General features: G+C 31.8%; 11 protein-coding genes across 17 annotated transcripts in view; 7 read left to right on the top strand and 4 right to left on the bottom strand.

The window, feature by feature from the left end:
• The first annotated feature begins 3,344 nt into the window (after positions 1 to 3,344).
• Positions 3,345 to 8,089, top strand: LOC123204883 (NAC domain-containing protein 86). 2 transcript variants are annotated; one of them, XM_044621687.1, is made up of 3 exons: positions 3,345 to 3,522; positions 4,462 to 4,745; positions 7,456 to 8,089. In XM_044621687.1, the coding sequence occupies exons 1-3, from the start codon at positions 3,366 to 3,368 to the stop codon at positions 7,756 to 7,758; spliced, it is 744 nt and encodes a 247-aa protein (XP_044477622.1). In that variant the 5' UTR covers positions 3,345 to 3,365; the 3' UTR covers positions 7,759 to 8,089. The 2 variants fall into 2 exon arrangements, with proteins under 2 accessions (XP_044477622.1, XP_044477623.1); XM_044621688.1 differs by having other exon boundaries at positions 4,462 to 4,742.
• An 816-nt stretch (positions 8,090 to 8,905) lies between these two features.
• LOC123204906 (putative 3,4-dihydroxy-2-butanone kinase) lies at positions 8,906 to 15,610 on the top strand. 2 transcript variants are annotated; one of them, XM_044621709.1, is made up of 20 exons: positions 8,906 to 9,077; positions 10,014 to 10,087; positions 10,227 to 10,290; positions 10,530 to 10,642; positions 10,745 to 10,792; positions 11,017 to 11,088; positions 11,161 to 11,250; positions 11,807 to 11,980; positions 12,279 to 12,362; positions 12,682 to 12,737; positions 13,050 to 13,180; positions 13,253 to 13,345; positions 13,605 to 13,669; positions 14,023 to 14,166; positions 14,250 to 14,293; positions 14,452 to 14,535; positions 14,642 to 14,721; positions 14,802 to 14,914; positions 15,009 to 15,104; positions 15,189 to 15,610. In XM_044621709.1, exons 1-20 carry the CDS (start codon positions 9,038 to 9,040, stop codon positions 15,312 to 15,314), a joined length of 1,791 nt encoding a protein of 596 aa, XP_044477644.1. In that variant the 5' UTR covers positions 8,906 to 9,037; the 3' UTR covers positions 15,315 to 15,610. The 2 variants fall into 2 exon arrangements, with proteins under 2 accessions (XP_044477644.1, XP_044477645.1); XM_044621710.1 differs by lacking the exon at positions 10,227 to 10,290 and having other exon boundaries at positions 9,037 to 9,077.
• Positions 15,611 to 18,579: 2,969 nt separating this feature from the next.
• Positions 18,580 to 21,530, top strand: LOC123204461 (calmodulin-like). Its single transcript, XM_044621128.1, has 4 exons — positions 18,580 to 18,790; positions 19,673 to 19,830; positions 20,833 to 20,913; positions 21,145 to 21,530. The coding sequence occupies exons 1-4, from the start codon at positions 18,712 to 18,714 to the stop codon at positions 21,277 to 21,279; spliced, it is 453 nt and encodes a 150-aa protein (XP_044477063.1). The 5' UTR covers positions 18,580 to 18,711; the 3' UTR covers positions 21,280 to 21,530.
• Positions 21,531 to 22,945: 1,415 nt separating this feature from the next.
• LOC123204460 (zinc-finger homeodomain protein 10-like) lies at positions 22,946 to 23,773 on the bottom strand. The gene has a single exon (XM_044621125.1). The coding sequence runs from the start codon at positions 23,621 to 23,623 to the stop codon at positions 23,105 to 23,107; it is 519 nt and encodes a 172-aa protein (XP_044477060.1). The 5' UTR covers positions 23,624 to 23,773; the 3' UTR covers positions 22,946 to 23,104.
• A 4,916-nt stretch (positions 23,774 to 28,689) lies between these two features.
• Positions 28,690 to 30,319, top strand: LOC123204458 (protein BASIC PENTACYSTEINE3-like). Of its 3 annotated transcripts, none has more exons than XM_044621123.1 (2): positions 28,690 to 28,965; positions 29,215 to 30,319. In XM_044621123.1, exon 2 carries the CDS (start codon positions 29,308 to 29,310, stop codon positions 30,133 to 30,135), a length of 828 nt encoding a protein of 275 aa, XP_044477058.1. In that variant the 5' UTR covers positions 28,690 to 28,965; positions 29,215 to 29,307; the 3' UTR covers positions 30,136 to 30,319. The 3 variants fall into 3 exon arrangements, with proteins under 3 accessions (XP_044477058.1, XP_044477057.1, XP_044477059.1); XM_044621122.1 differs by having other exon boundaries at positions 28,694 to 28,965; positions 29,277 to 30,319; XM_044621124.1 differs by having other exon boundaries at positions 28,696 to 28,965; positions 29,450 to 30,319.
• Positions 30,320 to 34,457: 4,138 nt separating this feature from the next.
• Positions 34,458 to 36,497, bottom strand: LOC123204157 (zinc finger protein SHOOT GRAVITROPISM 5-like). Its single transcript, XM_044620739.1, has 3 exons — positions 36,161 to 36,497; positions 35,670 to 36,069; positions 34,458 to 35,422 (listed from the first exon to the last, which is right to left on the bottom strand). Exons 1-3 carry the CDS (start codon positions 36,273 to 36,275, stop codon positions 34,615 to 34,617), a joined length of 1,323 nt encoding a protein of 440 aa, XP_044476674.1. The 5' UTR covers positions 36,276 to 36,497; the 3' UTR covers positions 34,458 to 34,614.
• Positions 36,498 to 42,852: 6,355 nt separating this feature from the next.
• LOC123204614 (transmembrane 9 superfamily member 2-like) lies at positions 42,853 to 46,803 on the bottom strand. Its single transcript, XM_044621374.1, has 7 exons — positions 46,583 to 46,803; positions 45,810 to 45,850; positions 45,140 to 45,722; positions 44,881 to 45,018; positions 44,602 to 44,758; positions 44,019 to 44,503; positions 42,853 to 43,514 (listed from the first exon to the last, which is right to left on the bottom strand). Exons 1-7 carry the CDS (start codon positions 46,732 to 46,734, stop codon positions 43,295 to 43,297), a joined length of 1,776 nt encoding a protein of 591 aa, XP_044477309.1. The 5' UTR covers positions 46,735 to 46,803; the 3' UTR covers positions 42,853 to 43,294.
• Positions 46,804 to 47,831: 1,028 nt separating this feature from the next.
• Positions 47,832 to 48,474, top strand: LOC123203932. Its single transcript, XM_044620420.1, has one exon. It carries the CDS (start codon positions 48,011 to 48,013, stop codon positions 48,341 to 48,343), a length of 333 nt encoding a protein of 110 aa, XP_044476355.1. The 5' UTR covers positions 47,832 to 48,010; the 3' UTR covers positions 48,344 to 48,474.
• A 3,004-nt stretch (positions 48,475 to 51,478) lies between these two features.
• On the top strand, positions 51,479 to 57,248 carry LOC123204565 (potassium transporter 25-like). 2 transcript variants are annotated; one of them, XM_044621294.1, is made up of 11 exons: positions 51,479 to 51,572; positions 51,714 to 51,763; positions 53,520 to 53,763; positions 53,844 to 54,086; positions 54,195 to 54,248; positions 54,382 to 54,432; positions 54,712 to 54,972; positions 55,093 to 55,145; positions 55,242 to 55,362; positions 55,454 to 55,708; positions 55,957 to 57,248. In XM_044621294.1, exons 2-11 carry the CDS (start codon positions 51,719 to 51,721, stop codon positions 57,018 to 57,020), a joined length of 2,391 nt encoding a protein of 796 aa, XP_044477229.1. In that variant the 5' UTR covers positions 51,479 to 51,572; positions 51,714 to 51,718; the 3' UTR covers positions 57,021 to 57,248. The 2 variants fall into 2 exon arrangements, with proteins under 2 accessions (XP_044477229.1, XP_044477228.1); XM_044621293.1 differs by lacking the exon at positions 51,479 to 51,572 and having other exon boundaries at positions 51,579 to 51,763.
• A 2,001-nt stretch (positions 57,249 to 59,249) lies between these two features.
• LOC123204472 (dihydropyrimidine dehydrogenase (NADP(+)), chloroplastic-like) lies at positions 59,250 to 62,729 on the bottom strand. The gene is made up of 7 exons (XM_044621141.1): positions 62,111 to 62,729; positions 61,513 to 61,776; positions 61,238 to 61,408; positions 60,884 to 60,996; positions 60,603 to 60,789; positions 59,626 to 59,735; positions 59,250 to 59,525 (listed from the first exon to the last, which is right to left on the bottom strand). Exons 1-7 carry the CDS (start codon positions 62,390 to 62,392, stop codon positions 59,369 to 59,371), a joined length of 1,284 nt encoding a protein of 427 aa, XP_044477076.1. The 5' UTR covers positions 62,393 to 62,729; the 3' UTR covers positions 59,250 to 59,368.
• A 4,522-nt stretch (positions 62,730 to 67,251) lies between these two features.
• LOC123204471 (potassium channel SKOR-like) overlaps positions 67,252 to 68,674 on the top strand; it is an 8,278-nt gene continuing 6,855 nt past the window's right edge. The window contains exons 1-2 of one of the 2 annotated variants that reach the window (XR_006499564.1): positions 67,252 to 67,557; positions 68,229 to 68,453. Coding sequence is in view for 1 of the 2 variants with exons in the window: in XM_044621140.1 (XP_044477075.1) it covers positions 67,406 to 67,557; positions 68,229 to 68,453 (377 nt within the window). In the remaining variant the exon portion in view is untranslated. The remainder of the gene's footprint in view (positions 67,558 to 68,228; positions 68,454 to 68,674) is intronic. The other variant, XM_044621140.1, reaches the window with a different exon arrangement.

Raw genomic sequence — 68,674 nt, forward strand, 5'->3', positions numbered from 1 at the left:
TATTTTGTTAATTGAAAAAGGGTATTTTTATCTTAAAAAATTTATAAGGGTATAATTGTAATAAAATCAAGATTACTTTGATAATATTTTAATACATAAGCAGAGGTGGTAATCACATAATATTTTATATTATCTGTCACATTATTATTAGTAATAAAATATTATCATAATTTTTTATTACTGACAAATCAAATAAGATAATATTAGTAATGAAAAATAGATTATTAAAGTAATATTTTACTCCAACAAACCAAACGACCCTCAAGAGTTTTTCTTTTTAATCCCTTAATCTCATGTGGGCAACTTGCCGTGGATTGGACTAGAGAGTGAACATAGTCTCCAAATACAAAAACTAGCCCAAAATATACCCTTGACCGTAATAGAAGATTATCATAATTTTTTATTACTGATAAACCAAATAAAATAATATTAATAATAAAAAATAAATTACTAAAATAATCTTTTACTCCAAACGACCCTCAAGAGTTTTTCTTATGAATCCCTTAATCTCATGTGGGTAACTTGCAGTGGATTGGACTAGAGAGTGAACATAGTCTCAAAATATAAAAACTAGCCCAAATATACCCTTGACCGTAATATGAAAAATTAAAAAAGAAAATAAAAATTATCACTTTTCTGTTGACTCTGCCATTTAAGACTAATTAAAGTAGTTAAGTGTAATTAGCAAAGGAAACTAGGAAATTGGATAATAATATTTTTCTCTTTGGCTTCCAAATCAAAACACTATTGGAAAAGTTAGGTTGAGATGTCCAAATGAGAGCCTCTCTTTTTCCACTTGATTGATATCAAAATCTTGAAAGACTGTCAAATGAAGTGGAAAGATTAAAAGTATAAGCATACAAGATTGTTTTTGATGTGTTATTGTTGTGTAAAAGTCGAGAATTTAAAGCAAAATAAAGTACATAAATCCAAAAAAAAAAAAGAAAGATCATGACTTCTATTCTTGACTTCTTCATCACAATTTGTCCTTCCACAGATTGGATTTGATCAAAGTGTTTAAGCTTAGATGATTGCATGAGTATAGTTTAAATATGAATTAAAATTATTTTTATAAAATAAGTTAAGTTTAAATTGATTTATCATTCAAGTTTAAATTAATTTTTAAACTTGTTTAACGATAAATCGTTTATCTTAAACTGATTTTTTTAGATTTAATCAAATATCAAACTGGGTTTTATTTGAGTTTAGTTGGGCTAAAATCCAACCTTAACCCTTGTTAAATGGTTAAAATTGGTTTCAAAGTACTTCTGATTCAACCATTAAAATCAGTGTAAAATAATAATTTTTTTTTCATATTTTATTAAACACCCTTGTTAATTTGGAAAAAAAAAAGATATAACTAAGGTTTCTATAAAATTAATTCAGATGACAAATAAGATTGAACAACTAGAGTTTGAGTCAATAATTAAGTTTGTTTTTATAAAACAAGTGAAATTTAAATTGATTCAAATATTCAAGTTCAAATTATCGCGAATTAAATTAAAAGTAAATTTATTTTCAAATTGAATTTGAATCTCAATTTGTTTATATTGAATTGACATTTTTTTTATTTGACAAAATCTCAAATTATATCTTGTGCGAGTTTAACTTATATTAAATTCAATCCTAAACTTTATTAGATGATTAAAATTGGGTTCAAAGTAGTTTGGGTACAATCACTAAAATTAGTGTACTTAGAAAAAAAATATTTTTTTTTGTAACTATGGATCTCGCTTATAGTCGTTAGATGGATAAATCTGAAATATAATGATCAGACCTATAATAATTATATCAGGTAAGTTAAGATTTCACATGCATGATAGAGATTTGAATCTAAGTTTTTAGCTTAAAAGTTATAATATTTTGTCAGTTTTACTAACCCTCGGGATCTTAAAACAAAAAAGTAAATTTTCAATATTGTATTAAACATGCTTTTTAATTTGAAAAAAAATTATATTAAGATATAATGAGGGTTTATAATAAATATTTTTTACTATGTTAAAAATGAGTAATGTTATATGCAACCAATTTTGAGTATTTAATTAGATTTTTAATAATGTGTTATTATATAATTAGATGTTATTTTATATTTAATTCATAATTACTCAATTATATGATAACATATTATCTATGTATTCATAGATTGATTGATAAAAAATACTCAAACTTGCTTGTATTGTTGGACTTGAACCAACTTGGCCCAGACTTGAAAGTAAACTTAACTCAATTCAGCTTAATTCGAATATATTTAGTTCATATTTGAACTAAATTTGAGTTTAAAGGTTTGACTCATTTCAAAACTGAGTTAAACTCGAGTTAAAAAAAGTTCAACTTGTAAGCCAAGTAAATGGTTTGATTCAATTCAAACTTGGCTCATAGCTCAATTTAATTTATATTAAATAATTGTTAAACAATGTTGTTTTGTCAATGAATCATGAATTCAAATTATGAATTTAAGCTACATATTCGAGTCATAAATTTAAACTATAAATTTGAGTCAAACTCGAATCACCTTTAACAAACTCAAATCGAATTATTTTTTATTCGAGTTAAACTTGAGTTAAAGAATTATTAGACTCGATTTAGTTCATATCCACCCCTACTAAAGTTTGCATACATGTGTTTCTATACGGTCTTCACCTTTTTTTCTTGTTCTACATATAATGCCTTAGCTACATGATGGTTTAGAATTCACTTTCTCTTCGTCAGCAGATAAATTCAGGAGATTATGCTTTACTGATTAATTTCCTACTGGACACTCTAATTTGATTTGTAACTTTTAATCTCATTTCTGTATAGTGACGAATATAAACCAAATTGAATCGAACTGAAATACTTTTTGACTCGAATGAAAGATAATTTAACTCAAATTTGATTTAAGTTCGTTAAGTAAAAATTAAGGGTAACTTGAATAAAAAATAGTTTGGCTTGGTTCGCTCAAATTTATAGTTCGAATTTGTGATTTAGATTCGTAGCTCGTATTAATGGTTCATTTAGGCCCTCTTATTCACTAAAAATTACATTTTAGCCCCTGAAAATAAAATTTTTGGCCTCGCCCTGCTTCTCGTACAAGTATTTCTTCCAGGGACAATATATGCTACTTTGCTCATATATTAATGAAAGAGTAAGCCGACGAATCGAGAAAGAAAAGACGTGGAATTTAAGAGTAAATGCATAAAGAACTTGGAACAATAATTTTCCAGGAAAAAAAACAAAGGGCTTGCAGAAAACGATTGTCCAAGAATCTGGAAAAGAGAAAGTGAAAAATGAGCCAAAGAGACGGGGCTTTGAATCCTTTTATATATACTCATAATGCTAAGAAGAAAGAAAAGCTTCATTTACAGAGAGACATCGATCCATCAGCAATGGCGCCCGTCGGATTGCCTCCTGGTTTCAGGTTTCATCCCACTGATGAAGAGCTCGTCAACTACTATCTCAAGAGAAAAATCAATGGCCAAGAGATTGAACTCGACATTATTCCTGAAGTTGATCTTTACAAATGTGAGCCTTGGGAGTTAGCAGGTTTTGTCTTTCCCATCTTCTTCTCTTCTGTATCTCATTTTTCTCCATCCCCATTTTATATTTCGATCAGTTTCGACTGTATGAGAAAATTTGGAAACGTATTTTCACGTTTTCAAATGATTTGAACAATTTTTTTTTTATTCTGTACAAGTTTTATATTCCATGAAATCTTGATGATACAGAAAATTTAGAAGTATTTCCACATTTTGATATGGTTTGAAACAATATTTCATATTATTATTATTATTATCATCATAAGAGGAGGATTTGAACTGAGTCGGTTTGTTAATGGACGCAAACAAGCTAAACTCAAATTAGGATACTTCTAGTTTGAGTTCAAGTCTAATCAGCTCGAATCCAGTGTGTCACTGGAAAATTGGAGACAAATTCATTTCTCCGACGACTTCTACATCTTTCCCAAATCTCAGTTTTTCCCCCATGAAAACTCCATGATACAGAAATTTTGAAGTATTTTCACGTTATGATATGGTCTGAAACAATATTTCTATATTATTAACAAGAGTGGATCCGAGACTTATCTTCCTGACTTTTCCTAATCTTTGATGACTTTTCCTTTTTCTCTCCTGATATCTTTTTTTTTCATCTCCACCGATTCTTCTTCTCCTTTGACAATCTTCTTCCTTTTCTTTTTTGGTGATTTTTGGTAGTTCTGCAATGACCTCATCACCAATTCGAAATAAACTTTTTAGATTCGAATAGACTTTATTCAAATTTGATTTAGTTCAAATCTACCCAAAATTGATATTATTTTTACACATTTTGATAGTACTTCTCTTCTCTGTGTGTGTGAGTACATATATACACATATATGTAACTTGTATTTTCTTTTTGATAGGTTTCAATGGCAAGAGAAAATTTTGAGAATGTTAATCACATTATGCACAATATGTTTAGTTAAATTTTTTTTGTTGTTTGTAGAGAAATCATTTCTACCAAGTAGGGATCCGGAGTGGTACTTTTTTGGACCTCGGGACCGGAAGTATCCGAATGGGTTCAGAACAAATAGAGCAACGCGAGCTGGTTACTGGAAGTCGACAGGAAAAGACCGGAGAGTTTCGTATCAGAATCGAGCCATCGGAATGAAGAAGACATTGGTTTATTACAGAGGCCGAGCTCCTCAGGGAATAAGAACCGACTGGGTGATGCATGAGTATCGACTTGATGACAAAGAGTGCGAAGACTCCTCTGCGGCAATTCAGGTAGTCCGTGCAATATACAGTTCACTTTATATTACGTTGTCCCGTATTGGTGTGGATTTAAAATAAAAATAATTATATAATAAGATATTATTTAAATATTTAATTTAGTTTTTAAACATAGATGTATATTGCATTACTCCAGAAAATTAGGCTAGATTAAGTCTCTTAGCCATAGCTTCTTTGGCTATTTCTTTCACATAAAAGTACATAAAGTTAGCTAAATCTTTATCTATATTACATGTATGCTAACCTAAAATACTTACATTCATAGAGAAAATAGGGATGGATATAATTTGAGTCAGATTAGGTTTAGATTATTATTCGGTTCGATATAAGTTAAGTTCAAAATAAAGAATTTTAGTTTAAGTTTGGCTTGAGATTAATGCCTCATTGACGATTCTTTTTTTTCTTTTTCAAAAATTCTTTTTCTTCGACAATTTAAATTTGAGTGAATTTTTTCTTTTTCAACTTTTTGTTCTTTTATAATGACTATTTTGTTTCTCTGATGTTACTATTTCTCATTCAAACAATGAGAGCTAAGTTTCAAATTAACCATTCTAGACTCGATTTGATCTCAAATTGATTATTAGTTTAGATTGTGTCAATTCTAATAAAACTATATATATAAATAATATATATAATTTTATATATAAATAATAATATATCAATATATGATTAAATATTATTTTATTTTTAATTTATTATTTGTGTATATAATAAAACTCACTCACATCCACCCATAGGGAGAATACAGGGGTAAGAAACGTGAAGAAAAGTGCATGGCTTGCATGGAAAGTAAGGAGTAGTGTTATATATATTTCACACTTGTTTATTATTTCTTAAATTAAATAATAATAAAAATAAAAAATGGGTGACATATTCGTTGCTTGCTGAAGCTCACTCTGGGAAATCTTAAATAGTGACAAAAGTTGAAATTCACTTTGCTTTATCTAATGAGACAAAAGTAGGATCCCCCATATGACTCAATCTCTCCTTGCTATTATTTTATATATTAATGTTGCTTCTTCATCTCCTTTTAACATTTTTTGTTCTGTGATTGTGGATTCTATTTGAGAATATCACATTTCACTTGTATGAATTTGTCGGCTGCTTTTCACTTTATTCCAAACCCTACAAATAACCCTCCATTTGTTTTCGATCCTCCAACCAACCAAGCCTTTTTATATTTTCGATAAAATTATATATATAATTTTATATATAAACAATAATAATAATTTATCATATGATTAATAATAGTTTTATTTTTAATTTTTAATTATCAAATTATATAATAACAAATTATTATTTATACATATAGAATTACTTTTATATTATATATAAGAGTAATATTATTCGTACTTATTTTGAATATATAAATAGATATACACTCTACATATTATCATGTAATTAGATATTATTATAACTTTAATTTAAAATTATTCAATCACATGATAATATATATAAATATGTATCTATGTAATTGTGTATTTAAAGTAGATACACATAGTTTTATTACATATATAAATACATAAAAACACTAATCAATTTGAGATCGATGAGTTGATATTTGAATTAGGTTAAATAAAAATTTAAATTTAGATTCAATCTGAGTTAGCTAGAATTTGAATGTTCAAATTAGCTTGAATTTCGATTATTTTATGAAAACAGATTTAATCATTGACTCGAACTTAATTTGTTCGATATGAGCTTAAATTGAAACTATGATTAGTTTAGATTTGTATTGATAAGAGAATTTTTTGCTTAATTTCATAGATCATGTTTGTGTTCATAAAACTTGAATAGACATTATTAGAGAAAGTCCTTTTGTCAAGCAATGAGGTTTGAACACAATTCTTCAACTTTGGATTCGATTCGAGTTAATTTAAATTCAAATGATTAGTTTGGTTTAAAGTCGACTTGTTCGATCTGGACTCCAATTGAATCCAATCATAATTTAAATTTATATTGATAAGAAAGAATTTTCTTTTAATTTCATTTCTCATATTTGTATTCATAAAGTTTATATAGACAATTTTAGAGAAAAACCCTTTGTTCAAGCAATATATCTTGAAGGGGAAACCACCGAGCTAAGGTTTGAACTTAACTCTTTAACTTTAGATTCGATCAGAATTAATTCAAACTTAAATTGAACTCGACTCATCTTATGAGAATGAACTAAGTTTTTGATTCAAACTTGACTCATTTGATCCGAGTTTGAATTGAATCTAATCCTAGTTTAGCTTTGTTCTGATAAGAAAAATTATAGCTGAATTTCATAGATCATAGTTATGTTCACAAAACTTATATAGACATTATTAGAAAAAAAAGTCTTGAAGGTGAAACAAATAGGCTGTGACCTAAACTCAACAAAAAAATTAATTTAATTCTGGATTCAATTAGAGTTAGTTCAAACTTGAATATTTATATAATTTTGACTTGTTTTATGAAAACAAGTTTAGTCCTTATTTCTGGATCAACTCGTTCGATCCAACATCAAACTGAATTCCATCTTAGTTCAGATTTATTTCATAAACCATGCTTATGTTCATAAAGCTTATATAGACATTGTTTGATAAAGCCCTTTATGAAGCAAAAGTATTTTCTTTGTCAAGATCAGCCACAAAATTTGACTCAATTTCCCTGTCTTGTTCCCAACTTTTCTTTCTATAATGGCTTTGCATTCACTTAATTAACTATGAATTTTGAATGGCAGGACTCTTATGCACTGTGTCGAGTGTTCAAGAAAAATGGAATATGTTCCGAAGCAGAAGATCCGCAAGGGCAATGTAGTATATCCCTAATGGAGAGCTCGTCGCAAGGTGTAATGAATGATTACGAGACATTGTCACCCGATATCCAACTAGGGATTACATCCTCGTCCTGCATTGACGAGGAAGACAAAGATGATTCGTGGATGCAATTCATCACTGATGATCCTTGGTGTTCGTCAAATGTTGGTGGTGGCAGTAGCAACAACAATGAAGAAGTCACTCATCATGTGACATTTACGAACTAAAAAGATGACAAAAAAAATAATTGGTGTCAATGGTGGCAGTGATGGTGAATAACATAAATTCAGGTATATTATTTCTTAAAAAAATAAGTCTTTAAAAAAATGCTTGTAAAATTTGTCATTAATTTTCTCATGATATAATTGATAGATTATGATCTCTAATTTATTGGATGGATGTAATATATAGTTTATATTGTGGTTTGGGTGGTGGATTTCATGGGGGTCACTTTACAAAAATATGGCTCCAGGGATCCATTTTTGTAATTTTAAAATCTTCTTGAAGGTGTTTTGTGAATTAATAAAAGATTAAGGGTGTTATGTTATTCTGCCCAAATATTGTGTTTTAACATTTAAAAATTTAGAATATTGGGAAATATGCAGGGAAATTAAAAAAATAAAAATAAACAATTCAATGTTGAAGAAGTGAAAATTACAACAGCACAGCCACTTTTTTTTTTTTAAATTTAAAAATAATAATTAAAAATGGCTTATTAAATATTTCAAAATATAGAATCACAGAATTTAAATTTCTTCTTTAATAATAAAAACATAAAAAATATAATATAAAATCCAAAGAAATGCCACTAAATAATCAATGAAAAATATCTTAAGTCTTATCAGTGTTTTAAAACTCGAATTAGACTAATCATTCTAATTGAAAATTAACCATAAATCTGATTAAAGTCATAATTAAAATTTATTTTAATTATTATATCGACCTAATATAATTTATTTAATAAAAATCCTTATTTTAAATTGATATTGAAGTTAAAGAGACTCCAATCAAAGTGTAGAAAATATCAATTTAAAAATAATATCTAAGTATTCTGAGATTATGATTGGATTAAAAAAATTTATTTTTAATATTATTTAATAAATATATTTTAAATTTTAAATTAATTATATTATATTAATTTTACTGATTTATTCAATTGATGAGATCCGTTGAATTGATTGGCCCATATATCAAGGCTTTGACCCTTGTGAGAGTCGGTGATTAGAAAATGAATAGATTGGCCCATGGGCCAAACGGGCTGAATTTTTTACATGGCAAGGACGCAATATTTATAAACAAGCAAGGGTATTCAAGTAACTTCAGAAAGGAATATATTTGTCCGGACAAGCCATCAATTTCTACAAATCACAAGTCGCTACGAAAACGATCCAACGAAAGCAACCATCCTCCCTCACTTTTGAAAATCTATGCAAAACCACAGCGCATAGGGTTTAAAACGACACCGTTTTCCGCGTCCTCTTTCTTCCTTCTTCTTCTTCAACTTTCATGGCTTTCCAAGGGAAGAAACTCATCAATGATCCCAACGGTTCGCATTATCCTCCTACATATAAATTAATTTATTTTTAATGTCTCAACATATTTTTTTTTTCTCTTTTTTGCTTTCTGTTTGGCCGGAGAAAGTAGAAAATGAAAATTGAAGTCTTAGTATTATTTTTTTATGGAGATGAAATTGACTCTGATTTTGAATATTTTTACTTGTGCAGATTTTTTTAATATCTAATTTTCTTGTTGCATGGTGTTTAAATGTGCTATGGTTTCTGTTTGAATGCTGAGAAATTAGAAACTAACAATTTCAGCTTTTTTCTGCTGTTTTTGTTGATTTTTGTTTTGCTTTTCTGTTTCGTATCGGATAAAATAGAAAATGAGAATTGGAGTGTTGTTTTTTTCCCTGAAGATAAAATTGATTCTCATTTTGAATATTTTAGTTTGGCGCTGATTTTTTATTGTTTAATCATCTTGTTGCTTGTGGTTAGAATGTGCTGTTGTTTCTGTTTGGTTGACGAGAAAGCAGAAATTGATCATTTCAGCTCTGTTTTTTCTGCTGATGAAATTGATTAGGATTGCTCTTGCCAGAATTGCTTGTTAATAAGAGGTGGATTATGAGTTATGAGCTGTTATCTCAGTTATTTTTTGTTTCGAAGATTTTCTCAGCATCCTAACATAATTCAAAATTGAGAGTGAAAAATGTAAGATATGAAATGAAAACTCATGTTCCTCAAATTGCTCAGCAGTCCAGTGTTTCACTTGTGCAGAAAAACTATATGTTAATTGCTCTGTCATAATGAGGATGAATGTTAGGATTTTGTTGATCTTGATTGAAGGTTTATGGTTCTGTCATGGTTCCTTTGACAGTTTATGTGATCAGTTATATTGCAAACTGCAAATTGAATTTAGTACTAATTGGTGAAGATAAAGTAAGTTGAAGTGCTCTCTTTTATTTTTATTTTTATGATGGTTGCAGATGTGGTGACTGAGTTCATTGAGGGGCTTGTAGAAACGTATCCTGGTCTGCAGTATCTAGATGGTTTCCCTGAGGTGATGATATTTTCTAATTTCAGTTTATATGCTATGAAATTAAGGCCTTCTACATTATATCCAAAAGAAAGATGGGGATGGAGGTTCATGCTCAGAGAAGTAGAAATAGTATGACATTTTCCATTCTGTGGTAATACAGGTGAAGGTTGTATTACGTGCTGATGTTTCTAGTGCAACATATGACAAAGTTGCAGTTATTTCAGGTTCAACAATGTGCATATTGCCTTTTAACAGTCTTCACATTTTTTTAAAAAAAATCTGAAACTTAAAATGCTTGTTTCATGGTTCTTGATATCTTCTTTTTCTGTAATTGTTTAATGTATAAAGGTGTTACTCTGATTTTCAGTTACTAGATTAATTGACCATTAGAAATACCAACTTTGTCCTACATTGAATGAGAATTGTAGAAATCTTGTGTCTCATTAGTGCTATCTTGATACAGGGGGTGGCAGTGGACATGAGCCTACACATGCTGGATTTGTGGGAGAAGGGATGCTAACGGCTGCAATCTGTGGAGATATTTTTGCGTCTCCTCCAGTTGATTCAATTCTAGCTGTATGTTTTATTAACCTTTATTCTGCTTCTGTATTTAGCTAACGCCCCTTCAATCATGCCATTCTTCTCCTGGCTGACTGATATGCCGCTACTCAACTTTAGGGCATCCGTGCTGTAACTGGTTCTATGGGATGCCTTCTTATTGTTAAGGTACTGTTATTTCAAAACTTCAGATGGAATTTCACCCATTAATCGTATTGATACATTCTATAAGATGAGATTTCTGGTTTTATGGTGAGAACTTTTGTTAGCTTGTCTACAAAAAAGAAAAGCAGAAGAGAGATAACCACGACTTTGTAAAATTTTGGTAAAAATTTGAGGAAATTCTTATCTAATTATATTTATCCATAGAGTTATAATCTGTATGTTGACAGAATTACACCGGCGATCGCTTAAATTTTGGTTTGGCTGCTGAGCAAGCAAAATCTGAAGGTTATAAAGTGGAGGTATGTTCATAGTCAAGTCTACTTCAAGCATAGTGGCAAATAAAAGTAATGATATACTCTTTGCATTTGCAGATTGTTATTGTTGGAGATGATTGTGCCTTGCCTCCACCTCGAGGCATAGCTGGACGAAGAGGTTTGGCGGGCACTATACTTGTTCACAAGGTTCTCTGTCTCTTCCCTTCCCTTTTTTCATATATGCATATAGGGGCTTGCTTTCATATGCATTTATGAACTCACACTCCAGGCCTTTTCTACTATTGCTTATTTCTGTGAAATGACATCTTTTCCTTAGTTTCCATTTCTTTGTTTTCCATGATCAATTCAGTACTGAATTTCTTTACTCTCATCACCAGCCAAATTTATCTTTGTATCTGGTTGATTTAGTTTTTTATATGCTTTTATCCTTTCATATATGTCTGAAATGCTCTAACAACAAATTTAGTACTGGTTATGCATGTGGAGTAGGAAGCTTTTTGTACCATGCTTTAAGATTCTGTCTGAAACTATTAGTTATTAAGGTCAAACAGGAAAGAAATGTAAACTGAATATATGTTGCTGCAATAAGTTTGTTGCCTTGTTGGCCAGACTTTTACTGTCAACATGATTGCTCTATTATGCTTTTTTTCTCTCCTAATTTCATTTTTCCCGTCACTCTCATGGAAACTGAACTGGTCAATTTCATATTTATTTTAAAATCTTTTATCTTTGGCAAAATCAGATTGCTGGAGCTGCTGCTGCTGCTGGCCTTTCTCTAGCTGAAGTTACTGCAGAAGCGAAATGTGCATGTGAAATGGTTGGGACAATGGCTGTTGCATTATCTGTTTGTACACTGCCTGGGCAGGTTACATCGGATCGTCTGGGTCCAGGAAAAATGGAACTTGGTCTTGGAATTGTGAGTTATTTTCAAAATGACATCTCATGTATGAGATAATTAGTTTAGTCCATATTAAATTTATTGAAATGTTTTTAGTGTAATGAATTTTTCAGGAATAAATTGAATTTCATTCAATGTGTTCAGAGTCTGTCAAGTTACATCTTGAGTTGATTGCTTCTGTTACTGTGCACAGTATTAGTGGTCAAGTGATCTTGTGGATCTTTTACACAGCTGCTGCTTATTTTAGTTCCTAGACATGTAAAGATTTGCTTCAATTTTTACATATTAAACTGAAATAAGGTGCATTTCTTTTCAGCATGGTGAACCTGGTGCTGCTGTGGTGGACCTTCAACCTGTAGATGTGGTTGTCTCTCATGTACTTAAGCAGATATTGTCAACAGTATGCCCAATACGCGGGGAGATATTTCCTTTTTACATGTTACATTTAGCTTTGTTGATTTAAAGAGAATAAAAAGAAAAAAAGGTTTTTAAAAAAATTATTAAACATTATTTCTCCATGGAACAAGGTTCCTGGGAAGGCCTGAGAAAAAAATTGATGTCTGCACCCTGTTATTGCATTGACTTCTGGAATGACCTAGTACTTCTATTTCATATAGATACTTTTACTTCATATTCATGTAACACAGTCTACACAGCATTTTATAGCACAGAATCCTAAATTTAACTTTCCATTTTATTCTTACTGGTCAACTTTGCAGGAAACCAATTATGTTCCGATTACACGAGGTAATAGAGTGGTGCTCATGGTCAATGGGTAGGTCAATGATTTCTTACATTCTTTGGATCAGAATTAACCTATAATGTTACTGGTTCTTTTGACATATTTTCTTCGCTTTTAACACTGGCTTAGTCAGCTGAATTGAATGAAAAAGCTTCTTGGCAATGGGGTTGCAAGAAGTTAAAGAAACAGATAATTCTCAAATGAGTCTTGCATTTTGAAGAGAAATTACAACCCAATATATCTTGGTTTTTAGTTAAATTTTTTATGTGACATTCCAAACTCATGAAAGCAGAATTTCTGTCCATGTGGGAAGGTTTCACTATTATTTTGTTCTTTTGCTTGCAGTTTAGGTGCCACGCCTGCAATGGAACTGATGATTGTAGCAGGAAAAGCCGTCCCTAACTTGCAATTGGAGCATGGTTTGGCTGTTGATAGAGTGTACACGGGATCTTTCATGACTTCTCTTGATATGGCAGGTTTGTTGTTTTCTGCCAGCAGCATTCTGTTTAATTAATAACATAATGAAGCTCCGTGTTGTTTTCTTTCAGGATTTTCAATTTCTATCATGAAGGCAGATCAAGGAATACTGCAACGTCTTGATGCTGCAACTAAGGCTCCTTCTTGGCCTGTCGGTGCTGATGGTGCGTGGTGTTTTGGAAAATTATTTCATTGTGTTCTTGAATTCAATTGTTTATAAGATTGTCATGTATAATGCTTCATCACAGGGACTAGAATTATAAACTGTTGGTTTAGAAATTTGCACTAATACGAAGATAAATTCAACATTTCAACAATAGTGCATATTGTCATAAGGTCCTTATTAAGGGTCTTTCCAAAATTCCAAATTAAGTGTTATAGCATTTTTATTACCGTTGAAACTTAGGAGTTGTCTACTTGCAGGTAATCATCCACCCGCCAAAATTCCTGTTCCAATGTCACCTTCTCGATCAACAAAGAGTGAGGAGGTTAGTTTCATGAAATTATTTACAACTTTCATTTGTTCATCACTAATACAGAATAGTGTTCTCTAAATAAAGTTCCCTGCTCACAAGTGACCATCAAATCAGTTTAGTTTTGACATGTGTGTGTCACATATATTCATTATTAGTGATTTGTACTAGACCAAGTTATTAGCAATATATGATTTGTCGTTATGTCAAAATTGGAACAGAATGTCTCATGGATGAACAATATTGATGGCAAAGATGAATACTATTGGCATCTGTAATGTCTTGATTGTCACTAACAGTGAAAAGTAATACTTTGTTTCCTCATAGCTTTAATCAGGCCTAATTGGCCATGTTTGCTTTGATGGTAGTCATTAAGTCGGCCACTACAGCTAACTCAACAAGGCCGCATTCTTGAAGTGGCTATTGAAGCAGCTGCAAATGAAGTGATCAGTATGAGGGACTGTTTGAATGAATGGGATAGCAAAGTTGGTGATGGTGACTGTGGATCAACAGTGAGTCTAATCCTGAAACTTCTTGCTCATCAAGGTGTGCTTCTTGGTTCATATATTTTATCTCAATTTATTTGCTTTTGTAGATATATCGAGGTGCAACAGCAATTCTAGAGGACATGAAAAAGTGGTAAGTTTTTCATCCACATACTTAGTTTTTTAATCACCATGAACGCTAAATTATCTTATTATTTGATACCTCCATGCTCTTCCAATTCCCAATCCTCCATTTTTTCCCTTTTATCGGCTTAGTTGTTGAATCATCTCTTTTTTTAACCTTTTCCCCAGTTATCCTTTGAACGATGCCGCAGAAACAGTGAATGAAATTGGAGCATCTATTAAAAGAGTCATGGGTGGGACAAGTGGAATCATGTATTTTTCAATCTTTTTCTCTTTATGATTATGCCTAACATTAATTTCCTGGATCCAGTAATTTTGTTAGTTTGTTCTTTAACAATGTGCTTTTTTTCTGAAACAGATACAATATATTTTGTTCAGCGGCATATGCATGGTTAAAAGTAAACACACAGTCTGAGTCAGTCGTCACAGCAAAACAATGTCAGTTAACTACATTTAAGCCTGCTTGTGAAATAAGTTTTCTTACTAGCTGATGTTGACTAACTAGTCTCTTGGTTCAGGGGCTGAAGCATTCGAAGCTTCAATTGCTGCCGTTAGCAAATATGGTGGAGCTGTTGCTGGATATCGAACATTGTTAGATGCCCTAATTCCAGCCGCAGCGGTTCTTAAGGAGGTCAGTCACTACATAGCTAACAGCTGTCAACTGTTTTCTGCTTTTGTTGTTGACGTGCCATCTTATCTTTTCCTGACACTTTATATCCTATCAGAGGTTAAATGCCGGGATTGATCCTTGCACTGCCTTTCTTTTATCATCCGAAGCAGCAATGGCTGGAGCTGAATCAACCAAACAAATGCAGGCTCAGGTGAATCTCTCGAACTTGTCTTGAGGGGAGATTTTATGTCTCTTCCGCATTTTAATACATTGCCTTTTCATTTCTCCGACTCAGGCTGGCCGTTCAACCTATGTCTCTGGAGAGATCCTTGCTTCAGTTCCCGACCCTGGTGCCATGGCTGCCGCTTCATGGTACCGAGCAGCAGCCTTAGCTGTGAAAGACAAGTATCAGGCTTCATGACCTGATGCAATTTTCTGCCCCATTTTGGCTACAAATTTAACCCGGTGAAGTTTTGTTCTTGGCTACAGATTTTAACCTAGTGATTAGGCTATCCGCTTATGCATTTTTTGCGCGTAAAGCTGAGAAAGTTGAGTTTTTTTATTTTTTTTCTTTTTTTCTCTCCTACTGAATTGAAATTTCTTAGAGGGATGTAACATTTATAGGCTGATAAACTTTGTAACGAATTATATACATGGAAGCTCATGTTGTAACTCAAAATCTTCTGAAAATAACTACTCTTTGAGGCTTGGATTTCATTTCTTCGGTCTTTTTTTTTTTTTTAATTGGAATCTATTGAATGTCTTGATATATCTCTGCAATTCATTTTGAATCCAGAATTAGAACGATTTTACCCTCTTTCACAAGGTTTAATTTTAAGTTTAGGAAAGTGGTAAGTAGTTTTAGGATGGAAATACCCAGTGCCAGGCATAATACAGAGGGACCAGAAGCTTCAAGCTATGCACCCAGGTGGGTGCTTGTATTTGGCATTAGGAGAGCAAGGGAGGATTCAAGTTAAGTTGAGCTTGAGTTTGGTTCAGTTTGAAAGAGTCAACCTCAAACTTGATAGGTTTTCTTAAATGAGTTTGAGTTTGATTTAGTTTGAAGAAAGTCGAACTCCAAAGTGGATTGAGTTTGATTATTGTAACAAGTCAAGCTCAAACCGAGTTTGGTTTGATATTATAGTTGAGTTAAAATTAGTCAAAATGAAATCATTTTGATACGTATGGATTAAAACGACATTATTTTAACTAATTCGAATCAAGTTTTTTAGGTTCATAAGTCTGACGAGTTGAATGCTTTTAAACTTGAGCTTAAACACAATACAAACTCTTAGGCTTAAGTACACCACATAGAGTTGGCTCGAGTTTGAACTCGAGCTCAGTTAAGGCCAGCTCATTTCGGGCTCAACTGAGTCGAGTCTGAGCTCGGCTTGTTTTCCGTTATCAAAATGACGTCGTTTTAATACATATTAATCAAAACGATATTACTTTATATCAAAAATTTTAATTAGAAAATTTGACGAATAGTTCCAGTTCGGCTAAGGTCGACTCATTTCGGGTTCGATCGAATCAAGCTCGAGCTGGTTCGACTCAAATCTAACCCTAATTTTGAGTTCGAATCTAACCTTAATTAGAATAATCGTTGATGAAGCAAGATTTGATGTGATAATATTGATGAGACTTTGATCTTGAATCGAACTTGAGACGGATGATTTTGGCTCATTCAAGAATAACATCAATCCAAATCTCAGCCGGTTTGAATCACGTCCACTCCTCCTCTAGGGCAATCGCTCAAATTCCTCTCGTCAAAATAGTTGAGTGTTGAATTCGGTTGGGCGGCCAACACGCAGTCTTGCTACTTATATTTTGTGTCAATGAATTTTTTTATAATTACTATATTACCCTTTTTATATTTCCTCCTAAATCTTTGAAATTGGGAAGGCTATATAAAATATATATATATTTATTTAGAAATCTTTTACTGCGTCAAACAGAGGCGGCTATGGTGCCATTTCCATATATATTTTCCGACGACTCTGTTTAGTCTCACCGACTTATTATTTGTACTTCTATGACTGGTTACTTAATTAAAATAATCATTATCAAAGGGGGTGTTCGGGGTAAATTCAAATTAAATTAAATTAAAATAAAATTCAGTTGAAGTTTAATTTAAATTTTTAATTTAAATTCATTTAAATTAGTGTATAATTTTATCAGACGATTATTGGTATAATGAATAATAATAATGACTAAGTGAATAATGTTTTCAAAAAGATAAATAAGTTAAATTTGAGTTGAGTTGTTGAATTAAAACTCTAATTTGAATTTAACTGATTTGAATCAAATATAGATTTGAACTCAAAACGGTTTGATTCGAATCTAGCATATAGTTAACTAATTTAATTTAATGACGATTATACTGTCGGAATGAATAATTTTGATTAAAGAGTAAACAATATAATCAGAAAGATAAATAAATCAAATTCAAACTGAGTTATTAAGTTATAATACAAACTTAAATTCAATTTTGTGCGTGTTGAATGTAAATTCAAGTCTAAGTTGACTTGACTTGAATCACACTTATAACCAACAGATTTAATTTAGTTCATGTTTCCTCTCATCGTTTGACCTTTCAATAAAATTTTAAATGCTTACCTATGACTTATTATGTTATTAAAATTTCAAATATCCCCTAGCATATTATGATTGGAAAAAATCATATAACCCCCATATGTTTAATAAACGTCATTTATCCCCTTAGTGTATTATTTTTTGTGAAAATATGGAACCCCCACTAAGCTCTATAAAAATTTAATTACTTTTAGCGTATTATTCAAATTACACATAACCCTTGCTTATGATGAGCAACATTTCATTACCCCTTCTAGGGTATTAGCTGTAATTAAATTTCAAAAAGACCCCTATAAACTAAGTAAAGAGCATATTCATTGGATTCTAATGGCTAGCAAATCTCGCTTAGCTTGCCAATTGTATAAAATATGTCAATTTGACAACCAAAAAGAAAACTCTAAAATACAATAACCACCACTATAAATAATAACAACTACCTAAATAAAAAAAAACATAACAATGAAAATGATCAAATGAATAAGAATATAATAAAATGGTTAAATTACTGTTTGTATCAAGTAAAACTCGATTAAATTATTGTTACATCGAACTCGAACTTATTATAAATAATAAATCTTTACAAAATTTAAATTTTACATTTAAATCCTTTAAGATTTTATTATTTATTTAAAATAAAAAGGGGTAATAGATTAACATACAAATTATAAGGTTTAATTATAATTTTTGAGTCAAACTTAGATAAATCGGTTATATCTCAAAGTCAAACCTCCAATCCCCAAGCTTATCAATCTTGAGCTGGAATTTGACATAGATCCAATCAACTGAGCCTGAATCTCATCACACGACTTGGCTTGGCTACTACGGCTCTTGTGAGAATGGTCTGCTTTTAGTCGAAGAAATTGACATGAAGTTTTGCAAGCTGGTCAAAATTCAAACCCTAATACGTCATTTTGTGCATAAAAATAAATAAAATATTAAAATTAATATTTGAAAAAAGGTTGTCACAGTTTCTGAAATTCCAATTTTAACCTTGGACTAGAACGGGACTCCGTGATGGGTCATTGAATCACCGTTTAATATTTTGGGTCAGCACGTTCTTACCGTCAGATCTCACAAAAGAATCTGACCTTTACTCGAAGACGAAGCGAGCAACTTGTATAAGAGTCGTGGGGACAACACCACAATTTTTTGCGCTCTAAGCTCTGCCTAACAGATTTTTTCAATTTTCTTTCACAGACTCTGAAGAAACTTAAACGAAGACGAAGATGATGACCGAGCAATTAACCGAGGAACAGATCGCCGAGTTCAAAGAAGCCTTCAGCCTCTTCGACAGAGACGGCGATGGTATATTTTCTTCATTTCCTTTGTTATATAAATTCTCGCTTCACCGCGGCATGAGGCAGACACCTGCTTCGTACTTTTAGTATCACCGGATCTCTACGAGTTCGTATATTCATATTGCTGGATCTTCTTGTGTTCGATTTTTCATCTGTCCTTTTGTTTTTTTAAGTTTTAGGCTCAATGAAACATGTACTTGATGCTTAAAATCATGGTTATTAGTATATTAAGATACACCATGTGCATCTTATCATCCAATACATATTATATTTTTGATACATATTATAAGGTGTATAAAATGGTTACTGAATATAGAAAATTATATTTTCGATACACAGTATAATATAATACAAGATTCGATTACTATACTTAACATGTGTAAATTCTACGCTCATCACAACATATGTAGTTTGTATATTTTGAACTGCTGGACCTTCTTGTTTTCGTATTTTTCATTTTTCTTTTTGTTATTAAATCCTATGCTTGATGCAATGAGACATGTAGTTCGAATTTAATTTGTACTTTTAAAATTACTGAATCTTCACAGCATGGAAAGTGTGTTCACATTTTGTTTTTTAATGGTTAAGAACACAGAAGAATGAAATGATTCTAGAATTCATCTAGGTAAGTTAAATCTGGATGCGGATCAGGAATTGTTTCTTTATCTTAATCAAAAGGTGTAGAGAGTTCTGGTTTGGGAATTTATGTCTCAGTTTTTTTTAAAAAAAAAAGCTAAAAATTCTGATGTTTTAATTTGGAAGTTTTACATATTATTTAATAGCATGTTTAAATTGTAAGAATATGGATTATTGACTGCTTTTTTGATAGCTCACTTGTTGGAGATGGTGAAGGAATGATTTGTTTCTAAGTTATGATATGTTTGTATAGGCTGTATCACTACCAAGGAGCTGGGAACGGTGATGAGATCTCTGGGACAGAATCCAACTGAAGCTGAACTCCTGGATATGATCAGTGAAGTGGATGCTGATCAGAATGGCACAATTGATTTCCCTGAATTCTTGAATTTGATGGCACGCAAATTAAAGGTGAGAGAGCTCATGTTAAGGAACTGTAAAAGGGGTCATGAAAAATTGGTAGTGGAGTTGTTTTTGATCCTTCTCTCTGTATGCTGTCATGGTTCCAGTTATTTAATCTTTGAGGCTTCCTTGTTTTGGATGAATGTTGTGATGTTCTTTTTTCAGTTATTTTACATTCATCAATGTCCGTGTGCTATTTTGTAACTGTTTTGAGAATTATTGTCAACAACATTCCCCTTTACCATTTTACCCTTAATTTGAATTACATTTATTGGATTATACTATGTTGCTAATCTTATAATGTTACCAGAACACTTTAATTGTGGGTCATTTTGATTAACATTGAAAGTCAACTTGTTATGAAGTCGTGCTTAATTGAAAAAAGAAACAAAATTATTTTGGTGTGATGTTAACACATTTATGCACTGATGTTCTTTTTATGTTGAAATATTTCTACATTTTGGTTACGTATAATGTGTGTTTGTGCATGATAAACCAAAGTTCATTGAATTGGTCCTGGAGCATTGTGAAGAAAAATACACACTCTCCTAGTGAGTAATGTCAATTGATTAATGATGTCTGTAAGTTGGTGTATTTATCAGTTTTTGTCTTACAAAATAAACTAACTATGCTTTAAATGGTCCCCTGGTACAGTATTCATATTGTCACTGAATAACATGTTTACTCTTTGGAAACCAAATTTGAAAATGCGGAGGTCCAAAATGATGGCACTTCTGGCTAGAAAATTCCTTAATCTTAAGTGCCTTCTATGATGCTCTGCAATTGCATCACAATGTTTACTTATCCCTGTGGTTGATGCCTGTCCACAATAATTGCAAATATTTATGCAGAATCTTTTCTTGAGAAATATTTTTTTCTCAATTAAAATTCTATAGTTAAGTGTGTTTAACTTTTGGGCTGTAGTAGCTGTAATTTTTTGGTTGAAATTTTCATCATGTCTGGGCAAGTAAAGCGTTGTAATTATGTATTATTGTGTTTATTTTTCTGAAGGATACTGATTCTGAGGAGGAACTGAAAGAAGCCTTCAAGGTTTTTGATAAAGATCAAAATGGTTTCATTTCTGCTGCAGAGGTATGTTATGAGTAAGAAGAAGCAATCTAGACAATACACTGTAATTCATACAGAACCAAAAGAAAAAAAATTAAGACTGAAGGAAGAAATCGATTGTAATATGATTGAACTGAAAATGAGACATAATTCCTTTTGTATCTGTGCCTGAATGCATTCAGGTTTAAGAACAAAATACCTGTTTTGGATTCATTTACCAGTCTTAATGGTTCTTGTGACTTCAAAATTGTGCAGCTTCGACATGTCATGGCAAATCTTGGAGAGAAGTTGACAGATGAAGAAGTCAAGGAGATGATCCAAGAAGCGGATGTTGACGGTGATGGTCAGGTGAATTATGATGAGTTTGTTAGGATGATGCTTGCAAAGTGATTGCAATTTCATTGGGTTGAACACAACATAAAGTTATGGATAGTTTCGAATGTTTCCCTTTGGATTTATTAGTTGCTATGCTTGTTGATTTGGAGTGTAGTTTTATTAACTTGCATTACGATGAATATTTAGCTGTTTCTTCATTTTTGTTTATCTTCGTCTGTTTCCTATAGTTTGTTCACATTTCAAAATTATGGTTCCTGTTTTGATACTCAGTTTCATGTATTTCAATATTATGTGAATGTTGATGCCGTGAAAGTCTAGATCTGGTAGGGCTCTACCTGATTGATCATATTTGCATCTCTGAATAACATGCCCTATGATATGCAATGTCTTTGACTCTATGAGCTTAACTTCCTTAGCTTAGGCTGTTATTACCATCTAGAATCTATGGTTGAATTTTACATGGGAAAGTTCTCAACATAAGTTTTTCGACAATTAAGTTGCAATTAACGGTTTTGTTCCAGTCATATGGAACATCCATAGATGTGGTGTTAGGAGTCCAGGAGTCAAGTCTGAATATTTCCCAATATGTTTAGAAAACATATCACATGGTTTGATTGATTTCAAAGCTCTTTTTTCTTTCTCGACAAGTTGGATCATAATTTCTGCCTCTGGTTGTCCCAATGTATTCATTTTTGTTGTGTGGGGTTGCCAATTGTGCTGGATGTTTGTGACTTGACACTAGCCATGATTGACCTATAAGGGCTGGTCCAAAGACGAACCCATGTGTATTCTTAAGAAATATTGTATATACTAACAAAATAGGTATTAATGTTGATTTGGCTTTATGTGATTTAGTAATTTAATTGTTTTCTTAATAAGGAGTGATACTATGTGTACTTAAAAAGAAATTATAACCAAATTATCCTCCTCCCTCTTTCCTTCTTCAGTGGAAACACGAGAGTACAAACCACGAAAAGCTTTCAAGACACACTGAGAAGAAGAAAAAAACACAACTCCTTGTTTGTGAACTTTAGGAAAATCACACCTAAAAGCTAGTTGTTCAAATTAAAAAGTTGAAAACTATATGGATCTCGTTTCAGAAACTCATGTTCTTTTATATGGGATTTAAATCTCATATTTTACATTGAAGATCGTTTATGGTAAATTTAGGAGTGACAACGCAGGTTAATTGTATTGTATGTTCACACATTTTTTTAATCCTATTATGTAAGTTTTTCCAATGCCATAAAAAACACTAGAAATCCCCTTGTAAATCCCAACTCAAAACTAAAATCCCTAGAAAACCCTATATATCTTAGGAGAAAAAAAACCACAAATAATAAACTTTGATAATATAAGTTTTTACATGCTCAATTTGAGTTAGAGTTTACCTATTTTTTGGATTTTTTAGATTTTAACAATTCTTTCTTTTTTTTAGATTTCTTTTTTATGTTAATTCAAATGAGTTAAATTTGATCTCAAATCAGTTGTTTTAAATTTAGATGATTCTTTTTTTCGAATGAATCAGATGTATTCTTAAACTGACTGTTATGGATTCGAACTGAGTTTGAGTAAAACTTTAATTAGGTGATACTAGGCTTAAATCCTAACTTACATAAATCTAAAAGGGTTCTTCAATCTCTAAATTGCAAAAGCAAATCACATTAAGCTTATCTCTCAATATATATGAACAACATTCATAACAAGATCAAAAAGAAAATAAAAAACACTAATTATTATTTTCTAAAATTTTCTTGTTAAACAGATACACCAAGATACTCATACAAGAACCAAAAAAAAAAAAAAAAAGAAAGAATTAAGTGGAAATTAAAAAAAATAAGAAATTGCACACACAAAAAGAAAATCTCCAATTTGCCCTCTACCGATCCGTAGTAAGGGAAGAAGCATTTCCAGTTGAAGCTGAAGAAGAAGAAGAAGCGTTCTTATGATTATGCATCCACACTTTAAAGACCTGTCTGCTCACTCCAACTCCTCTGCAAAATTTCTCAACTTCATCTTCTTCATCTTTTCTTTGCAATTTCCACCCCAACTTTTCCGCAAACTCCAGCATTTTCTCCTTCTGTTCCGGGCTAAACTTGGTCCTGAACCTCTTTTTCACACTCCTCTCGGCCGTCTCCGGCGACCCCACCACCATCTGTGGCCTCCGGGCCCCGCCTTCAGTGTACTCCATTATCTCCATTGAGGCGTTGACGGCGTCGCTGCGGGTGTAGCTGAGCTTGCGGTGGAAGTTGCGGTGGCATCCACATGCAGCGCAGTTTAGAGAAGTGGGAGATGAGTCGTCCAGCGTGAACTCGCCGCAGCCGTCCGTGGCGTAGCTGCCGAGACTCGCTGCATGGTTCCTTAAACACTCTCTGTAATTGTGCTGATCTTTCTCCATCTTCCTCCCTCTCTCTCTCTCTCTCTCTCTTTGTTTTTCTCTTTCTTTGTGTGTAAGATTGTTTTCAAGTGTCCATATTTGAAGGGTGAAGGTTTATTTTCCTTTTATCCTTTCATTTGATATTTACATGCTCAAATTACATATACAGAAAAGGGGGGAGAGAGAGAGAGTGTTTGCATAATGAGAATTTAAAGTTGGATTTGAACGGAGTTGATTTGATCTCGAAAACCAACTTAGCATGACTTGAATATATTAATATCAAACTCAAGTTGAGACCCTGAGAGGGTCTTTTTTAAAACTAAATTGAACTAGAGCTAAATTTGATTCGGTGTGACTTGTTAGTTCAATAATGCCTCAATTCGATTCAAATTTAATTCATTGTTCGATTTGAATCATGTCAAGATAAAACGATATTGTTTTACATAATAATATATTATTAGATAAAATAACTTTGTTTTGTTAATAAGTCATAAATTCAAATTAAAAATTTAAATCATGAACTCAAATCAAGTTTTAAACTTCAAACTTCGGAACTAAGTTGAGCTTAAGTCAAGAAATGTTTGAACTTTGTTCATATCGTATTCACTTTTAAATAAATAACAATATTTAAATGTATTGAACTATCACTTTTTTTTATTGAACAAACTAAACTTTATTTTTATTTTTATTTTTTTTAAGTGGTTGAACTTTCAAAATTTCTTATTAGAGGAACCAAACTTTTAAATTTGTCTATTAGAGAGACTAAATTTTCATTATTTTATATTGAAGTGATCAAACTAATCACTTTAATTCTAAAATAAAATAAATAAATAATTATAATTATCTTTATTTAGTAGCTTTAATAAAAAATAATAAAAAGTTAATTTTTTTTATAGGAAAATAGGAGAATCCGAGTTTTTTGATAAAAAAATCCAAGAGTTCATTTTCATATAAAACACAATAATTGGGGTAGTCCAAGGTGTTGTTACCCTTTGTAGATTGTCAATGGGCAAAGCCAATTTGTAGGGGGGGAGTGTTTACCATAATGTTATTATGAGAGGGTAAAATGTAAGGTTTAGGGTTATTGTTCAAATTTTGATCACAATTTGAGGGTTAGTATTCTTCGAACAAGTAATATTCGTATTGAGTGAGTTGGGTTTGAGCTCAAGAATTAGGTTTTTTTTTTTTTTTTATATAAACGAATCGAATTTGAATATATTTGAATATTTGTATTGAGTCAATTTGAATTAAATCAAAGTTAAATTATTTTCAAATTGAATTTAAGTCTTAATTCATTAATCTCAACTTGATTTCACGTTAGTTTTTTAGATTTAAATCAATTCAAATTAGACCTTATTCGAAGTTGATTCAAATTGAATCTAAAGTAGAACTGTTTTTTAATCAAGTTCGAGTTTTAATACACCGATCTCAAATTGAACTTTGTATAGATTCGATTCAGATCAAACTCATGCTTAGGTAAATGATTTGTTAAATTTCTAGATAATATTATGAAATCGACATCACAATAAATGAGTTGTTGATGTTGTTGTTGTTGTTGGGGACTTTAAAATATGGTATGAAAAAACAATATTACGAAGAATGGGATGGCATTTTGCAATTAAAAATGTTAGGGATTTTTTAGTAGATATCAAATTCTTTCACCACAAACTCCACGACAAGCTGGGAACATGTCACGTCCACTTTGAATTTTGCATTCTCTTTATTTTCAACAATGAAAATCATATAAAACATTTAAAATTAGTCTAAATTTGAGTCAAATCAATGTAATTTTTACTTTAATGAATCAAACTCGAATTAAGATAATTTCAACTTAATTATTTTAATACTGTAAATTTTTCTTTTTTGACCATTTTTTATATTTTTTTGATGATTTTCTTTCTTTTTCCATAATTTTTTGACTTTTTTTTAATAATTTTTTTCCTTAATCTTCAACCATTTAATTTTTTTTTCTAGTGTTTTCTAACAATTTCCTATGATAATTTCATTGTGAGCTCAATTTGAGTTGAATTTTTTAAATTTAAATTGAACTAAAATTGATTTATATTCAAATATGTTTTATTAGAGAAAATGAACGTATATATATCTATATTTATGTGTGCCCCCGAGTGTCTGCGCGTGTGTATATATATATATATGAATGATGAAATTTCGATAATTTTTTTTATAAGGAAGGTGTTTAGCAATTTTCATATTTTCAACAAGAACTTTTGATAAAATTTAAAAAGTTGGGGAGATTAGTTTGTATAATCTCTTTTTTCAAATCTATATAAGTATTCTTATTGATATAAATGTTTGAATCATTAAAATCGCGATTGAATAGACATTACCTAACAATTTTATTTCAACATTTTATCATGAATATATAGATTTTAACTATATATATATATCCATTAAATAATTTTTTTCCTTATTTATCTAATATTTTTTTTGCAAATAAAATTAAATAAATAATTTGTTTAATTATGAAAGCTAGTTTTAAAATAATAAAAAACCGTTATTCAATATTAAAAAAATTATAGAAATTATGAAATAATGATTCATATTTTTCTATCATAACTTCTAAATAAGATAATACGTTATTTGTGTTTTATTGTAAACTATATACTTATATAACATCTCTTCACTAGTCATTGACCAAACCTACAAAATGGTATGCACTAGTTTGTTTGGAAAAAAGTTTTTTTGAATAACAAAATAAATAATAAATAGAGAACACCTTATTTGCAAATCAGAAAAAAAAAAAAAAAAGAAGTAAAGGGTTGAAGGGTACTAAATAATAATAATGTCAAAGACGAATTTAAAGCTGTAGGGGGGACCCCTGAAGAGTATGGGGCGTTGATTCAATAATTGCCTTTGGGAATAGAGAAAATTTGAAGTCTTTCGGAATTTCATAATTGGGAATGCACTGCTCATTCAGAGGAATCTTAGGTCTATCACACTTCAAATTATAATTTTCTTGGTTCAAATATGATGCAAAGATGAAACCCTTCAACCCCAAGGGATGGCTTCTAAGGTGAAGATTTTGGATTTAAGTTTCTCAAACACTATATTAAAATAAAACTCTTAATTTATCTGATTTAATAATTATAGGGTCAATTCTTGAATATAAAATTTAACTTATTCGATGTGATTGATTCTCTTTAAAGAGACAGTCTAACTCTTGTAAAGTTTATTTATATTTGTTAATGTCTATAATTTGTGCATATAATATTGTTTTGTTAATGATTTTAACATGTATGATATAAATACAGGTTGACTTTTTAACTATCTTATATATAAGGTAAATTTATATGAGCAAAACAAATTTATAAGATGATCACACATACTATAAAATACCAAATTAAATAAATTTAGGGTTACCATAATACTTGATGTGTCATGCCTTTTGAATAGCTAGAGTTCCTAAATTTTTACGATGCGATGACCAAATCTTCCTCTTCTTAAATTTTAATGAGTGATGACTTTCAATAGTAATGTTATTATATTAGGTTTACAAAGGAAACCTAGTTAATATATAATATATTATTAAACTCTCGTATCAAAAGTTCTAATAAACCCTAGAATCCACTACTTTGACAATTAAGTGTAGTGGGTAGTCTTGAATGATCACATTTAACACATCCGTAAACTTTCATTGGTATATTCATTTATAATGTTGGCCCACATTTAAAAATTTTCCAACATCTTAAGCATATGAGATACAAACACATGTTTCAATGACCCGTGATAAAATGAATATATAATAAATGACTGATGTAAAATAAAGATAAATCAGTGTAAGAATAAATTGTGATGTTAGGTGGGGAATTTACATTGATACAATCAAAATTTTAACTCTTAAACATTTTGTAATAAAGTAATATTATATGTACTAATAATAATATCAATTTATATATTAACGATAATATATCATTTTGTGATTAAATGATATTTTATATTTAATTTAAAATCAATCAATTATATAATGATATATCATCTTTTAATATACAAAAATAGTACAAACACAATGACAAAAGTTTATTGGTTGACATATAATTTATTATAATTCAAAATTATTCAATAACATAATGATATATCATCGTAAAAAAGATAATAGAAGAAAGGGGTTGGCATGGGAGGGAAGAAATAGTGGCGTGAGGTTAGGTGGGGAAATGGGCAGCAGAAGTTTGCTGGCTGTTCACTTGATATGTCGGGGAAATGCACTAACCCTTTTATGGCCCTTTGCTTCTTTCCAATGTCAAGTCACTATTGTTACCTTTAATTTTATGTGACCACAAACTCTAGGTGCCCTCAAATTTTATTTTTTTAAAATAAAAAACCTCAAAGTAAAAGAAAATTACAAAAAAAATTGATGAAGAATCCTTATCAAAATCCAAAATTGTGTCCATTATCCATATGGGCTGCAACAATTAATAGTTCTTTCAAAAAAAAAAAATTCAAATCATCAATACACATTGGGTTCTTTGAGCTCACTAACAAAATTTTTTATTTTAAGAATAAATTTTCATGTTATAATACATTAATATATTTTTGACACATAATTTAAGTATATAGATGATGTATTATTATATGATTAAATATTATTTTTCAACCATACTATCTAATGTATAAAACTTATACTAAACTATTAATATTTTGTGATAAAATTCTTTATTAAAGTGTAGAATTTGATTATACATGAATAACGTCATTATAGTATTGGTTAGAAGTCATCAAAGGTAAAGCCCCTACAATGGAGGTTAAGGGGCAGAACCCTTATGGAATTCATTTGTATTGACGTTGTTTTAAATTCTTATATAAATATGTCATTATATATCTTATATCTTGTAATTATAAAAATAAATAAGAAACCTAATTAGAAATGTTCATAAGGATTTTTAATTTTTAGCTAGATTCCTCTCCTAACGGTGGTGTTCCAGTTTTGTGTATTGAGTCGTTCCAAAAACATTTTGAAAAAGATTGACAGATTATAATATGACAAAGGAAAAAACTGGAGACGGACAGAGAGCGGATGAAAAGATCCAAATTTTATGGCCGTAACAAACTGACCAAGATTCTCTCGTGACTTTTGTCTGACTAGAAATCAATATTGACATCAATGGATGATAATAAAACAAAATTCAAAATAAAGGATCGAATAAATTTTCATTCTTGGGAATTGGGATGGGAATAAACTCTTATAATGGAGAAAAAAATATTGTTTTAAGAGCATCACCAGAGGGATTTACAGCACTACATGTATAACAGTATAAGTATTTTATTTTATTATATATTGAAAATTAACAAAATAGCACTTCTGTGCCTCGCCACTCCGACTCCAACCGAGGAAGAGTCTTGAAACAGTAAGCTTCTTAACCTTCTACATTCTGGAGTCTCTTGACTCAAATCTTTAATATTTGTTATTGTGTTATAGTAGATTTTGTGTTTTTTATCTTGTATCTGTAACCTAGATGGATTTTAGTTGAAAAAAAAATTTGTGGGTATTTTAGATTTAATGTTTTTTTCACTAATATTGTTGATTTCTTTCTGCTAGAGCTTCAATATATGAGTTTCTTTTGCTGTTTTGTGTATTTTGTTTCTGAGTTTGTTAGGTGAAGGAGGTTTTGTAGATGGACTGTGTGAAATTTTGATAAAGTTGGATTTGTATTTGCAGTTTTGTGGGTTTGTATTTTTATTTTTAGATAATGGAAGGAGATGATAGTTTGGATATTAGCAGTTGGGGTTACTATGAGCCAACTACCTCCTTTAAAAGTCATATGGTTGGACAGTTTTTGCCACTGGGTATGCCTGATAAGTCTCTTGTTCCTGCTCGAAATGCTGGTGCAGTAATGGCGAGTGCCACCGGAGGGTTTGATGAGAGGGACATGTACTCCATGGAGTATTTGAGGGATGTTTGGATTAGCCAGAGGGAATGGCTTGTCAATGTGTTGCCTGGAAATTTGGATTTTGGCATTGTGCCGGAGATGTCTACGGATCATTGTATGCAGATTGATCAAGTAACCAAGTGTAGGGATGAGATGGTTGGTCAAGTAGAAGATGCAGTTTGTGAAAAGGATAGTGGCACTACTAGGAAAAAACAGAGCCCCAAGGTGCCAAAATCTCCAAAAAAAGCTAAGCAAGTCCCTCAAGTGTCGAAAGCAGAGAATGGTTCTGCGGCTCAACGAGCAAGGTTGAAAAGGAAACCAGCAGAAATTGTGATAAATGGGGTTGATATGGACATTTCTAGTATTCCCATACCGTTTTGCTCTTGTACTGGAATGCCTCAGCAGTGTTACCGCTGGGGCTGTGGCGGGTGGCAATCTGCATGTTGTACAACAGCATTGTCATTGTATCCCTTGCCAATGAGTACCAAAAGGCGAGGAGCGAGGATAGCTGGGAGAAAAATGAGTTTAGGAGCTTTTAAGAAGGTTCTGGAGAAACTCGCAGCTGAGGGTTACGACTTTTCTAATCCTATCGATTTGAAGACTAATTGGGCTAAACATGGTACGAATAAGTTCGTCACCATTAGGTAGATGCAATTCTTGGATCCAAATACTGGTATACCCTTGTATTCTGCATGTTTCTCTTGTCTAGATATTTGTATCTAGCTATCTGATGAGTTTTCAGAGGCAGTTTATGATCTTTGAATTTTCTCAGGCATGTAGAATGTTCTTCGAATTGTACCTTTTCAGAATGTATGCGAATATGTTCTCTTCACTGTTTGTAGTTTAGGAACATTGATCTATGCAGGATTCAGGGTTTCAAGTTAAGAACAGAATGCCGTCGTAAAGATTAATTTTTTTACTTGTCACAACAATAAAAATTTTCTTGTCACCATCTTTTGCATATCTAGGTACATATTGACATGTTTTATTTCATTGTTTTATGTTTTTATTGGATGATCTTCACCAATTTTGTCCCGTATCTATAAAAGAAAGAATCGTTTCTTATCAAATCGGGATCATATTGTCAATGCAATTTTTGTGTTATTAGTATAATTAGAATGTGAATAAATCTTGAGAATCATATTTGAATTCAATTTGCTTAGATGCAATATCTCCATGTAAGTCCAACTTTTTATCCTATCATTATAAAAGACCGCCACAGAGGTAGGAACATTGAAGAAAAAATTTACGTGAATTAGTTTGAAAGTGAAACATCTACAAACCACACAATCGAAGTTGAATCCAACCCTCCTTTATGACATAAACTCTATTGAAATACTTTTCTTATAGATCAATAACATATCTGTTGACATAGTTTTTCAATTATTGAAACATCGAAGAATGTATGTGTCCATTTCTCACATACATTCTTAATTAATCATTATTGTACCCTATCTTCCTCAATACGTAAAATTGCCTATATATTATTTGTTGGTGAGGTGATGACTAACGACAATGTAGCCAGAACATGGCATAATAAAATTTGAAAAAAGAAGTACAAAATTTTTGTCAAATTAGACATAATTATAGAAGAAGGTACCAAAGGCCCCTGCGGAGTGAAGAAGATGAAGAATAAAATGGCGAAAGCTCTCAAACATTAGGCCCGTCGGGCCCTGCAAAAACCCATTGGCTTCTCACATTGTAATCACCATTTCTTGTTATTCAATTAGACCTATAACAACCCCATTTCGGCCTGTAGCGAATCCGACCTGAGGGAATCTTTTGTCAGGAAGTGTATATACATCTCCTTAATCATTGTTCTGAGACATTTCAGTCTGGACCTAATCAGAAAAATCTATATATACTTATAAAATATTAAATTAAATTAAGATTACAAAAATGTTTGGAGGGTCGTGTTTTTTAATTTATAAAACTTATGAAATTATCTACATTAAAATTATTAATTTTCTGATAAATTATAATTTTTAATGAGTAAAGTTGTGTGTTTTCAGAGAAAAGACTCTCATCAAAAGTCTAAAATCTATAACACCTATATTGAGATCTCAAAATCTATATATAAAATATAAAATATAAAATAAATTAAATTAAAATTCTAAAAATATCCGAAATGTCATGTTTTCTGGATCCATAAAGTTTATGAAATTATTAACATCGAAGGTTCCTAAAACCTTATTAAATAATGACATTCAATGGAAAAAGTTGTACATTTCGAAGCGGAGACCCTTATCAAAAGTTTAAACACCTTAACACCTATATTGACGTAGTTTGCTTAGATTATAATATGTAAAGTTTTATATTTCTCAATTAGTTAAATTCATTTATAAATTATCGTTGAACTACTAAATTATCTAATTTTTTAAAATAAAAATTATAATTAATAAGGTGGCATTAGAAAAAATTTCTAAGTGCATATGCATTGATTTAATCATTATATGTACATATTTACTATATATATATAAATCTGATACACTTGATCCCAGTAGTACAATAAATATGGGTATCTAACATTATAATGTTACATGTATATAAATTAGTATATATATGATATATCATTATATGATTAAATATTATTTTATTATTAATTTAAAATTATTTAATCGTATAATAATATATTATCTATATATCTGTTTAAATATTAAAAAATATACGTATATAATTATATATATATTTTTAATGGATATTGAATGACAAAAATAACTTTGACAAGCGGACCTTTTCCGTCTATCTATTTACTTTGCATACAAAAAAGTGAAGAAAGAGAAGGATGGCAAGTTAGATTCATGATGAAGGTTGCATGGGATGCTGCTGCTGATGATGATGACGGTGATGAATAGTGAATGAATCAGGAGCCGTTGACTTGCAAAAGCAGGATTAATAATGCTCTTTCAGCTGTATGTTATCATGCTAAGCCATGCAGATCAAGTGATGGCTCTAGTCCAAGAGCTGTCAATTTCCGTACCTTTTTTAAAATTATTATTATTTGGTTCTGGATGCTATTTATTTTGTTGGGTAAGGATAGGAATATTTAATTTTGAATATTTAATTTTGTATTTAAATAATATATTATTATTTAATTAAATATTATTTTATTTTTAATTCAAAATAATTAATAAGTTTTTGACAGATTAATTTGTTAATTATATATATATTTTTATTTTTATTATATCTTTTAGATTTTTTATATTAATTTTTGTTCTTTTTATAAAAACAAAAATAAATAATTAATAAATTTAGATTTTCCACATTATCTTTTTGTTTTCTCATAAAATTAATAATAAATTTATTATTATTTTTTAAGTTTTCATCATATTAATAAATATTTTGGGATTTCTTGTATAGATTATTCGGATTCTCTATATAATAATAAATAATTAATAAATTTTTAAAAGGCACGTAGGGGGAGTAGGAATAGTAATCAATGGTAAGTTCACATGCTCCCAGAATTACAAAAGCTACGGCAAAGAAAAAGGCTTTAAAAGCTTCTGATTCCCGTGGCCCTTTTTTCATGTTGTTTTTTATGAGTCGGATTTTTTACTGTAGTTAAAAGTTTTCTTTTTTTTATTTATTTGGATTAAACAGATTACACCAAAAGAAAAAAAAAAAAATCTAAATACTGTCTAGTCTTGCCATCAGTGCACTAAATCAATCAATAACGTGACATTAATATGCATCAAATAATTATGTTTTTTTTAAATAAAAATTTTAAGATTAATTTAATTATATTAAATAGATAATATTTTATAATCAATCTTATAATTATTATATTAAATTATTTAAAAATTTGATTTTAATATACAGTTTCAAATTATACAATCTTGCTCGAACATCTCAGCAACCATCACCAGCAGCAATGACAATCTATCAGCTTTTTCATATTTCAACAGTTACCCAGGTAAATTTCACTTCTAACCCGATGAAAAAAAAAGGGTTTGAATGGCCCGTGCATAAATGGAAAGATGCTGCTGCGGCTTGGCTCTGATTCTGATGAAAAAGATTACATAGAGAAAATAGATTTTATTGACTGTGAACGAATGAGAGTTTGTTTGTGTTTTGATGGAGGAGTGAGAGAGAAGAGTCATGTCTGTCATTAACCTCTCCTACATCTTTGGCACTGAAAAACATGGCGTTTGCAACTTTACATTAATTTGAGGAGACCAAAACTGAATGCCGAAAAAGACATACCTGATTCCCTCTTTCTTCCTCCCTCCCTCTCCCTCTCTCTCTATTCATATTTATGAAAGTTATCGATAAATTTTGCTTCAGAACTATTCTTTAATGCTGAGTGAAACAGGTCACCCCCTTATTATATTTTCTGACCTCCTCAGCCAACAAAGATCCCCATATAGTCCAAACGAATAATCCAAAACTTGTGGCAGTTTTTCTCTCACCTCATTTAATCGAAATAGTTATTAGGATCCCATCGTCCCAGTTTTATATGAAGCTTCTATGAGTGTGGTGTTTTTTTTTAATCTCTTCCCATAGTTTTTTTAGGTGTAATTCATATTATTTGATATTGAATTCATTATTACATAATTTAGATGTAATTATGTCATACGTTATATTATAATATTCATCCAAGATTAATAAAGAGTTTTTGCATAATCAACCCATATAAGTATTGAAGTTGTATAGTATAATAGTATATTAAAATCTACGTAGGTGTTAGGATTGTGAAATATAATAGTATGTTAAGATTCATATGACTTGGGGTGTTAGGATTGCAAGGGTTGATGGTATGTTGGAATTCCTCTGACTTTAGATACTAAAACTATGAAATATGGTAATATGTTATAACATTTATAATTTTGAATATTGAGATTATAAAGTATGATAATATATTATAATCCTTATAGTTTCGGATATTGGGGTTACCGAGTTCGATGATATATTAAGTTTCTTATTATTTTAAACTCTTTAATCTTAATGAATAATTTTTAAGATGGAGTTAACCAAACATCTATTAATAGTCCCACTAAATCATTATTATTGCTTGTTTCCAAGGTAACCCAGAACCACTTTTCATTTATAAAACAAATTTATCAATCAATAATAACACATTACACGAATTTCATAACACCCCACAAAGATTTATATCAAGTAAAATTTTTATGGATGATGTAGTAGTAAAGTTTTTCCTCCATTGTTGTCTTTGTTTATCACTTCACCTTCTGTTGCCGTGTAACTTAAACCGAAGGATTTCCCAAGGTGATCTCGAGGCAATATTCTTGTTTGGAAGTACTGTTGCCGGCAATTATGGCAAGTGATTCTCAACATTGTAGAATTGATTTGTTTGATTGCATGTTCTTTCAAAGATTGAGCTTTCTGCAACTGGGTTTGAGCTTGTTGCCTGATCCTTTTCGCATTCTCGAACTCTTGTTCAGCCAGCTCAATCTGTCTCTTCGCCGCCTGTCGAGCTTCTTCTGCATAAGCTTTCTCAGCCATGGCCAATCTCAGCTCTTCTCTCGCTTGTTCCTTCACCCTGGAAGCCACCATTGTCGATTTCTTCCCATTTGTGGTGCTTTCCCCTGGAGAGTTCGCCATTTTGCCTCCATCTTTTGATTCATTTTTGTGATCACTAAAATCTGATGAAACGATTGAGAGCTGCAACTGAGTGGAATGATTGCCATCATCAAAATAATTTGAAGAAGTAGTCAAAAGCTGAAGCTCCAAATTGTGATAATTTTCCTTCTTTTTCAAAGCCCTTTGATCTTCTTTACTAGAGCTCAAGAAAATGGCCTCCATTGTCGACTTAGCCACCATCAAATTCGGCCAAGGCGAGGTGGTGAAATTGGTCTCACTGGAAGGGCTTGGACTCGAAGCAGTTCTCGACAAGCAAGCCAACGCTTGTGGCTCCGGCGGCCGCAGACGCCCCATGCTGCTGCAAGCGTCTTGGTGCTCAATGAAGCTCTCAACTCTATATATCATAATTCCATGTACCAAAAGGATAAAAAACAAAGTCATTTGGATGAAGATAAACATATTTTGAAAGCAAAGTTCTGTTTTTTTTGCATCTGGGGACTCTAGAAATTTACTTAGAATTGAATTGTGAGTTATTACAATAAAACTAAACCTGTTGTGGTTGTGGGTCCCAAATCGTCGGACAGGTTCGGTTAAAAAAGAAAAGAAAACTCTGGAAATTTAAAGTTTGAATTGATTTTGACCTTGAGAAGACACGGCCACAATCACAGGAATGGCCCCTGGTGCCGCAGGTTTTGAGATGAGCTTTGTAATCCGACTGAACTGCATAGCCTTTGCAACATTTTTCACAGACCCACTGCTTGAAATTGCTGTGTTTTCTTCTGAAGTGTTTCTTGATGCCCACCAGGTCGCCGAGAGCGTGGCAAGGGTCATGGTGCAAACAGCTTGGCTCCGGGCACACAAACACTCGCTTTCTCACCACTGGCGTCTCTCTTTTCAGCAGCTTCCATGGAACCTTGTGCCTTCTTCTATGCATTTGCAGGTTTTGGTCTCGCTGAAAGCCCTGGTGGCAGATCTCACAGATGTAACGATCCGATTCCAGGAGAGTTTTCGGAGACAAAGAAATGACTTCTGCATCCGGATCTATATCCGGGAAAATTTCAGTTATCGGAAAAATGATCTGAAAAACGTATACAAAATGAAGAATAATTCAGAAGAAGAAATATGAACATACCAGGAGTCCCGGCTGGTCTTCTTTTTCTCTTGTTATTGTTAGTTCCATTCTCCGGGGAAGAGAATGGCGCAGAAGAAGGGATTGAGGAAGAAGAAGAAGTGTTATTGGTTAACATGGTGAGCAATTTAACTGCTTTAAGAATCAAAATATAACGTAAGATTTGGAGATTGAAAGAGAGAAGAAAGAAGGGTGAGGGAGAACATGAAGAAGAAGAAGCTTTTTCTTTGTCTTTCGGTTGAAGTTCAGCTTTCTTTTTAACTTTTGAAATAAGATTTTTCAGCTTTTTGGCAAATGGCTTTTTTCTTTCTTTCTTTGTTTCAGAGTCGTCCAGCTCTCATCTTCATCAGCCATCTGTTGTGTATATCGAAATATTGTATATATATATATATATTTTTTTATATCCAAAGGATTAAACATTATTTTTTTAATTGAAGTAACTGAATTTTTATTTTTATTTTTTAAAACAAAATTTTAGAATTTTTTTTATTAAAGTTCATTCGTTAATTGATAGCTTTAAATATTATGATTCGTAAACAAAAAACATGAGATAGAATATGAGATAAAGCCAATGAATCAATTAAAAGCTCGAAACTTTGATTCTCGTAAATTGAAAAAGAAGGTGAGTCATATGAGTATGAAGTTAAAGATTTTATATTAACAAACTCAAATTTATAGGTGTTCGGTTTGTTATATATATCAAAACGATATCTCTAATCCATCGTCCACAAGCATACAAAACCCTTGTAATAATTTAGAAATTTAATTTTTATTTTTAATTTTTGCATGCATAAATACATGCCAAGGCCAGCCTCTTCATATTGTTGTATGCACGTAGTAAGCCCTCTATTTTTCACTCTATTCAAAATGGGACAATCACAATTTAATCCCCAAAGTTTAGATTAAGTAACTTTTAGTCTTGCAAAATTTTTTAATGATATTTTAATTTCTAAAATTTAGGGTTAGATTCAATCGTCGAATAATAGTAGAGTTTGATTCAATTTAAGTTGAGTCTAAACAAAACTCAGTTCAAAATTAGTTTGAATATAAAAATGTCAATTTGAATTAATAAATTGAAATTTAAACTTAATTAAAAAATAATTTTATTTTAGATTTGATATGAACGATCAACTCAACTTTGATCAAACTTGGTTCTCTTGATCCAAACACAAATTCAAGTTTGACTAGTTTATATTAAATCAAATCCTAAACAATAGAGACTGAATCAACATTACAAGAACTAAAATATTACTATAAAATTCTACAAGAGTTCATTTTTTCTCATATTTTTGAGATTGAAATGCATTTTGATCCATAGATTTTGACATGACATTAGGGGTACTTTGGACTTAAAATTTTTTAATCAAATGTATATTTTAAGGACCTAAGTGTTTCTTTTAGATTATTTGGGGTCACATTCACTTAAATTACATATGAAGGACCACAAATATTGTCTTCGATCTTTTCGCTTGTATCTTCTTAGAGAAAGTGAAGTTACTAGAATGCCCCTTGCGGCTGATTGAATTAAATTCAAAGCAGCTTCTTTAAAGCATATTGAAGATGTGCTGTCACCTTCAAGGTTATAGCAGTCAATTGAAAACCATTCTTTACTTTTTTAAAATATAGCACAAAATAATAATTTAATAATAATAATAATAGCAATAATAAGAAGCTTATATTTATCTTTACAATAATTGAATTTTAAGTGATATTCATTTGTGCTACGTGGATTATCAAAATAAAATGATTAAAATTGTGGTTAGAATTTATTAGCATCACTTCCTTTGAAAGTATAGCAATGTTCCTAGATTCGGATTGAGTATTGACATGGTTAAAACCCTGATTTGCGAGTTGATTAATTAGATCGACGATATGAATGTTTAACATAAAATAGTTTTCAAGTTTCACTATGAATTTTAAAATTGAAATCTCTTTAATCTTAGTTTTTTAATCTCTTTAATTATCGATCATGTATCATATCAATGGTTAGTTCAATTAAACTATTTGCAATAAAAATGAATAAATAGCCAAAAAATATAAGATTGTAGAACATACGAACCTAATTAAGCAAATACTAAAGTTTAAAGACAACAAATAAGATTCAAATTCACCCAAAACGAGTAAGGTTAATAATTAGCACGAATAGACAAGATGATATCGACTATCCATATCATAATATTGTGCTTACCAAAATCAACACAAAATTAGATAATGACAAGAATATGTACCATGGCCAAAGTACTAGTTTTCACCCAAATTTAAGTGTGTTTTCAAAATCATACTTGTAAAATTTAGAAAGTCAAAAGTCTCACCCATTCATTAAAAATCTTAATTAGGGTTAAGGATAAAATCATTATTTAACAAAAAAACTAAAATTTTATTACTTTTACCCCTCTTAATTTAAAAATATCACAATTCACCCCACTTAAAGTTTAAAAAATCAAAATTTCCCCTTAAGATTTGCAAACTGTCTTCAAAGACCTGCCAAATTTTATTTATGGATCTTTGTACACAATTCATAGTTTTGTCAAATACATACGAATATGAAATATTTAACATTATATTTAATATAGATTTCTTTCATATCTTTCAAAAAATTTATGAATATTATTGTGATAAATTAGAATGACAATAATATTTTATAATTTAGTGGAGAAAATTTTAAAAATTATATATATTTTTAATATTATTGTTAAAATAATAATTTTATCCTTATTTATAACTAAAAATTTTAATAAAAGTTAAAATATTTAAATTTTTTATCTATTATGAGTGTATTTAATTAGACTAAAATTTGGGTGGGAAATAGTTCTTTGGCCTCAAGTAAAAACTCATTGAAAAAATATTGTTAGATATTTAAATATGGCAAGCGATTTCACTTTGTTAAGCTTCATGTTTAGCTGACGCTGCTGATCCAATGCATGGCAATAAAAATAATACAAAAAAATGATAGTATCATTGCGTGACACGTAGCAATGAACAGAGTATACCAGATAATCTAAGCCATTAATTATTTAATAACCTATTTCATTTGAATTGATCTAAAGTAAAGGGGAGTTCGAGTTCGATTTTATGTTAAATTTGAAATTTGAATATTGGTTTGAGTTTATAATTTGAATTTATAATTCTGATTTATAATTTAAATTTATATTTAATTGATAAAATGATGTTAATTTATCTAATAATAAATAAAATATTATTTTAATAATTATTTGATATAATTTAAATTAAATCAGATTATTACTTAATTTACAAGTCGAGCTGAATGAAACTTTTAAGTTAAATTCAGTTTAATTTAAAAAATGAGTTAATTTTTTAATTCAAATTTAGATTAAATTCAATTTAAATAAATCTAAATCAAACTAATTCAGCGTTGGAGAATTAACTAGTTTGGTTCATATTCAACTCTCATTGCAGGATAAGTTTATGTGTGAGAGTAACACGTGATCATACCTTCAAAGATAAGAAAGAATCTTTTTTTTTTTTTTTTTTTTTTAAAAGAACACAGTAAGGTTGGGCTCTTGTTTGGTAGTTGCCGGCTTTCAAAAGAAGAATAGCAGGCCCCAATGTTACCACCTCCCCCTGATAATTTCACCAAACGCCACGGTTATTTGTTTCACACACTATATATTTTAAAATATATCAAAATTGACCAAATTTATAGTTTAAAAAAAAAAAAAAAGATTAGATGTGAGATTAACACTTGGGGAGATGATTACAAAAGGGCATTCACTTGTGTTGCTGCATTTGTTTCCGAATCTAACTTTCATCATCCTCCCATTCCATTTCTTTATCCTTTTTATTTTTTCAATTTATTCTTCTATTGTCATCCACCATTAATATTATGCAGACGCCGCACACAAACTTTCTTCCTCTGTTTTTTTTAATATTGATTAACAATAATAAAATAATATTAAAATATTATTTTACTTAAATACCTTTAAATATATTAAATTAAATTAAGAGTGTTGAGATAACAAAAAATTATCATAAATCAAAGGTGGAGAATTGAAGTACAAATAATAAGAGAAAAATTACAATAAATCAAAAGGTGTAGGTTGAATCAAAGAGTCAAGTGACATTAATAAAATCAATAAAATTCATCGAGATATTATTTTCTCATCTCAACAAAATTGACAAAACAATCATGTTGGTGTTCTTGTCTTGTTTTAATCTTATTTTCTCTTATGATTTTGGCAATAGTTAATTCGAAGCGGATGAATCACGAATCAATGGTAGAGTTGATGTTGTTGGTCAATTGGACGAGCAATTTTTTTTTTTGGTGGATTATGTCCTCGACTTCTTCCAGTGATCTCTACAATTGCTGGTAGTGGGTGGTGGAAGAGTGGCGGTGGTCGGTGCGGTGGAAGAGTAATTTTAATTTTTGAATAAGAGCAATTTTGTAGTAATAATTATTTAAGGGTAAATAATCACAATTGAGTTTAGGGTTATTGATATTTGTTTTTACTACGAGAATTAAATATTTAATAAATAAAGGAAAAATTATAAAAGTATTAAAATTATCTTAGTAATTTTTTTTTTTATACGTAAGAAAAAAAATTATAGTTGAATTATCCTAATTTTATCCAACATGTAAGCTCGGTAATTTCACCTCATATCTCAACAACATTTCGAAAACATATAAATCATTAAATAATATTTATAAAAAAAGGTATATAACTATTTTCCATCTAAGGTTTACGGAAAATCTTTATTCTCACCATTAAATTCTTTAACTATAAACTATCTTTACAAAACTCAATTTCATTAGAAAAAGCTATCGGTGAAAGCATTTTAACGCTATTTTACTTTCTAAAATTTAAAAATAAAAAAAATTATCGATAGAAATTATTAGATCGAATTGAGACAAGAGAAATTTGGCTAGAATTACACTCGGTAAGTGCAATCTAATAAGATGACACTTCTTTTAGTACAATTCTGTAAAATGTGATTTCACTAGATTGTAATTTAATTGCTATTTTAATTAGCTTACACATTTTTTAGTATGATTTGATCAAATTTGAAAAAATTATATATATATTTTTCTACGATTTAAATAGTCTGATTTGGTTAGATGGTTGATGATTGTAGTCATTGTACTATAATAATTTTATAAAATAAAACTAATCACGGGTAAAACGGTTTTTTGTTTGTCTAACAATGTGTCATGGGTTTTTTTCATTAACAAAATTGAGTTTAAGATCAAAGTTTATAATTCAAAAATTCAAGAAGTGAAAACATGGGTTTTTTCCGATTTTTTATTATGGATATTATTTTGTTAAAATTATAATTATTATCAAACAAATAAAAATGCAGGACTACTATAAATTTGAATAAAAAGGTCAAAAGGCATGAATGTTTGGTGATAAATTCAAAATATTGAAGGGCTCTTTCTTCTTCACATTAATCTCTGAATAATGCCTTCGTCAATTCCATATTTTTATTTGCATTTAAAGAGCTCTAACAGTACAATCATGAAAATTGCCCACAAACTGACTCCTTGTCTCCTCTGTTTTCAAAATGCTTTTTCAAAACATAACTTGCCAAAGGAATGGTTTGAAAATTAAAAGAGAGAGAGAGAGAGTGTGTGTTCATGTATGAGTTTAGGGTTAGGGTTTTCAATTTTTTTTTTTTTGATAAAATTTAAAATCAAACTCTTATATATTTAGGCAAATTCCACATCAAAAGATATGTTGCACACGTGTGTACATTCTACATTACTTGAAAATATTAAGATATGAGTGGTTAAATAGTTTGTAAGATCTTTAAATTATTAAAACATGTTTTAAGTTACAAATTCTAAAAGCAAAATCATAATCAATATTGTACCTAAAATGAATAATATCTTAACAATGGATCAGATTGTTGGATTAAAGATATTATACTTAATCGGTTCAATAGTTATAAGACAAATAACTGAATTCAGATATTGATATATTTGATGTGGTTAATTCAACTCTAAAAAAACAGTTTAACTCAAATGACATTTCTCATCACAAAATAAACATAAAAATAAAAACAAAACTAATATTTCACAATTCCTTTTATAAATTTCGGAAATCTTTTTATGTAACTGTTTTGATGCATTACCTTTTTATGTAACTATTTTGATGCATTACCGTATAAGCTTATACATAAATGTTAACATATAAACTTATATGACACTATTTTTAAGGTTGGATTCAATCAAAGTTGCTCGGATTTAATTTTGAATTCAAATCAAATATTAAGTAAACTTAACAGTTTTTGTCAATGAATCGTATCTTTGTCATATCAATTTTTTAGGTTTCAAGGTTAATGCCCTAATGATCCAAATTAGAGTGGTCAAAATCATCCAACCACAATTTACCCTGAAACATTACATTCTCATACCCTCTAAAACACGTTATAATCTTGGTAAATTAATCTCTTTCTCACTGACCTTTAAAAATATGTATGCAATATGAAATATAACAATAAGATAGCAATAAGACAGGAATTTCAATGATGATAACAGGGGCTCATTTAAAGCTCTCGCTCAACCTCCATGAGCTCAAAAGTTGAAGGCTCCATATCGAGTTAAAAACAATTGACTCAAACTCAATTTCAACTCATCTCAAGAAATTTCAGTTAAACTCTAAAGCAAGTTGCAAACTCAATTGACTGAAACTATATATTTATTAATTACCCTCCGTATACAAAATCAGAAAGTAAGATTTTCAAAGTGCAAATGCAAAATTTTAAACTTTTAGGAGTTCATTGATATTACACTTAAAGCAAGCTGCTCAACATTTAGCTAGAGCTCAGCTCAACAATAATCAAGCTAGAGTCTAACTCACCATGAGCCACACTGAAAGTAACTTGCAACCGGCTCAACTGGTTTGCAACCTTAATGGAATCATACTAAGAAATGGGGGGGAAAAGAAACTTATATTGCAGAGTCTAAATAAAAGTAATCGTACAAACTTTCTACTTATATAGTAATCAAGTTGTAAAACCTAGCATCTCCAGAAGCAAGAATCAAGATGAGCCCTGCTCCTGCTTTTGATACAAAAGGTGAGAAAATTACCGTAGAGCAAGGCTGCTTGCTCTACTCCTTGCCTGTGAGATGAGAAGCATAAAAAACATAGAAATGACGTTTCATTGAGGTTGAACTATCTACTCACATTTGATGGACCTGTATATGTGGCGGACAAAAAGCAAGGCGGCGCGGAAGCCAACAGTTCCGAGCATGAGGAAGAATCCATAGCAGATGCAGGCCATGTAGCCAAAGAAGAATGATGTTTGCATGAAGCCAGACATATCAGAACGTGCAAAGTAGTAATACAGGCAATAAGTGTAGATAAAGAGGCCAGTTGATCCACCACATAGGAAAGATCTGTCACAAAAATCACTTGTAAAGATCAGTCTGAACAAATTTTCATACCTCCAAAAAAATAATATAATCATTTTTTCCAGATTACATATTCTCTGAGAGATCAAACATTTTTTTTTTTCAGAAATTAATGCTTTCAGGGATCAGGATACCTAAGCCTGGGCTCAAAACTCCATTTTCCTTGTTGCTTACAAATTTGAGAAGAAAATAAAACAAAAAGATAACTCCAAGTTGATATTCCACTTGTATTATAATTCATAAAGGCACTACGGAATTATGTAAACATATGATGATAGAAAAAATCACTAACATTAGTAAATCCAATAAATTAAAGCAGTTCTTTAATGTAAAAAGTAGGATATTTGGAAAGTGTAATATCAAATGATATGCAAAGAATGAGAATTCATGCAAATTAATAAATGGTAACCGCATGGAAATTCAATTCACCAAATATGATGCCTATTCTTGGCAAATAACCAAATCAAATGCCTAACTATAGTTACATACCTCCACCACCACTCATGGTCCTCAGCAGCCAGTTGGAAGTAGGTCAATGCAACCGTAATGAAAGCAGTGACTATCAATAGAATAATAAAGACGATAAACAAGATGCTATATATAGTGTAAATCCTGTGGCCCCACACACTAGCAAATATATAGTAAAGTTCGATGTAAATAGCACTGAACGGAAGAAATCCTGCCATTGCCATCTGAGGAATTGTCCCACGGTACCATGGTAATGGTGGAATCTCTCTGGGATATTTGGTTGTGCGGCAAGGAGCTTGGAATTCAGCCTTGCTATTTTTCCCCGCTATTCCACCCAACACTAACAAAGGTGAAGTAACAAGAGTCCATATAAGAACTATCACCACTATTGTGCCAAATGGAAGAGCAGCAGTAGCAGTGTAAGCAATTGCAACAGTATTCAAAAAGCAGAACATAAGGAACAGTGGTCCACAGAAGAGACATCCTGTCAACAACAGATTTCTGACCTGCCAAGCCAGAAAATTAAACATATGAGAATGAAATAAAGTAACTTCAGGTCAGATCAAAACCTGAATCCCAGCAAAGAACATCAATAAGCACATACCCAGTTTGTTCCTTCCAACTGGCAATAGAAGGAGGCAGCTGTATAGCCAGCAATTCCTGATGTCAGAGCATATATGACAACCAATGCAGTAAAGAGAGCCCCTCTGTTGTAAGGATAAAATACTCCAACTAGTGCAAGCAGGAAGATGAACACAGTACTACAAATGCATTTATGAAAACAACTCAAAAACACATTTATAACATTATAATAAGGAACATATAACTTCCTAGAAAATCAAGCTTTTGTGCTTTGGATAAACTAAACAGGCAGGTTACTTACAGAGTAAATAGTTGGGTACCAGAACCAAGTGAAGCAGCAAATAGAGACTTGTATTTTGGGTATCTGAATACATCTCCATGAATGTATTTCCAACCAGTCTCTTCTTGGTCTTCTGCTGATTCTTCATCATGGGCATACCTTTCAAAGGGTAATATAAACAAAGTTTAACAATAAACAAATTAAAAAAAAAAAAAAAACCTACCAAAATAGACATGTACATCCCAGATTCAAGATAATGAAACATAAAAGTAGTTCTTACTTGACAAAATCATTCTTGAGGACTCGCATCAAAATTGTGGCAAGAAATCCAGTTAGCAGAAGAACTGTCACACATGAATTTATGATAGAAAACCAATGGATCTCCAAATGATGAGGCAATGAGGATGACTGAGAGTACTTGTCCATCCTCTTCTCAAATGGGATGTTTGTTTCCTTCCATTTCACAGTATATAAAAATTCTACTTCTTTGTCTTGGTCCTCAGTAAGATCAGCAAGGGTATTGGGGTCAGTGCGAACATTAATTTCAATCACACGGTCTTTGTTGTAAGCAATATCAAAGTGAATATGCCTGAAAAGGTAATATTTATACTCGTTGGGTTCTTTCCCTTCCTTGTCAACCTTCCCGATGAAACCCCAAATGGGTAAGTCATCATAGTACATCTGGAAGTAGTAATCCTTCTTGACAGCAGATCGAAACTGTGCCACTTCTTCCTTTGTGAGCTTTTTCTTGCACACAACTTCAGAATCTTTATCACGTAAGAAGTCAAGCTGGTATGGAGCACTAACCAAACGATCCCCATTCAACACTTCACCCAGAGCTTCTTTTTTCTCCTTCAGCTCAGCTGCAAAAGGTATGGCAAAACAAAAAATTTCAGCAACAATATCTCAGATATATATGGAAGAGGAACCCCAGAAAAATAATTACACACCTGGCAAGCAAAAGGGAAGATCAAAATAGCGATAGGTTTCACTGCAGCCAAAAAGACAAAACATGTTAAACAAATAATGCTTTACCTTTAGACTTCAAATGAATCTCCAAAAAAAAACAAAAGTCACTACATCGGTACAGCTAAAGAATGTGAAAGCATCACAACAAAGACACAAACCAGGTAACATGACTTGGATTTTCAATATGTAATCTCAAAATTATCTGGTTATTTCAACTCATAAATAAATAAATAAATAAAATAAGTTTCTTTCATTGATCATTTAATAAAGTCAGTTCAAATAAATAACATGCACTGAACAATTTTACTTGAGATCACAAAACAAACAAATAAACAAAATTCAGCATCATGTGAAAGTGTCGTGCAATGTTACTGGGAAGTGAGATGAACAAGTAACGTTACACCAGAACACAGTAACGTAAATAGGATTTTCAATACTTAATCACGAAATTATCCCATCATTTCCTCTCATAGAATAAACAAACAAATAAAAATATTTCTCCAACATGTAATATTTCAAAACAAAATTCCCTTTTTTCCACGAGTTCATTATCTGATCATAAAACAAAAACAAGATCTGCCTCTAAGCTCCAAAAATCAACACAAATCAAAATCACATTATCCTGGTTCTTCATTTCACCGACAAAAAAGAAACATCAACCAAGCAAATTTCATCAGATCCACCGACAACAAAACCAAATCAAGAAAAAACAAAAACGAATTTCAACACATATTTGAGTAACATTACAACGTACCTTGGATTGTGAAAGGGCCCGACCTTGTTAGCATAAAGAGGGACTTGGTCTCTTTCTTTGTAACGGTGATCCGATGCGTCCGACCTCACCGGATCAAATCCAGATACCGCCACTGTGGCGATGACAAGCACCGCCATAATCATCCGCTCCATTTTGTTCTGGTTTCTCTCGGGAACAAGATCGAGGTTAGGGATAACTGATAAGTAATATTGAAATCGAAAATCGAATTCAGATTTTATGGGCAATGAAACGGCAGCGTTTTGGAAAGTCGGATGGTGACGCGCGGCCCATAGAGAATTTTGATGTTACACCAAATTATCTTTTATTTATTTCTGTTTTTTGGGTTTTACGTTTTAATGACGTGGACATTTTTTATTGGTTGGAGTTGCGAGAACGTGGAGGTATAGTGGGTCTGCAGTCAACGATTGAAGAAGACCTCAACCTTCCGGTCCAGATCTGGGAGGCAAGAAGGCCTTGCCTTAGGATTTTGACACGAGAGATGTACTGCAGATAATTGCAGGAAATATCAGGGTAGAAAATGTGAATATACTGAATAATAGTCTTATAACGCCATTGCGGCCAGTAAAAATCATTTTCAGGAATGTTAGGGTCCAGAATTTTTCTAATAAAAGTTACAGCTGTCAATTTTTAGGTGCGGCTCGTTAACCCAACGTGATCTGTCATGTTAAAAGTGGGTTTGGCTTGTGTAGATTTTTTGACATAAAATCTAATTTTAGATTGTGTTAAGAGTTGTATTATTTTACACTATACAACTCCTTTCTTGATCAAACTAATTCAAATTAGAGTACGTTTGAATTAGATATTTTTAATTAATTCTAATTTAAACGAAGATTAGGTTGAAATTTTTTTATTTAAAATAACATGATTTGAAAACACAAACTATTAAATATAATAAAAATAATAACTTTTATAGATATTCAATTTATGGGATAAGTAGATTTGGTCCAAATTAACTCAAATTAAATTATAGGTTCAAATCGAACATGTTTATTTTGTGTTAGAGTTTTAGCTTAATAAGTTAACTTAAGATCGATTCATTTGTTAACTTAGTAATATTGTTCATCTTACTCATAATATTGGTTATTCTTCTAATGACATTATTCACTCCTCAACATTTATTTCTTGTCATGTTGTGCACCCTGAAATGAGTTTAAGCTCGATATTATGGGTTGATCTGAGCTTTAAGGTTAACTTTGATCAAATCAATCTTAGAAATCAGGGAGTAGAACTAACTTTTACGAAATATGAGGGGTGAAAAAAACTCCTATAAGCGTGTTCTTAATATGCCAAGGGTTGCTGGAGTTCAAACTTTCCTGGTTCAAAAAGAAGATAGAAGATAAAAGACGGAAAAACGGTGCCCTTGAGGTAAGAGATCGGGAAAGTGAAATTCGATTGCAGAAGGAAAGAATGTCAGATCCGTACGAGAAAGTGAAGGCCGGCCGCTTGAGCTTCAAGGACGGAAGTCTCGCCACTCGCAAATCCATCGACAAGAAGAAAAAGAAGAAGAAGCACAAGAAAGACGACGAATCTCAGCCGTCCACTGTCATCGACGGTTCCGATAACACAACCGACGAAGCCGGTCAGATATACACCATCGACGCCGCCAAAAACATGAAGTACGACGAGCTCTTCCCCGTCGAGACCAAAAAGTTCGGTTACGATCCTAAATCCAACGTTAAAACCGTCGGAGACGCGCTCGATGATCGCGTCAAGAAGAAGGCTGATCGTTACTGTAAATGAAACAAACTAAACGAAACTCTCTGTATGTTCTAAAACTACACCGTTTTCGTGTTTTAAGCGTTTAATTGGTGAATTGTGGTTTATGCTTGCTTGCGAGCTAGAAAGAAGTGAAACAAAACTATATTTGAGAATCTTGTTGTGTCTCTGCCTTTTTTCAGCATTTAAGTTCTTCAAATTTTTGGGCTTTGTCTAGGACTGCGATGTTTGGAGTTACTATTTCTGATAAGCTTCCCAATTGGTACGTTGCCGAACTGTGTCCATTCGTGTTACAAGACTTTCTGAAATTTCTGGAATTGGGTGGTGTTAGCAAGAGTTAGTGCATCGGAAATGGGGGTTTAGGCATTGTTGAACCAGTTCTGATTTCAATTTCTAGGTTCTTCCTGCATTAGAATTTGATTATGGTCTTGCTTTCATAGGTTGCTAACTGGCATTAAAATTTTGACCTCTTCAAAAAGCTTTGCCAAGTTTGCCATCATGATCACAAGCGGCAATCTCTAGCTGTATAGCTAGAAGGGCTTTAAAGAGATGGTCTATGTAATATAGAAAAAGATGAAGATAAGTAATTGGAGGTAGATTTTTCTCTGTTAAAAAATGATGCTTTACTGCTGATCTGGTAATGATCCTATAGGTTTTATTATATCTATATTTGGAAAATGGTATGGGAGCTTGCTTCAGAGCATGAGTGCTTGTCGGGTGAGTGGTGAGGGCAAATTGATGTGATGGGTGTCATGTGCCCCGTGAAGTTTGTCACAGTATTTGTAGTGGCTGGGAAGCTTTTCTTAAGTTATAGACCTGCAAAGTTTGAAATAGGTTAGGCTTGTAGTTTATAATTTTCTAATTCAGTATATAAGGGAGTTTTAGTTAGTAGTTACATTGTTTGGGTCATGGTGTTGATTTTCAGAAATTATTTTCGAAAGTGGTATATTTCAAAACTTTGTCAATGACTCAATGCATTGCTAGTTTGTTAACTTGCTTTAAAGTTGGGTTAGTCGTGTTAACTTTTTTGAATTATTGAGTTGTGATATTGTGCTTGACTTCATGGGTTGTAAAACTATTGCCTTGAAGGTACTATGAATGCATTTGTTAATGAATATCATGATATTGCCATATTCTCCAATATTGTTCAACTCAAAGGCACTCGTGTATGAAGGAGATTTGCAATAAATGATATAAATTAGTCCATCTCTATGGTCTTTAAGAGTAATAACTGGTTTCCATCCCTATGGCAGAACTCTTTGTTTTTGTGGGAGCTAGTTATTTTATGCCTATTTGTACTGATTATAAACATGGATGACCGAATTTCATTCTTTCCTCTGATTTAGACTTGAAATTCGACTGATGATTCCGGGTTAGTAATTCCACTATAGTCTGTGTTACCGACTTTTGTTTAGAGAAGTTAGAGTTAGGACATGCCTGTTACCAGGTAGATATTGTAGGAGCATCTGTCACTTGGAGGAAACAGCTTGTTGGAATTTGTCACTCCCATTATTTTCTTTTAACTTCTATTACTTTGTCCTCGATAAGGGTATTACCAATTTCTCAAATCTTGAACATGTTGTTCTATAGGCTGCTATTGGATATCTTCATGATGGCTGCTGTCATACTTTTAACTGTTGTTACTTTCTATCTTGGCCATTGATATCATTTTAGTAGTATAGACAGTACATAAGATCATGTTAGGCTTGATGTTTTATTTAAATTTGGATTATACTTTCTATAATGCGTATGTAGATTTTTACCAGTAATGTTTTCTTATCCTTCTTTCTGCTTACTGTCTTTATTCTAATATATACTTTTCAGGCCGAATTTTTGAGTTCGAACTTCTGATTTATTTATGCTAACCATAATGATTCCTCTATGCAGATGAGAACTAGCAATTCTTATTAAACTTGAATTAACTTAGTTCTGATAAGTCATGAATGCGTGTTCTGTTACTGCAAGGTTGAGAGTGAGATGTTCTTTTCTTGTTGAGTTATTTTCTGTATTGATGGTAGGTGATTACATGTCGCTCACATAACATCTTTAGATTAGTTGATTCAGTTGTAGCATTTTTGGTCTAATAGTCTAATCCATTATCAAGATATTGTTTATTTTAGACACACAATTCATCATAATTTTACTTATGGTTTTGTATCTCAAAACTCATGTTGACAATTTAAGCAGTTCACAAATTATTTATTTAATTTTGCCTTCTCATATCTAAGCGATATAAGATGCACACATATATCTAACATTTTTTATGTGTTTTATCTTTGTGAGATTCGATTAAGGATGCCATAATTTAAGTCAAATGAATCCGAATTTGGGCCAAGTTTAAATAATGTTCAATGTGAAATCAGTTTGATTTCAAAATAGAGAGTTTGATTCAAAATTAATTTTAGATTTGGTCTGAATTGATTTACAATAAAATACTAATTTTATAACTTTCAAATGACAAAATTTAGATATGATGGTTTTGTAATTCGTTTTAAATTAATAATAAAATAAAAGTGAATTAGTTATTACGATCAATTGATTAATTAAAATTTTGAAAATGAATTTGTAGACAAACTCTCCACTAAGTGCATGATATTTTATTAAAAATCCCATTTCCCTGCCATTGCCAAACCAAAATCCGCAATTTGCTCATAAAAAGACAAATCAAGCAACAGCCGGCAATCTAAAAGCAGACCATGTGATGTGAATTGTGGTACATAGAGACCAAATCACCTTTATCCAATTAAATTATTACATTATAGTTGGGTAATATAACCTAGATTTCAAATAAAGTAATGTGAAATTAATATAAGTAATTGTAATAAATGATGATATGTATCCAAATTAAGGATAAATTTAACTAAAATCAAGTTCGAATAAAATTATATTAAGTTTGATTTGAATTTAAAGCATCATGTTTGAAGTTAGGTTTACGAATTGTCACATTAGAGAGACAAACAATATACCAAAAGGTGAATTCACATTAGTTGAATTTGAATTAAATATGAATTCGAATCCGAATGAATCCAAAATTTCGAATCCGCAAGTCCCACGTGAATGGGACTAATTTATAATTTACTAATGACTCTTTTCTCTAAGATCACAATCAGATATAATTAGTTATTAAATTTTACATTTTGAAAAGAATCCCAGACGTCTTTCCCTATCATCACTATCAGTCCAGCCTTCCCTCTCTTCCACCGTCGCGTCAAATAAATTATCAGCAGAAACAGAAAAAAACAGTCGAGCATTGGTGACCCAACAAAACTTCCCACTTTGTTTTTATTTTTTATTTTTTTAAATTTTTCAAAATTGTTTTTCATAGATTTTATCGCTACATAGTGTCTTTTCTTCATATACATTCATTCATTTTATTTCGCTTCTCTTTGTAAAGTCTTCATGGATCCCCCTCTCAGCCCCAACACCTTCTCTAACAGCTTAAAGGTACATTTTTTAAAAATCTTTTCTGGTTTGTTCTACTGCATTAACATGAACCCACTTGTTTATGACTTGATCCAGTAGTTTAATAAACTCAGTGGCTTTGGTCGTGGCTGAACTGTTTAGAGGTAGTTTGTGTTAGTTTTTGAATTTTAGTGATTTTATTGATTTTTTGGGTGACTGAAGAATGTTTGTTTGCCTATTCATGAAGCCTCTTGGATTAAGATCATATGTTTATGATATAACTACTCTGCTTCTTTCTACTGCATAAACCCACTTGTGTGTGTTGATAGCAATGTGAAATATCTTCACTTTTTGAGGTGTTTTGAGTTTGTTTTTAACTTTTAAGGGTTTACTTGTTTTTTGAGATAATTATGGGGGTTTTTAGCTATCGGCGGATGGTTATTCGTGGAGATTTTGGATTTAGATCATATGATTTGATGCTAGTTAGAGATCACCAGAATAAACACCATCAGCTTCAGCAACAAGCCAAATTACTTGTATGATATGTTTATACTTCCAAGGGTAGTTTATGTTGCTTTTGAAACTTCAGGGATTATATGTTAGTTGGAATTATTAAGAGGGTGAATTGTACTTCACATGGATAGATATAATTATGATATGATGAACAAACTTAAGTTGTCTTTCAATTTTCTGTGGTGTATATGTCTTTCAAATGACTATCAATCAATGTTTATAGACCTAGACCAGGCCTTGACTTAGTCAAAGGGCCGGTTTGCAGGTTGATTAATCTAGTTGGTCAAGTAGACCAATGATGTCAATATAGCATTAACAAGATATAATTAAAATTTTTAAATGGTATATGATGTTAGCATGACGGTTGGACCAATCTGACCTAGCAGTTGAACCGTGGCCCGAAATGATTCACTCGGTTCAACCCGAGGTTAATTTGTTTTGATGGATAAAACAACTTTTAGCTATGACCTATACTAAATTTGTCATTGGTTCCCAGTTGAGTCCTATCCGAGTTTTAAACACTTCTATTAATTAGTTAAGAGTTGGTTAAGGATCTGAACTAGTTCTTGGAAACTTTGAAGGTGGATTTGAATTTAACTACTTCTAAACTGCTTCTTCTTTGTCTTCATTTTTTAATGTTTCCTCAGATCAAAATTTGTTCGTGTAATTTTGTGGTGGAATATGTAGTTACTTGAATTGACACATCTCACATTGCAGGCAAATAGTGTCCAAATTGGCTAATAATCCTTGGATTGTCCCAACTAAGTAAATGTACTTTGAGTGAAGGATGTTCATGTAAAGCTCAATCTGCAAGGTTTAGGAACTCTAACTGTGATTGTGAAAGCACAAAGTAACTGAGTTCCCTCTCCTGTATGAACAGTGTTACAAGCTGCAGATAAAATATTGAGATTTTCAATGCCTTTCTGGAAGGCAAAATGGCAGTTTAACTGCTGACTGTTTCCAGTCTGAAAATGAACATTATTTGATTAAAAAGCCAATATGTGAGAATTCTCAGACATTTAGATGACTTTTCTGAAGATACTAATCTCCCTTCATATGATAGTTGTTGTAAATTATAGACAAATTAAGCTAAATGTGGTCTGCATTTGAGCCTATGTCAATCTGAAGATGTTTCATATCTCATTTTGGATACATAGTGAGTGACCTCACAATTGTCATTGTTTATTCTTGTGTCCATCCAAGTCTTATTTTTACTGCTATATAGTGCCCCTGAAGTTCTCAGCTTCCATGCTCTGATTTTTTTTCTTGACTTGACACACTGCAGAAGGATTCGTGGAGGTATACACTGCTTTTGTCCTTCCAAAGCATTGGAATAGTTTATGGTCGCCTGAGTACTGCTCCTTTATATGTTTTTGAAACACTTTCTACAATAGGGGATCATCCTTCACACGCTTTCAAATCAGAGGAGACTGTATATGAACTCTTCTCCTTTATTTTCTGGACACTGACCATTGTTTCTTTACTGAAGTATGCCTTCATTGTATTGAAGGCTGATGATGATGGAGAAGGTAAAGCCTTTTAGTCACTGTGTGATTGAAAGGATCAGTTTACCAGAATTTCAGAGTGATTGTTTAGCATATTCTTGCAGGTGGTCCTTTTGCTTTGTACTCATTATTATGCAGGCATGCTAAAGTCGGACTGCTTCCCAATGACAAAAGTGTCAGTGAGGTTACAAGCTATGATGTAAGAAGCCCTTCTATGACCAAGTTTGAATCTAGAGCTAGAAGGGCCATTCAAAAGCGTAAGAGTAGCCACTATTTAATGCTGCTTCTGGCACTTTTCGGTTCGTGTATGATGATTAGTGATGGGGTGCTTACACCAGCTATTTCTGGTTTGAGATCTGATAACTTCATTGGCCTTCTATTTGTTTCCCCATTTCTTCTATGATCAATGGATCGACTGAGATGATTTCTTTTCCTTTTCTTTTTCTATTTACCAGTGTTATCAGCTTCACAAGGTCTTCAACGATCATTGTCAGATATGGCACGTACATGTAAGAGCTAGCAACAAAATTGAATATTCAAAAGACTAAAAAAGAGGGGAAAGTGTGGTGCCAAAATGTAATGTCAAATATATTAGTCATCATTTCATAATCTAAATGATGTTATATCTTGTGATCTTTTCAGTGTCTTCTTCACATGATAAACAGGAGGAATTATCAGAATATTTTAAGAAATGTAAGTATTCTTAATGCGAGCAAATTTCCTTCATTTGAACATCTTTAACATGAAGTTTTATGTCATTTGAATGCATAATGCTCAAATCCTAAATATGTCATATGCTACTCAATCTGTATACTCATTTGTTTTTTATGTGTCTCTTTCAGCTTGGTCCATTCTGTGTGTTCTGTATTCTTTTGAGCTTGGTCTTTGTTATGTGTTAGATGAAATAAATAATTTTAGCTCAAAATACTGATATGCGAATTTGCTTGACTTTTTTTTTTTTTTTGGTTTCAGATGTACCTGTTCCCTTAGCATGTGCTATACTGGTATGCCTTTTCACCCTGCAGCATTATGGAACTCATAAAATCGGGTTCATTTTTGCTCCAGTTATCATTTTGTGGCTCTTTTTTATTGGCGGTGTGGGTTTCTACAATATTCTCCACTGTAACCCCCACATCTTTTATGCAATCTCCCCAACATACCTGTATAGATTTGTAAAAAAAATTGACAAAGATAGTTGGAGCTCATTGAGAAGTATACTACTCTGTGTAGCAGGTTGGTGTTGATTAAACTTGTTTATTTTAGTTATGTTTCATTTTACTTGTTGAGGCTTATTTGAAATGAATAATCATCAATTATTTGACTACTTGAATGTGAAAATTCTCTGGTCTGCAGGATCAGAGGCAATGTTTGCTGATTTAGGTCATTTCTCAAAGAAATCGATTAAGGTACTAAATATAGTTTACTTCCACTCATATCTCAGTTCAGTAGAAGGTGTACTTCAAACAGTTATGAAGATTGTGTTTTTAGAATTTCCATTGCAGATGACATTTGTAAGTGTGATTTATCCAATTCTTATTTTATGCTATGCCGGTCAAGCTGCATTTATCTCCAAACACTTGAATGCTTCTGATGAGTTAATTCATCTCAGTACATCAATGCCTGGTAAGTCAGATACTTGCTTTACTTGTGTCTTCCAAATGCTTCTGCCAAGAATTAGTTTTGGTAACTCATGGAAAGAATATGGCAAATCCAGGATCTTTCCGCCATATCTTTGTAGCATTGTCTCTAATTGCTTCAGCCGTAGGAAGCCAAGCTACCATAACAGCCAGTTTCTCCATCATAAACCAGTGCCTTGCTCTTGATTGTTTCCCCCGAGTAAAAGTTATACATACATCAGATACGAAACATGGGCAGGTCTATATTCCAGATGTGAACTGGTCACTGATGATCCTTAGCCTCACCGTTACAATTGCTTTCCATCAAGTTGTTCGAATAGCAAATGCAGCAGGTACGCTCTGCTAACAAATTTCCTCATTTTTCCTCTCGTCTCTAAGTTATGTATCACATTAGAGAAAGGAGAAATAGATGTACTTCATGCATCAGAATTTCACTTTTTATTCATATGTTTTATAACCCATTGAGAATAACTGTGAAAATTCACACATACATTTTCTGGATTGATGATTTTGGCATGGAATTTCATGCTGTGTCATGTGTAGTATATTCTGTAAGAATAATTGGTTGAATCTCCTGCAGGTTTGGCAATAGTTTTAGGAATGTTAGTGACAACATGCTTGATGTCACTTGTAATTGCACTGTACTGGGAGATGAGCTTATTCGTATCTGCTTCCTTTTTGATATTTTTCGGCTTCATTGAGTTCATGTATCTCTCAGCTTGTATGCTGAATTTTCACAAGGGAGCTTGGTTTCTGGTTGTCCATTGTTCATTGACCTTGATTATCATGCTTTCCTGGCATTATGGTACCAAGAAAAAGTATGAGTTTGACATAGAAAACAAGGTATCTACAGAGTGGCTCACAGATCTTAGCCCAGGCCTCGGAGTTTCCAGGTTATCTGGAATTGGCTTTGTCCACTCTGATATAGTCACAGGAATTCCAGCTTTTTTCTCACATTTCATAACTAATCTTCCTGCATTCCACCAAGTGCTGATCTTTGTGTCTTTCAAGTCACTACCAGTGCCTTATGTGCCCTCAAGTCGGCGCTATCTTATAGGCAGGGTTGGGGCAAAAGACTATAAAATATATCGCTGCATTGTTAGATATGGTTATTGTGATTCCGTGAGAGACACGGATGATTTTGAGGATCAAATCATTAAGTCAATCGGAGAATTCATTTCCCTGGAAGAAAATGATCCCGAGTCCCTAACATCAGCTGAAGGAAGAATGATTGTAATTGGAAAGCCAATGCCGGATGGACATGCTTTAATACCTTTGCTCGAAAGCCACCTTGATGATGAGCATACAAACAATGGAAGTCAAAAAAGCCCGTTGGCAGATTCAATCGAGAGGGATTATGCTCCTGCCAAGCCGAAAAAGGTCAGGTTCACTTTGCAAGCAAATAGCCCTAAAATTCACGAGTCTGTAAGAGAGGAACTACAAGAATTGATGGACGCCCGAGAGAGCGGGACTGCACATTTCCTGGGGCAATCACACTTAGCTGTGCGTGACGGTTCCAGCTTTCTGAAGCGTCTGCTGGTGATGATCTATGTTTTTCTGGATAAAAACAGCAGAAAGCCTCCAGTGGCATTGAACATTCCTCATGCTGCTCTTGTTGAGGTTGGTATGATCTATACAATATGAATTAAACTTTGTATTTTGGTACATTTTGTGTAAATAAGGCGAAAAATGTAACAATCTTGATACTCTTGGTTAGTTAATGAATCGTTTGAATACCATTGAGGTTTACTTCTGTTGCGATTCCTGGGTTTGTAATGAAACTGAAAGAGAAGATTCTAATGGAAATTGTGATGAAACTCTTTATTGAAAGTAATAAAATTACAGCATAAAATTATTTTTTATGTTTGGTTATTTTTTTTCTTCTTCTGTGATAATTATTCCGGATTTGAATTATTATTCTTTTTCCCTTGTGATTTGAACAAATTAAGTTCAAATTCCAAAACAAACAACTCAAGATTTGAAGTTAACCCATGATAGGATTCAATTTGGTTTAAATCCACCCATAGCTGATATTTGAAACAAAGTATAGCTCTTTTAATTTTTGATAAAACCATAGGGATGACAATATAATGGTTTGGAATTTTGGAGAAACCAATAAAATAATGTACAGGCAAATATGGTCATAATAAAAATAATAAAACTATGTGTTTACAATTGTACATACTTAGATATGACATTACATGACTAAGTGATTTTGAATTAAAGATAAAATAACACTTAATTATATGATGACATATATAAACGTATATACAATTATGTACCCAAAGTGGGTACCCATAGTATTCAACTACAATAAAACTTTGTGTACTCATTTTAGATACACAAATATGTACACACTTATATGTATTATCATGCGATTTGATGATTTTAAATTAAAGATAAAATAACACCTAATCATATGATAACATGTATAAATGTGTACAGATTTGTGTACCAAAAGTAGGTACGTATAATATTACTCATTGCACTATTTTCTACTCAAGTTTTAATGCAAAGACATAAACATCTGCAAGATTTTAAAAATCTAAATACTCACATATGAATTAACTTCTGTTATAATTTTTTAGTAGAGACAAAGGTAAAATCGTCATTTTACCATTAAACTCTAAAACCCTAAAAATTTATATCATTTTCTCCCATAGTTTAGAAAACTAACAATTTTCCCCCATGATTAAACTTTGAAAAACTACATTTCTTCCCCTAGGTTTTTTCTTTTATCTCCAACAATTGAATGTCATTCTTGTTGTTAGCTGGCTTTCCCACCATCTTCTTCTCCTACTATCGATGTTCCCGTTAGATCAATTTCGTTAGACGAAGACAAATCATCTTTGTTCGATTGACAAATCGACATCAGACAAATCTTTTAATGTTGATCCATTGGCCAAACAAAGACGATTCATCTTTGTCTAATTGAAGAAACGAAGACAATTCTTTTCATCAGACGAAGATGGTTTGTCTTCGTTTGACAAAATTGGTTTAGTGGGAACATTAACAACGAAAGAAGAAGTTTGTGGGAAGACTGACAACAAAAGAAGAAGTTTGTGGGAAGACTAACAGATGGCAGGAATGACATCCGAGAGTCGGAGAAGGAAGAAAAAACCTGACAGAAAATGTAGTTTTTCAAAATTTAATCATAGAAAAAAATTGTTAGTTTTATAAAATAAGAGAGAAAAATAATATAAATTTTGCGGGTTTTGGGATTTTATAATAAAATAACGATTTTACCCTTACCTTTAATAGAAAATTCTAACAAAAATTAACCTATAAATGAGTATTTAAAATTTTAAAACTACATGAATATGTGTTTACCTTTACATTGAAACTTAGATAAAAAATAGTCTTTTGGTTTAAAAATATTTTATTATTAATTCAAAAAATGAATAATATTATGATATGTTTCACAACACAATTCAAAATTTTTTTATAGTAATATATATATCCATACTAAACAAAACATTGTGCATACATATTGATAAAACATAGCTTTTTAATTTGTTCCATATATATATATATATATATTAATTTTGTGTGACATTAAATTATACACAAAATTTTTCTTATATAATAACATAAACATATTGAATTATTACTTTTTTTTTTTACCAATTCAAATTCTCTTATAGTATGGACCAAACATTTATTATTTACTATTGAAAGTATTAAATAAATACAATTGAAACTATATGTTTTGGAAGCATCGTGATCGTCTATTAAATTGGTCACATCAGGCCTTTTACCAGGTCAACCTCTAGTCTAAATCAAAACATTGCTCCCTGTGAAAACTAAGCTGTTTCCAAGAATTTGAATGCATAAACATGCTTTCGACAAATTTGAGAAGAGTCATTTGACATATATATGAACATTACTGTTATTTATAAGGTGGAGTTAGGTTCAACTCACAAGAAGATATGAGTTTGTAGCCCATTTTATTTGAATGATACAAGAGCAAAGGATGATTGTAGCTGTGAATATCAGTTAGAAACCATGCTTTCCGTCTCTTTCACGAAGCCATCCCCGGTCCAATCTTTGTCCGACTGTAAGCCTTTCTTCACCGCTTTCCTCTGTCGGATAGCTTCTTGCTGTCTCTGTACTAAGTCTGTATGAGTTGTGAAATACTCTAGAGAAGCCCTGAAAATCCACGGACGAATAAGAAAATACTATTAGTAATCCCTGCAATTATCCTAACTTTCTTATGATTAGCACCTCAGATACAGTTCATCTTGCATACCCTCGGAAATCTTCTATGGTCGAGAAATTGTGCGATCTCATGAAGTCCTTCAGCTCTTCGCAAAGCTTCTTCACAAGGGGATATCCATGCATCATAACGCCAGTGCAGACCTGCAAACAAAATTATTGGTGTTAACAATGTGTCAGATACTATAGAGAAATAGATAAAATGCCATGATTTAAGTCAGGTATTTGGCCCATCATAATACACACAAGAAAACTCAAAATTAACACATTGCTTTTGCAGAGAGCTGCCAATTCTAGTAGAACTTAGAAAGATTTCTGTCAAGGTTGAAGGCTGTGATCATAGATCAATCAAGAACAATGTCTTTAAACAAACATTCACGGACCAGGCAATTTTGGAGCCAGTGATCTATTTCTTCGCATCCAAACACCAACATAACTTATTCGTTACAGACAAACATTTCTAAAACCAAGAAACAAACAAATTAAAGCATTTTTTCAGGTTCAAACTAAAGAAACAGAACAAAAAAGGTTTATTGGGGTGACCAATGTTGAGTTGGAGAAAAAGCCAAAACTTGGCAAGCACAGACAGAAAAGACATGAGGACGGTCATATCTATACTTCTCAGGTCATTTAACTATGAAATTGTTCAATGAGAAAAATATTGAAGATTCAAAGTTTAATAGTTCTATAAGAAGGTCAAAGCAAAATCTAACTTTAGTACTGAAAATAATTCCATTTCATCTTAATATTTCAAAAAGGAAATGCAAAACAATATGAAGTCAAATATATGCACATCTCTTCGCTTATCTTATAAAAAAGAATCTCTCCCAGAACACATATATGAATGAGAAACCCAGATAGCAAAATCGGACAAGACAGCTTTGAAGTCAGATACCATAAGTGCCACTAATATAAGACTAGAAGGAAAAGTAACATTGAACAAATAAGCATTAACAAGGAAACAGATTGTTATGACCAAATAACAAATAGAGAATTATGTTTTGGACCTACCTGAACAGTATTTGCTCCGAGAAGAATAAATTCAGCAGCATCAGCACCTTTCTCAACACCTCCAATACCAGAAAGTGAATAGTCCCCATCACTAAATTCAGCCTTCATCATTTTTGCAATATTCATCACTTTTCCCAGTGCAATAGGATGGACTGCCTTAAAAGAATAGCCTCCAGGTGTAGAGTAACTAATAACAAAATTTAAATAAATCAAATTTCTTTAAAACAACACTAAGTCAAAAGGTAAAGAGTCATATCTTGCTGAGAATTGAGAGTGCCAACCCCTCAACACAAGGTTCAGGTCGCAAAGTCTTGAGATTGATTCCCATAATGCTCATGATTGTGTTAATAGCAGACACCCCTTCACATCCTGATTTCAGAGCCACCCTTGCCGGCTATGACATATAAATAAAATAATGCAATAAGCATTTGGAAAAAAAATTCAATATACATCTACAATATAGAAATTTCCAAAGAGGTGATTGACAATGGAAAATATAACCGAAGTATTGTTTATTCCAATCAAAAGTCATCCCACAATACGAAATTTTCTTGTACAATCTCATCCACTAAATCAATGCACTAAATGATGAAGAAGATATGAACAAATAAATTTAGTTGTGTTTTAAAGCAGACCTCAGTAATGTCAGTAATGTTAGGAGTCATCTTTGCCCACACTGGAACAGTAGCTTTTGCATTTATCCATCCGCAAACCTCCTCCAGCAGGCCGCAGTCTTGGCCAACAGCTGCCCCCATTTTTCTCTCTGGCATTCCGTGGGGGCACGAGAAATTAACTTCAATGGCATCCTACACAACAACATAATGCAGGACAAAAAAAGTTAGACATCAATACTCATTTCAAATCAGAACAAAACAAATTCCAGTAAATGTAGACTAGACATTAATCTTACAATCCCCGTTTGCTCAACTCGATCAATAAGCTCTTCCCAAGCAGCCTTGTCATACTCCTCCATAATTGAAGCTATGAGAATCCTATCTGGATACTCTTCCTTCAATTGCTTGAATTCTTTAAGCATTGTTTCGAATGGCCGGTCACTTATCAGTTCTATGTTTTCCCATCCAATAATCTGCCCTTTGGCAGAGCCGTTTCCGTCCGTCCTTAAGCGGGCATATCTCGGCGTTACATTAATAACCTTAGCTGCATCTAATGAAACCTATGAATCCATATTGAAGGTAAACATCCATAAGCTAGGGGGCAAAATGTAATGAAATTGAAATACAACGGGCATAATAGAAATTGAAAAAAAAAACTGATGAAACCTATATGTTCATACAACAATGTTATGTGCACATAGTTTTTACTGAATTTAAGTATATAGCTGATATGTCTTCATGTGATTGTGTACCTGAGTTATGTACCAAAAATATGTATTAATAGTTTTATTGAAATCCATTTTGAAGGTAAACATCCATAAACTGGGGGCAAAATATGATGAAATTGAAATACAAAGGGCATACTCGAAAAAAAAAAAAATAAGAACAACTCACAGTTTTGGCGATCACAGCACCCCAGCCTTCATCGAAGGCTCTCTTCATGACAGTATAGTTGGTTCCAGGAGGACCCGACCCGATAACAAACGGGTTGGGCATGTGAAGTCCATTTACTGTAACACTCAAATCCGGTTCTGAAGAAGAAGGCTGAGCTTGACCCAACACTCTGAATCCAACTCGGGAAACGGGTGAACTCAAACTGGGTCGAACTGGACGAGTCAAAGGGAACTCAGCAAAGGCAGGGTTGCCTCTGATGTGACTCAAATTCAGGGACGCCATAAATGAAAAATCAGACTATTGAGAACTTATTCGAATTGAATCTGAGTTGAAAGATACTTTTGGGATCTGGGAAAGAGCTTGAAAAAAGAGTTGTAAATTTATAATTTAAGGGATGAAGACGACGATTAAGATGCCATAGCATGTGAATACATGACTATTTACAGGGCAAATCTAAGCAAAAATTTGACATCTAGTGAGAAATTACGTGGGGATTCGTTGGAATAGAGGGAATTAAATATCGGTTTGATTAAAATAATTGAATTGTGGATGAAGATTTTGACAAATTCATAGCTGGCATACAACTATAAATTGGAAAAGAAAAATCAATCCAAACGGCGTGCGTAAATGATCCACGGAACAGACGCAATGTTTTGAATGCCAAATAAATATCTAAATTACGTCTAAATTTTTTTCACCCTTAAATTTCACAAACTAACATTTTTCACCTTTTCAAAATACTGTAACAATATTTTTAGAACCGAATTGGATATTAATCCAGTGAAGGGGCAATGTGGTCTAATCAATGATCAGATCGACTGACCGATAGTTAAATCGGTTAATTATTCAAAAATAATATTTAAAATTTCTTTTATATAATTTATCATAAATAATATAATTTAACTTATTTAATATTAAAATATTTTTAATTTGATTATATAAAAATTCAAATATGATAAATAAGGTCTTGAGTATATGTTTTTATAATAATTTTTTTTTTAAATTATTTTTTTATGTTGACTCCCAATCCAACTAGATAGTTTAAATAGTTTAATCGAATTTAATAGAGTTTAATTGCAAAAATTATTCTTAGGTAAATCAAAACTAGTTTAGTTAGTGGTTAATGGTTCAACTAGTTGCAATGATTGACTCAATCCATTTTTTTAAACAATGTTGTTAATAAAATTAGTTAATTTGTAAGATAATCATATTGAAAATATGAAAAATATTTTAGAATTTTTAATATATATTAAAGATAAATGACATTTTTTGCTCCAAATTTTAATAAATATATTTCACCCACTTTCATAAAAAATATTGAATTTTAAAATCTAAAATAGTTATAGATGACTTGACAGTTGGAATCGTACTGAAATGATATAATTCCAATCACAAACGTATTAGGATAGTGCAATTTTAATTTGAATCGCATCAACCATATTAGTATGATTCTAACTAGAGTTGCAATTGAAAACACACTGATATAGTGCAATTTTAATAGTATTACACTACTTCGATGTGATCGTGATGAAATCATACTAGAATTGTAAAATTTTAATGGAATCATACTATTTTAATGTAATTATAACTCTAATTTCAATTAAAATTAGTGTGATTTTAACTGAAATAGCATCGAAATGGGTGAATCTAGTCAAAATCATCTTGGTATTATGCGATTTCAATATAATTACACCATTATGATGCAGTTATGATGAAATTACACCAAAATAGTAGGAGTTCAATAGAATCACATCATTCCAAAGCAATTTTATCCTTAATATCAATTGTAATCGATGTAATTACATATTTGGGACTGGTTAGGGTTACGGTTATGATTTTTTTTATTTAAAATGGAGGTTTAAATGATAATTTTGAAGTTAGTAAAAGAAAATGTAATTTATTTGTATTTTAGAAGTGTAATTGACATTATATTTGTATTTGTATAAATGGACAAAAAACTCTTTCATCACCGTTGAAAATATCATAGACTGTGCATGGATACTTTATCCTTCATCTACAAAGAATCTGACATGATTGATTTTAAAACATATGTTTTTAGGATAAATTCTAGGGGCCAATTCTGATTCAAGAGGCTCCCTTTTTACAGTGGTGAATTTTCTAACGTTGAAAACTTATATGAAAAGCTTTGAAAGATTATTAAAATCAAGTTCCTTTATACGGTAATATTTATATAAAGGCCAAAATATTTATTCCCATCCACAGGTTGGATGTATATTCAAACTCTTATTAATGGTTAAAATTAATAAATTTTATTAATTTTGTTAATAAATTTTTTAAGATTAAACTTTGAAAAGTTACATTTTTCCTTACGATTTCAATTTTTCAAAACAATTTCTTGGAGAACTGTTGGCTTATTCAACGCTCTCTATCCCTCCCGATGATGCCCTTCCCTCTTTAATAACTTAAAAGTTGTCTCCCCCAACACAGTTTGTCCAGAAGAATCAATGAAGACACTCATCTTTGTCTATTCGTTTGGATGAAGACGCTTGTCTTTGTCAATTCGTCTTCGTCCAGACCAAGACTTGTCTTCTTTGGTGAAGGCAAATTCGAAAGAAGGGAGAGAGATGGTTGAAAGGTGTCGATTGCTAGAGAGGAAGAGGATTTTTCGAAAAAGTGAAATCCCATGGGTAAAATGCAGCTTTTCAAAACTTTATCCTGAGGGGAAATTATTAATTTTCCAAATCACATGGGGGTAATGATACAAATTTTTATATTTTTTAAAATTATTGGTTAAATGATGATTTTACCTCTAAAATTATCAGATTTTATTAGCTTTAACAGTTCATAAGTGAGACATTGGGTTTTTAAAAATTGACAGATAAGAGTTTTAAATACATAAAACCTTGGGTGGAAATAAGTAGGGATGGCAATGGGGAGGAGCGGGGAGGGGATATCAATCCCCGTCCCCGTCCCCGTCCCCGTTACGGGGATAAAAAAGAATCCCCGTCCCCTCCCCGCGAAGGAAAATCCCCTCCCCATCCCCTCCCCGTCCCCGCAGGAAAAAATCCCCTCCCTATCCCCGCCCCGTCCCCGTGGGAAAAAATCCTCTCCCCATCCCCGCAGGGAAAAATCTCCTCCCCATACCCGTAAATATAAATTTTAATTCCTTTATGTATTTCAATAAATAAAATAAATCATATTCTCCCAAAATATCACTTGCTACAAGAACTACAAAATATTCATTATTATTTTAGTTCAAATACAAAGTTTTCATAAAATCTAACAATATGCAATAATCAATCTCTTCATTAGTAGCTCTTTATGTATGTGATTTAGGGTAATTTTATAATAATATTAAATTTAACACTTTTCATTCACTTTAATTGATTTTATCAAGTTTATAATTTTTTTTTGTGTAAAACCTGGTGGATTGACTAACTAAGTTTTGAAGTTAAAATAAAATTAATTTGGTGCATTTGCATTTTATGATAATGAGATTCTGGGTTTTTTTTTTAATATATTAGATTAATAGTTCAGAAATTAGTAAAAGCTGATAATTGATAATTCAAAAATTAGTAAAATTAAAGTTTTAGTTTTAATAAATCATAATGTAAAAATTTCTAGAACTTAATAGTTTAGAAATTATTATATTAATATATTAGATTTAAGGGGTGGGAAGGGGTGGGAAGGGGTGGGGTGGGGTGGGGTGGGGAGGGGAGGGGAGGGGATGGGTCGGGCCGGGGCGGGGCGTGGACATATGTATCCCCGTCCCCGACCCATCCCCGACTACGGGGATTTTTTTCATCCTCATCTCCGCCTCTTTCCCCGTTTTTATCGGGGAATCCCCTCCCCGTTAGGGTCGGGGAGGGTCGGGGCCCCTAAAATCGGGTCCAAATTGTCATCTCTAGAAATAAGTCTTTTGACCATATATAAAATTCAAGTTGCTAAACTGATTTTAAAAAAAGCATATTATATGTTGATGTTTCAATTCATGCTTTAATCCAAAAGTATAAAACCTTGTGGATTAAGTCTAGGCGTGGATAAGAACTAGACTAAGTCCAAACACTCCTTAATTCGAATTCGATTTGAATAAAAAATAGTTTGGTTTAAGTTCAACAAGTCAAAATTAAGAGTGGCTCAGTTCGGTTTGAATAAAATGAAAAATGGTTCAATTTAGTTTAGCTTGAGCTCAACTTGAATTTATAATTTGAATGTGTGGGACATTGACAAATTGTTTTATCCATAATAGATAAACAACATCGTTTTGTAAATTTATTTCGAACTTGAACTATGAATCCAAGTAACAAATTTAAATCATGGATTCAAACAATAAATTTGAGTTGTACTTGAGCCACAAAATCTCTACATATTTGAGCAAAGAATTTGAGTCAAGCACTTTTTAACTCAAGTTCGGTTTGATTTTAAATCAAACTTGATTCAAATTCAAACTAACCTAATTCAAACCAACCCAAGTTGACCTCCAAGACTAAACCAACTTAGTTCGGATTCAAACTTATTTAAATCAAGCATTGAAATTAGAGGTGGATGCTAAGGCTGGAAACAAGCTTAGGTTGCTTGGTTCATCTCGAGGCAGACCAAGCTCGAGTTTGTGTCACTCAGGTTCAATTCTAGAGCTTGATGTTTGGATGGTTTGATGAGTTTGCGAACTTATGACTCAAGTAAAATATCAATGAGCCCTAAAAGTTTCAAATCTTGCACTTACCCTTAAAATTTTACTTTATGAAACTTTGAATGTATGAGGTTTTAAATGTAATTTTTTAAAAATTAAGAGGTTAAAATGTTTGGCTTGTTTGCACCCATTGTGCACATAATCTAAGTCTAGTTAGGATTGGATCACTATTAAGCTCAAACAACCTAAGTTTGAGTTGAAAAAAATTTAACTCATTAATCTTGAGCTCGGCTTGAGATTGACACCTCCATGGGGTAGTCACATTGACTCTTGCCTCACTAGCGATCTTCTTCTTCTTATCTAACAACTATTCTTCTTTCTTGATATTGAGTAAATTGAGTTTAATTTCAAACTTATCATTCTAGAATCAAGTCAAGCTTAAGTTGGCCTTTTTTTGGGGCTTGTCTTTAGTCAAATCTATCTCGCCGATTGAAATAAGCATAAATGCAGCTGCTACTGTTTGTAAATTCTGATTCCACTTTTGTACCAACAAAGTTAAAAAGAACAGCTGTATATTTTCACTTTTCTCTTTGGAACAGATTCTCTCTTCTCTTTGTCCCTCCATTGTATATATGAGGCAGCTTCATCAGTAGAACTAATATCATCTCTCTTCTTTTCCATAGAATTTACATTGTCAGTTTCTGATGACGAAGACGCTTACAGAAAATCGTGCTCAAGTTCTCAGAGTTCCATGGTGGAAAAATTTGTATTTGGCATTGTTTGGAAGCGAATCCATTTCGAGCACTCGAACAATCAGAGCGGCTTTGCGTGGCTTCGTTGTTCATCCGAGGAACAGGTTAACGAGTTTTTACATCTGAAAATCTCTCAATGCTTTGCATGAAATTTACCATTTCTTTAAATATTAATCTATAATTTCATTGTGTTCACGCATAAGGAATGTCTGGATAGGAACTGAGCCGATTCTGTACACTATTTGGCTAGAACGAAAAATGAGATGGCTCGAGTTCGTTGATCCAAAGTTAAGGGTCATTCGAGTTTGGTTTTTTTCCCATATAAGTTTGAAGTTAAAGTTCAACTTGAGTAGTTATTCTGATTAACGACTCATAGATAAAATGAGATTGTTTTACCCAATTATAAGCAAAACGAAATTTTTAATAATTATTTGACATGATTCAAATTAAACCACAAGCCAAGCTTGAACTGATTCTAGCCATCCATTGGCTCATGAGCTAGATCGAATCCTCCAACTCAATTTTAATTCGGTTTTAAAAACAAACCAATTCTTCCAACTCAAGCTCAACCTAAATGAAGTTGAGTTAAGCCGATTCGGTTAAGGTCTAACCTTACCTAAAATCTACACTGAATCATCTACCCAAAGTATAATTGTAAACTTTCACTAGACAATTCAATTATTTAGTTTTAACTGAATTAAAAATTATAATTAATGTTAGTTCATATTAAAAGAATTTTGAACTTTACTATCATTTTTTCTTGAGGAAAATGCAGGTGGTATTTGGCATGGCAGCATTTCATAGTGATAAACGCAGCATACTCGTCTTTCTTCACGCCGTTAGAATTCGGATTCTTTCGGGGGCTACCGCAGAAGCTCTTCGTACTGGATATCGGCAACCAGATCGCTTTCCTGATCGACATAGTTGTTAATTTTTTTGTTGCATATCAAGATACTGAATCTTACAGGATGGTTTATAGTCACAATCTCATTGCCCTAAGGTGAAGATCTCTTGCTCAAATTCAAGCGAATATATATATGAATGTATATATGTATGTATATATATATGTATGTATATATGTATGTATGTATATATGTATGTATATATGTATGTATATATATATGTATGTATGTATATATGTATGTATATATATATGTATGTATGTATATATGTATGTATATATGTATGTATATATATATATATTTGATAAATTTTTTTACA

The sequence above is a fragment of the Mangifera indica genome, chromosome 20, assembly GCF_011075055.1.
Source record: "Mangifera indica cultivar Alphonso chromosome 20, CATAS_Mindica_2.1, whole genome shotgun sequence".
NCBI classification, from domain to species: Eukaryota; Viridiplantae; Streptophyta; class Magnoliopsida; order Sapindales; family Anacardiaceae; genus Mangifera; species Mangifera indica.

What these genes read in the sequence shown, in the direction of transcription:
- LOC123204883 (XM_044621687.1), top strand. Translation starts at nt 3,366, where the DNA reads ATGGCGCCCGTCGGATTGCCTCCTGGTTTCAGGTTTCATCCCACTGAT. An exon ending in TGAGCCTTGGGAGTTAGCAG is followed by an intron (nt 3,523 to 4,461) that starts GTTTTGTCTTTC and finishes TGTTGTTTGTAG; the next exon opens with AGAAATCATTTCTACCAAGT. An exon ending in CCTCTGCGGCAATTCAGGTA is followed by an intron (nt 4,746 to 7,455) that starts GTCCGTGCAATA and finishes TTTGAATGGCAG; the next exon opens with GACTCTTATGCACTGTGTCG.
- LOC123204906 (XM_044621709.1), top strand. Translation starts at nt 9,038, where the DNA reads ATGGCTTTCCAAGGGAAGAAACTCATCAATGATCCCAACG. An exon ending in CTGAAGGTTATAAAGTGGAG is followed by an intron (nt 11,089 to 11,160) that starts GTATGTTCATAG and finishes TTGCATTTGCAG; the next exon opens with ATTGTTATTGTTGGAGATGA. An exon ending in GACTTCTCTTGATATGGCAG is followed by an intron (nt 13,181 to 13,252) that starts GTTTGTTGTTTT and finishes GTTTTCTTTCAG; the next exon opens with GATTTTCAATTTCTATCATG.
- LOC123204461 (XM_044621128.1), top strand. Translation starts at nt 18,712, where the DNA reads ATGATGACCGAGCAATTAACCGAGGAACAGATCGCCGAGTTCAAAGAA. An exon ending in TGATGGCACGCAAATTAAAG is followed by an intron (nt 19,831 to 20,832) that starts GTGAGAGAGCTC and finishes ATTTTTCTGAAG; the next exon opens with GATACTGATTCTGAGGAGGA. An exon ending in GTTTCATTTCTGCTGCAGAG is followed by an intron (nt 20,914 to 21,144) that starts GTATGTTATGAG and finishes AAAATTGTGCAG; the next exon opens with CTTCGACATGTCATGGCAAA.
- LOC123204460 (XM_044621125.1), bottom strand. Translation starts at nt 23,623, where the DNA reads ATGGAGAAAGATCAGCACAATTACAGAGAGTGTTTAAGGAACCATGCA.
- LOC123204458 (XM_044621123.1), top strand. Translation starts at nt 29,308, where the DNA reads ATGGAAGGAGATGATAGTTTGGATATTAGCAGTTGGGGTTACTATGAG.
- LOC123204157 (XM_044620739.1), bottom strand. Translation starts at nt 36,275, where the DNA reads ATGTTAACCAATAACACTTCTTCTTCTTCCTCAATCCCTTCTTCTGCG. An exon ending in AAGACCAGCCGGGACTCCTG is followed by an intron (nt 36,070 to 36,160) that starts GTATGTTCATAT and finishes TCCCGGATATAG; the next exon opens with ATCCGGATGCAGAAGTCATT. An exon ending in TGTGGCCGTGTCTTCTCAAG is followed by an intron (nt 35,423 to 35,669) that starts GTCAAAATCAAT and finishes TATGATATATAG; the next exon opens with AGTTGAGAGCTTCATTGAGC.
- LOC123204614 (XM_044621374.1), bottom strand. Translation starts at nt 46,734, where the DNA reads ATGGAGCGGATGATTATGGCGGTGCTTGTCATCGCCACAGTGGCGGTA. An exon ending in GGGCCCTTTCACAATCCAAG is followed by an intron (nt 45,851 to 46,582) that starts GTACGTTGTAAT and finishes TTTTGGCTGCAG; the next exon opens with TGAAACCTATCGCTATTTTG. An exon ending in TCTTCCCTTTTGCTTGCCAG is followed by an intron (nt 45,723 to 45,809) that starts GTGTGTAATTAT and finishes TACCTTTTGCAG; the next exon opens with CTGAGCTGAAGGAGAAAAAA.
- LOC123203932 (XM_044620420.1), top strand. Translation starts at nt 48,011, where the DNA reads ATGTCAGATCCGTACGAGAAAGTGAAGGCCGGCCGCTTGAGCTTCAAG.
- LOC123204565 (XM_044621294.1), top strand. Translation starts at nt 51,719, where the DNA reads ATGGATCCCCCTCTCAGCCCCAACACCTTCTCTAACAGCTTAAAG. An exon ending in TCTCAAAGAAATCGATTAAG is followed by an intron (nt 55,146 to 55,241) that starts GTACTAAATATA and finishes TTTCCATTGCAG; the next exon opens with ATGACATTTGTAAGTGTGAT. An exon ending in TCGAATAGCAAATGCAGCAG is followed by an intron (nt 55,709 to 55,956) that starts GTACGCTCTGCT and finishes AATCTCCTGCAG; the next exon opens with GTTTGGCAATAGTTTTAGGA.
- LOC123204472 (XM_044621141.1), bottom strand. Translation starts at nt 62,392, where the DNA reads ATGGCGTCCCTGAATTTGAGTCACATCAGAGGCAACCCTGCCTTTGCT. An exon ending in GAGTTGAGCAAACGGGGATT is followed by an intron (nt 61,409 to 61,512) that starts GTAAGATTAATG and finishes GTTGTTGTGTAG; the next exon opens with GATGCCATTGAAGTTAATTT. An exon ending in CCTGAACCTTGTGTTGAGGG is followed by an intron (nt 60,790 to 60,883) that starts GTTGGCACTCTC and finishes TTTTGTTATTAG; the next exon opens with TTACTCTACACCTGGAGGCT.